Below are 72,089 nucleotides of genomic sequence, written 5' to 3'. Positions count from 1 at the left end.
GAATATTAAATATGTTAAATAATAATTTATCCATTTGTGTCCTTCACAGCCTTTCAGAAAGCAATACATTAAATTTTCCAAAAATGTATTAGCGATTGTGTCATGACAATTTTGTGTCCCACAAAATAGCAGGCCTAGACAAGCAAACCCTACAGGTGATTAAATGTGCCTCACTGCCGTAGGAATTAACTAATAAACAAATCCAAACACAGACCAAATAGAACCAAAAAGAAGTGTGACAACAAAGAAAAGTAAAAACAGTTAAACATTTTTCAATTGGATAGTTTTATTTAAAATTGAAACACTTTTTCATTATATTTTTAGAATCATGAATAAAATATGCAATTTTAGTTTTTGGATTTGGAAGGCATTTCTCAACCCTTTCATCAGTGTCTTGCGACCCCCCAAGGGAAGATCTAGATCAGTGGTCTCAATACATTGATGGGGGGGGGGGGGTCGCCATTTTTTGGGTGCCCTCCAAAAAATAATACAAATTTTGAAAATTCTGCAATTGTATATTTTATTTATTTTTGTAAAAACATATACAAAGTTAGTTTTTAAATTTAAGAACAAATCATGTAAATAAAAGACGTCATTAAAATCCTTTTTACTTTGTTGCCACATGACCTCTGAGGAAATTCTGCTTTTTTAATGTAACTTTTTTTATTCAGACTTTATTTATTTGTTTTTCTCATATTCTTATTCACATATACTCAATTGAATGATCATGGAATAATTGGACACCCCCCCCCTCCCCCTCCCTAGACTGCCTAGTTGACCAAAACCTCATCTAGAGGCAGGTACCCCCTTATCCGTGTCAACATATATCTGCCTGCACAGACATGCACAAGCACAGGCACGTCCACACAAGTGCACACATATACATGCCCGCAGAGACACACAAGCATACATACATATACATCTACACGGGCGCACACATTGACCCACATGTCAAAATACACACCAACAATACAAAATTGACCAAACACAATAGGAGGGGAGGCCGCTATACACAAACTTCTGTCGAGTCAACACAGCGTCATTAAAAGGTGAGCAAAATGTTACATCACGCAGTCTCTTACTGTTACTGATGCAATACACAGCTACATAAGTACAAACATAGCCACACCCCTTATGGTAATGTATCTTTTTTTATACAGTTTATTTGATAGGGACAATACAAATTACATGGTGCAACTTCTGCCTGTTACAAACAGCAGTAGTAATATACAGTCTCTATTATCTCTATATGGTTCGTATACAGAGATTATAGCTGTTGCTGGTTTCCAACTCCTGTCCGCAGATAGGCTTCTACCTTCTACCTTTTTTAAATGACGAAGTTCTTGCATGCAGTTGTGAGCAACATCTAACCACGTCAGGACAATCAGGGTATCCAGTCTCTAGCACTATTATTTTGAAGGTAGATCATTATGACCAAAATGTGAGACGGTCAGTTTCCTATCTTCCATACTGGTACTCTATGAGAGGGATTCTGACTTTGACAGTTCATGCAAACAGTTCAAGGTTTGTTGGTAGGCGTTATTCAGACATCTGTGAATGAAAAGCTGCACAATCTGTTGAAGCTGTTCATCACCATCACAGTATCAACTTCAGGTCCTGAAAGGTCTATCTATCTGAAAATCTATCTGTGGTCAATGCTGACACAAGACTATGTGGTTTTGGCAGCAGTGGATGTTTTGGCGATGTCTTGGGACCTCACTTAGCTTAACGACCCACTGATTTAAAGAGAAGCAGCTAGTTTGTCGTTTTATTTTAAATTGAATAGTATGAGATTGAACCTATCAATTAGTCTCCCAACAGTGCTATCTGTAATATTGTAACAAAAGTAGTGACTCTGTTATATGGTAGTTGTGTGGTTTCGGGTGGAGAGACCTACTGATTCTGAGTCCATGCCTTTAACTAATAGGACCGTGTTTGAGATAGAGGGACAACAGGAACCTGGGATTATTTCTCCTCAGAGCTGTGATGTTTCTGCATATAATGTGATCATCTTTTCTCTCAGAGAGGATACAACATTGATAGGAGTGCTAAGGATGGGAGATGAATCAGACAGGGACAATAAGAGGCTTCTTTTTGTCATTCAGTGGAGAAACAAAAGGTGATTTCTCTGGAATTAGAATTGTAGTAATGGGAGGAACAACAGTAGGGAAGCAGAATATCACAGGAGGCCAAGAGGAGCAAAAAGTGGCGTGTTTCAGAGAGAGAAAGGATGTGGTTATATCGCCATGTAGACCTTTTGTCCCCAAACAATCTGTTTTTTGTCTGTGTTTTGATCTACATCAGTTCTCCACGGATGACGCCCAATCTTAGCTACTCTGCAACCTGTCTTGGGTGCCACTTTTTATTGCGACAGAAGCAGTGAAAAATAGTTTGTTCCTTGCATATATAGATGTCTGCCTCGCTCTCAGAGGTGAGCCCGGCACAATTAGTATGCAACAAAGACACCTCAATGTGGCCGCAATCTGAATAGAGAAAATGAAAGTTGTGGAAAATATGATGTGTTTTCAGAGCCTTGGGAGAATGGAGCTAATATGCATGTCAGTCAAGCCTACTGGCAGCAGATAAAGCCGAGCGACCATTTTATGCCTGAGAGTGACGAAGATATTGGTGTGAACTAACTGACCGGATGCTGTTTTCAGAGTCAGTGACCTCCAAACAGAGATTTATGCAGAGCAGGGGGAGCGTGGGGGGAGCCGGAACAGTGATTCTCATTTGTCCGAGACGTCATTCAAATCGGGAGTGGAGTGACACTTCAATTAACTCCCCGTCCTCAACAAAGTTTACCTTGGTCTTCAGAAAGGCGCAGTATTTCATCTCATCCTGCAGGATTAGCCAATCATATTTCCAATCTTGGAGCTGTCACCATGGTGTCGCTGTGCGGCAGCTGGTAGTCATAATGACAATCTATTCTTCAGGAAGTGAAGAGCTGTGTTTTTCCTTCAGTATTTCCAACCAAAGAGGAACAGAGTGCTTTTAGTCCTTGTAGCTCCTATAGCAGGAATTTAGTTTCTGCCCATCTTTTCCTCAAGCTTTTTACATCAGCTTGTTGCACATCTTCCCCCCATCTGTTGTTCAGTTTTAAAGCACATTTTAAGATGGAAATCATTTTTAACTTTTCTTAAAATATATGATTTTAATTCAAAAGGGAATTGTTTCATTTTCTTTAAATAAAGTAATACATTTTCCCCACCCGATTCTGTCTGAACCACACACATTGTTAACTCCTGCCTGTTAGCAGCAGAAATACCCCAATGTTTTGGGTCCACAAGCCTGGAGAAAGCTAGCTGTACTGAGAACACCTTCCCTTCTCCCAAAGTGGAAGACTGATGGCGTCAAAGAACCAGGGTAAGGTTTGAAGAAACACTCTGTGGAATCTCCGGATTTCAGAGGAGAAGCAGACACAGACTTGTGAGGACTGACAGTATTCCAGATGTTGTAACAGGACAGCTCTGGCCAGCGTCACCTCCGCTCCACTTCTGGAATCAAAACACCAAGAGACGACAGAGGAATGTGAGCAGATGTTCAGCTTTACTGTATGTGGGCCCAGTCTGGTGTGGTTGCTTCCCCAGTGGATATCGTGAAGGCTGACAAAGTTTGACAATGCTTCTGCTGCAAGCGAGGACATCCACACTGATGCAGTTCAATTATTACTCTTTAAAAAAGTGTATAGGGAATGCTGTTGAAAATTGGTGATAGCTAAGTGGTGGGGCCCTATTTGATTTATTTCCCCCAAAATCTCTTGCTGTGCCCCTACATATTGTTAGGCTAGTGACCATTTGTTGTGAGTCTTCCTTTTTAGTTTTGTATTTTGTTCATTTTTGTTGTTCAATAATTATTTCATGTTACTTCCTTGCTTTGTTTCTTTTCCTGTCTTTGTGATTGTGTGCCCCACCCTTACTGTTTTCACCTGTGTCTGATTATACTCACCGGTCCCTGGTTACCCACTGTGCATTTACTTCCTATCTTCCCTTGTTACTTTGCTAGTCTTTTTCTTGAACCCTATCACCTATTGTCCTATTCTGTTCTATTCTAGTTACCCTATTACCTCGCTGTGTTAAGTAATTAAAACTGATTTGCCAAAATCCTGTAACATGGTGGTTAATTCTCAACTTTAAAAGTGATGATAGGGCTTGCGGATTTGGCCTACTAGTTAAGTTGCGCGCCCATGTAGTGGGCGGCCCGAGTTCGAATCCAGCCTGTGGCTCCCTTCCGGCATGTCATTCCCCCACTCTCTCCCAGTTTCCTACACTATCCCACTGTCCTCTCCATCTATCAATAAAAAGTGTAAAAGCCCCAAAAATATAACTTTAAAAAGGAAACTGCAGAAATGAGCCTGGCATATTTCTCCACTGCCTGTTGACACTGTGGCAAAAATGTTCAGCTGGTGGTGAGAGTTTTCACTGTCATTGTTTTACTTCAAAACAACATTTTCCTTTCTTTCAAATTCAACAATTTGTGTGCCTATTAGTGATTCATATTTAATTTAAAGGCACAAACATATCATTCTGAAAGTGATATCAGATCAGAAAATCTTTGTAACGTCTTCAAGAACATGTGTCATTCTTTTATTTTGAAACATTTTTAAAACATAGCTGGCTAGCTATAATAATAAATAAGAGGATTGTGTGTTCCAAAGAAATACATCTTGCTTGAGTTTTTCTGAAATGCACCACTCTTCATTTGTCATTAAAAGGTTGCTGTTTGAGATGCTTCAATTTCCTCTATTCATTACTGCTCTGCTTTTGAGGGAATATCCCCGCAGAGATTAGATGTATGGTGACAATGGATTTCTTTTCTACTGCCATCAGCTATTTGTCCTTCATTTCTGCAAAATTAGAACAACTGCTGTGTTATTGGCATATTTTAACTCTCTCTGTTGGTGGCATCTATTCACTGCTTCAAAATATGTGACCCTTTGTGCATTTTTTAAACATCCAAATGGCTGATTGCACAGTACTGCTTTTAGTGTGAGGACTTATTATGGTTGTAATGATTAGCTTTATGTACATTGAATATTTTTGTAAGCAGATGAGGGAAAATGTGATGTTCCAATTGTAACATCTGTGTCAGTTGAGGTGAGAATTACAAGTATTCCCTGATTTATTACCTGGCTGTCATAAACAAGGCAATCATAATGTCACTCTTGAAGGCATGCATTTATTTTCTCTTGTCTGCTCTTCTTCCCCTTTGTCTCCACTTTCCTTTCTTCCATTAAACTGCATCACAATCCCACCTCTCAGCATACAAATGGCCCTAATTTGATATTATTCAACCAATTTATGATTTTAAAGTCTTAAAAATGCTGCAACATGTTTTCTCCCCGTGAACGCTTCAGTATTCATCCCTTGTAACTAATCAATTGTCCTACAACAATTCTGATCTGCGTCAAATGTGAGATTTGATGATCAGAAACCTCTATGACTCATACAAATGCAATAAATTCATTTTTTTCTGTTCGTCTGAGTCAAGGTGTCATCGTTTGCGTGCAAGACAGGCTCTTTGCAGCTGATGCAAACATACCAAATATTATTCCCCCCCAAAGCCTCCTGCGGTAGGACATGACTCCTCCATCATTACACACCTTACAACGTGCATCCACGGTCATGAATATCAATTCACTGCCCCATAAAGAAATGGATCTCGACAACGGCATCTAATAAGAATATTCACACTGTATATCCAGGCATGCGTGAATGAATATAATTGAGCTATGTGGTGCAAAAGCAATAGGAGGAAATGACAGACATGAGGAATACTGTAAGGAGATGGAGAGATGGAGGCGTTGAGAGCAGTGAGCAGAATACTGAGCGCACTGATTGAAAATAGAAGAAAGATCAAATTTAGCCTGTAACAGTTGTTTACTGTTGCAGCACATGACCCTGAGACTGATACTTTGACGGCTCTTACTTTCTTACCTCAGATCCCCCTGTACAGACTCATTCTTTATTCTTTTTGTTATAGTTCTATTTTTTCAATTTTATTGTTTTTAATCATGCAGCCTGAGTTCACCAAATGGAAAAAAAATGCACTTGATGTAGTATTGAGAGCAGCACATCCCCCTGTTGGGTGAGGCAGTGGGTTAAACCTATCCCGCCTGTATACACACACACATCTTCAACTGCTGAGACCACTACCCGAGTCCTGTGAGAAACAACAGTCACCATCACCTATAGAGGCTTTGTATACTCTTTTGTCTCATACCTTCCCAGTGTATGTAACCAAACTAGTTTAACAAAGTCACATATTTCAGCCCACACCATGACCTTTGCTTGAACCTTACTGAGCTATGACCTAGCTTTGGATAAGCGTGGTTAGACACACATCACATGGCTGAAGGGTAATTAAAAAAGCTCCCAAAACAAGAAGATTAGCCAACACGCATACTCAGTACCACAAATATACAGGGATTCAACCATAGACTGTATATAATACATGGATGTAGTATCTTTGACGTCACTCATCTGTTTCTGAAGCCCTGTTTTGAAGCCGATCGTGGGCGGGTGCCATATTGCCATGCTGAACTCAACTTAAGTATGTCTGAGCTAGTGTGAGGTAAAGAGAAGGGCCTTTAGCCTTTTAGCTAACAGCTAAAGGATGCCAGCCTGTCAATCAAGCCATGCCTTTATTTAGGCAAAACTTGTAAGTTTAACGTCTTAAAAATAATACATTTAATAATAATACATTTTATTTATATAGTGCTTTTAAAAGACTATAAGACACTGTACAACTCCTAAAATCAATACAAGCCAGGAACACAAGTCAATCCAAATCAAACAAAACAAAACAACAGTACGATCAAAAATTATAAGCTAACTTTAAAAAGGTGAGTTTGTAATAGAGACTTGAATGATGAAGGATCAGAGCAGTTTTGGATATGAGTGGGAGTGAGTTCTAGAGGGTGGGGGCGGCTATGGAGAAGGCTCTGTCCCCCCAAGTTCTGTGCTTGGTTCTGTGAGGTGGTTGGCATGTGAGGAACGGAGGTTACGGAGTGTGATGGTGGAGGAGGTCAGTGAGGTAGGAAGGGGCCTGGTGGTGGAAGGCTTTGTGGATGAGGAGGAGGATTTTAAACTGTATGCGGTAGGGGACGGGGAGCAAATGAAGATGTTGGAGGACGGAGGTGACGTGGTTACGGGAGCGGGTGACGAGTTATAATTGATAGAGTTATTGTGTTTATTATTGCTGCAAAGATTGTCTTTTTTTGAATGGGTGTGTATGTTATTTAGCTAGCCTTAAGTGGACGCTCAATGAACTGCAGTTTTTAACACTTCTGCATGGGCTTCATATTTTAAGACCAGAAGTTATTGCTTGGTTTCAACCCAAGTGTTGTAGTTAAGTCACCAAACCCAAGTTAAAGTCCAAGTCAAGAAGGAGTCACCAGAGAAGAATTAGAGTCCGTATCCCCATTATTTCAGGATCTAGAAGGAGGGTGGTTGTCTTGCTTCTAAATTCTTGCTGTATGAACTTTGGTGTTGGTGTGAGGCCTTTTGAACGTGTAGATAACACATTTCAATTATAAAGATTTGATTCTGACTGATCCTATCAGCATGCTAGGGGAATTTAATTATCATCAACAAAGTTACAACACTGGGCCATTCATAATGTGTACTGGGCCTGTCTTCATTGGGAGTAGTAAGTAGTAGGAACACCAACTTAAGGAGGCATTCCAGGTGATGTATCTGACAAGCATCCCCAGATTTCCAACCCCCAAGAGTCTTCAAATGGAATGCACCATAAGCACTATGGATATAATTTCAAAAGCATATCACTATTCAAAGACCATCAGATTAGAACATTGTGATTTGATACATTTTGTGTAGCATTGATTAAGTATGCGTTTACAACTTTAAGGATACTAACACCATGACAGCCATCTCGGCTGCAGTAGCTTGACTCTATTTCCTATTTCTACACAACAACAAAAACTCAGAATACAGAGAGTATTTCGTAAGAGGACATTATTCTCCAAAGTCTGCCAGCAAAGAGGAGATATAGGAGGTTGTTTTGTTTTAGTTTTGAAGTATTAGATCCTGGTTTTGCCCCAGACAAGCCTCTTACATCTTGTATCTTTCCTGGTGAATTGGAGACATCCAGGGGTTTAAAAAGATCCTGTGAAGATCCTGTGAAGATACAAGCTGGATAGAAGGTGAGAAAACAAAACAAAAAGCATTTCATCTTCATCCTTTACTTGAGTGTATCCCAATTGACAGAATAATTTTAAAATCTGCCTATGAAAATCTGCCTAATGAATCCTGCTTGCTTACCAGTTACTAACAAGAGCTAAATGCAAGGAAGACTGTGGAGTATCCTAGAGAACCATCCCTTCTTTTTTTTTTGGCAACAAAGTGCCTCTCAACACTTTTAGTCCCTGCAGCGACCAACAATGTCAGGCGTCTAACCGCTGTTAGTCCAGCAAACAATGCAGTCCATAATTTTAACCCATCCTCCCTAACACCACGTTATAAGGTGAAATAATCACATTCTAAAAACTGTGAAAGATGATACATTACACATGGCCAAACATTGATGCATGAACATGTCTGATCCAGATTGAATGCTGAGCACTGCAGTATAACCTGTTCTGAAAGTAACACATGGCACACCTGGCTGGAGCATGTGAGGACACAAGCTTGGAAACAAAACAACAGTCTTAGTCGTCTATTACTGAAGAAAAGCAATCTCAAGTCTTGAATGTTTAACCCTTGTAATACCTTTAAAAGTTAACTAAATGTATGTAGTGGTTTCATTAAGCCTTCATGCAGACAACCATGCTCCTCTGGATGTGTTCTGACCCTTGAGCAGGTGACAGACCTCATACAAACTTTTTTTTCCCAAGTCACTCAAAAAATGTTTAGGATCAGTCAGATTTACACCCTTTAATTTGGTGTATTCTATTTTCACAAGTGTAGGTTACCTATCACATCATCAGCACTTTCGTATGAGCTGAGAGCAACACAGTTGTGTTTGGCAGCTTAGCTGAGTACATCCACAAATAATAATCCACCATAAATGGTAAATGAACTTGTATTTATATGGCACTTCTCTATTATTTCTGACCACGCAAGACTGATATAGTAAGGGAGCATCAGTTTTAGCTAATCTCATTTCATACACATTCATACACCGATGAATAACAGCGGGGGTAATTTGGTGTTCAGTGTCTTACCCAAGGACACATGTCCTTGTGACTGCTGGAGCTGGGATCGAACCGCCAACCTTCTGATTGGGAGATGGCCAGCTCTACCCACTAACCCAGTCACAACAGATGACTAATATGCACAATTTTAAAAAAGCAACCTGTGTTCATCACAGGTTATATTTGTATAATTGAATCATTTATACGTTTCTAATCTTTTAATTGTTTCCTACAAATCAATCAATATTCAATCATGAATAGCTTGTATTTGTATTCATTCTTTTTAATGAATATGTTTAAAATATTAAGTTTGTCAACCCAGCTGAGCAAACGTCAAAGGCCACAAAACTTGATTTAAAAACTCTGGAGGCAATCTATTAAGTTGATTCTTGGTAAAATGTAAGTTCCCTAAAATTTTAATTAAATCAGCCTCTTGATGTTAAAAATAAATGGATTGATTTATTTTTGTAATAACTATTTAGTAGAGACACTCAGTTATGTCCTCATTTACTAGCTGTTGGCATTTTTGGCCTCTGAGTCTGTCATTCCACTGGATTCAAGTTACCTTTCTATGCAAACAATTCATATAGGCCTAAACTCATATTTTGATCTTTGTGTTGTTTGATGTGTTTTTCATATGTTTGTATTTCTGTGCTGCCACAAATTGCCTCTTTAAGGACATTAAAGTTTCTAAGTCCACATATTCCAAATTTTACATCTAGGATAACTTTTTTATGATCAAAAGGGGGAAGCAGCGTTCTGGATTTCCAATCAGAATTTCAAATTGGGACTCATCAGACCACAGGACAGCTTTCCACTTCCCCTCATTCCATCTTAACTGAGCTCAGGCGCAGAGAAGTCTGGATCTGGTTTATATGGGCTCAAGTGAAAGTACAATCAGGAAGACGTATAGCCACCATGCTGCATTCACTTCCCCACTCATGCTTACTTATAATTCCTGTAGTCATCAGTTCTTATCACCTGCTCATATGTGTCCATAGCACCACAACACATCCTTATTGTTTGCCATGTTGTGTGTATTACCTATTTTGCTGCTGTCTTTTTGAAATATGGCTTCCATGCAACCCTCCACCTCCCTATTACCACCCAGCCCTCGCAGTTCCATCAGCTTCATTAGCTTCATCAGCTTCTTCATCTCATCAGCCTTAGTCGACAACATCAGCTCTCTCACCGCCACAGCCTAGTCTTTGAAGTTTCTTAAGCTTCATCAAGTCATCAGTATTAGACGACATCTTTGTCCAATTCCTCCACCACCAGTGTCTTTCGCTCTACGTGGGGATAGATTTTGCTGCCGCTCAGGGCAAACACCCTTCAATCACTCTTTCCCTGTAGAGCTCAAGCTCCAAAGAGAGTTTTAACTTGCACTTATAAATGCAAAGATAAACTGTGGTTACAGACAATGGTTTTTGGAGGTGCTCCTGAGGCCACGCAGTGATTTCCACTACAGAGTTATGTCTGGTTTTAATGCAGTGCGGCTTGAGGGCCTGTAGGTCAAAGCACTGGTTTTCAGCCATGCCAACCTAGATTTCTCCAGATTCTCTGAATCTTTTGATGACATTATGTACTGCAGACGATGAAATCCCCAGATTCTTACAATTTTACACTTAAAAAGATTATTCAGAAACTGTTACACTATTTGCCAGCAGTCTTTCTCAGAGCGGTGAATCCCTCCCTGTCTTTACTTCAGATAGCCTAAGCTGCTCTGCGATGTTTTTTTTTATACCTGATAATGTTACTAACCTGTTGCCAGTCCATCTAATACATTGTGAGATGCTCCACCGGGTATTTTCGTTGAGCATTTCCCAATTTTTTCAGTCTTTTGTTGCCAATATTTCAACTTTATTGTAACATGTTACAGATTCAAAATGAGCACATCATTTTCCAAGAACAATGGCCTTTCTCAATTTCAAAGTTGAATATGTTTTCTTTGTGAAATTTTAAATTAAATATTGGGTTTTAATGTTTTGCAAATCTTCATCTTATGTTTCTTTTTACATTTTAAACAGCGTCAACACTTTTATTGGAAAATGTTGGATGCTCCTGACAAATTTGCTTGAAGAAATCTGACTTTAGATTTTTTTTCATGTTATTTGCATTTGCAATACTAAAGCTATTCCACAAGCAGGCTCAGACAAGTCACCTCTTTTGATGTGTATCAGTCTTCATGTAGTTTAAGTGCACAAGCTTAACACTGCTGACCTTCCCCTAGTTAATGACCCTTGTTATCACACAGGCTCTACACCAGCATTGTACACCGGGGAGACAGTACAAACAACAGCCTCGGTCGAGCGGTCTTCAATCTCTGCTCCATAATAGCAGTTACCTTGGCACGGTGATATCCGTCATCATCATCTTGCATTAATTTATCATAAAGGATGAGGTGTTGGGAAACTGCAGAGGGACCAAACACAGCAGAGCAGTGACAGGGGCTCCCTCTGGTGTGATGAAAAAAAAAACACTGGGAGTTTCATGCTGTGATGGGAAAAATAGTATGTATGTCAAAATGATGTGACAAAATGATGTTTGGGGAAATTGAGCGGTGTTTCAGAAAAGATTGCTGGAGAATGATAGCAATTTAAGACTTTGTGAAAGTCTGTTTATGTTGGTATTCTGAGAAATATTTCTGTTTGAGTCTTTGTTTTGTTATTTTTTTCTTTGTTTATATTTCTCAGTTTTTTTGGAGACAATCTGGTAAACATCTGGTCACCAGGATGTGGCACAGAGTTCAGTGAAGGGAAGTAAAGTGGGCAAAAAATAAAAGCTGTGGCTACCATTGAAAACACTGAGGTTATGTCCTTGATACTGTTTCCTGGAAAATCAAGATGAGGGGGATTTTTAGGCTGCTTCCAGAAATTTTAGAACTGCTTTATACTGGAATGTGAAAACGTATTTTTATATTCCTCTGGGTCATTTTTGCCTTTAGTGATATGGCAGCTGAAGGGAGGCAAGAAATGTGGGGAGTAGAGAGTGGGGGGAGACATGCAGTAAATGGTTGGGACTGGGAGTTGAACCAGCGACCACTGCGATGAGGACTATAGCCTCATTACACTTAAACTGCTAGGCGAACAGTTCCCTCAATGTGACTACGTTTAGCACAACAAAATAAAAAGACAATGGATTTTCACAATGGCCTTACAAGAGTTGTTTTCCTGGCATATGGAGACACTTAGAAACAGTTTTGAGACCTTTGTGTGAAGAAATGATATACAAGAGCTTTGTCTTATTGATTTGTTATAACATTTTTGGTTTCTTGACAACGACATTGTACCGATCAAAGAAAGGAGCCAGAAACTAGTTTTGCTTTTGAACAGTGACTGATCTTCAGTAGAAATCCACTTCAGGTGAATAGTTTCAGAAATTACACTCACACTAGTTTGTTCATACGTCCCTACGCCATTGGTTTTGACAAAGTTTATGTCAGCAGCCCTGCCCCTTCTTAATTCTCATTGGTCAGTGATGGAGATGTGATATTGACAAGCACAGTGGTGTTAACAAAGTTGAACTATTTCCAGCTAAGGATGCTGTGAGTGCAGCAACAAAAAGCAGCTGAAGCTGAGGGCGTCTTGGCACTGCGGATGCTGAGCGCTGAAAATGGTGAACTTCATTCATGTCAAGACCACAAAGACAGCCAAGAAAGGACTCCAGCGGCTCTACTTCCTGAGGTGCTTGAAGAAGGCCCGGCTCCCACAACAGCTGCTGGACAACTTCTACAGGGCAGCCATTGAGTCAGTACTAACATACTGTATCAAGGTATGGTACTCTGGTTGCACTGTGGAGAACAGGAAGGCTCTCCAGCGCATCATCAAGATGTCTGAGAGGATCGTCAGCGCCGGCTCCCCGGACTGGAAGACATATTCAGATCAGAAGAGCCTCCACACTCCCTGGACACTCCTTGTTTGCCCTCCTGCCAACTGGGAAGCTCTGCAGATCACTGTACGCCTGCACAACCAGACTCAAAAACAGTTTCTACCACAGAGCTGTGACACAACTCAACTCTCAACAGACACTTCCCGGGCCCCCACACCGATGACCCCCCCTCCCTCCAATGGACTCATAGCAGTCACCTGCCTCCCTCTCTGTCCCAGCCCCCCAACTGACTTCTCAGCAGCCACCACTCTCCTTCTCTCTTTCCCTATCACCCCACCCCCTCCAAGGACCTGTGCAATATTCCAGCACCTGTCACTTTAAAACAATTACTGTATTGCGCACACACCTGCACACTGTAAACACTCTACTGTTGATGTTTATACTGTTTAAACTGTAATGTATATTCTTTTTTCCATTTCTATATATCTTTATACATGTATCCTGTTGTACATTCTATACAGTTTATTTGTGTATATTTTATAGTTATATGTTTAATTCTATTGTTTATTTTCTTATAGTTAAGTACTTTACTTTAGTCTATTTCTTTTTTATGTATCTGGAGGCCTGCTCCTTACAAATTTCATTGCTACACCTTAACAATGACAATAAAGATATCTTATCTTATCTTATCTTATCTTGTGTTGTACAGTATAAAGGACAAAATGAAAAAGAGGCAAGACTTACTGCTTTATCCACAGGGGGCGCCAAAACTGACACAAAAGACAAGTTTCTCACAGGAGCTCTAAGGAGGTGCCTTGGGTTAAATGTGTTTTTTAATATTCTGCTGTACATATTTAGCCAATTAACTAACATTTTATATTATGTAATTAAGGTACTCAATTCCCACAAGCACTTAACCAACATGAAGGACCAGGTGTTCTGTTCTCAAGGAAGTAAGCGTGGCTACACACTTGACACACGAGACCTGGTCTCCCAGAAGGAATTCCAATAATAATCACCTGTAAGTAGAATTTTGCCCCCATCAGACTTCTTCTAATGACTTTAAAGGCACATTGAAAACATAACCTAGAGGACAGAAAAAAGATGTGATGCAACAAGAAGTTATAAATGTGGATCCGTCTGCAATTAATTAGTATAGATGGTGAAGAAGAAGAATGTCTTATTGATGGTAAAATATTGATAGAGACAAACTGAAAAGGACATAATGCATGACTATGAAGCATTATTGAGCATGAACAAGCTTCAAATAATCTTAACAGTGATTGTAAGACCTTGAAAACAAGCATCCGTTTACAATAAGTATCATGTCAACAGTAACCCTGGTAGGTTTACAGAGAGGTCCATAGAGGACTATGAGGAGGAAGCAATATCTCCCACGGGAAAGGTTTCTGAGCAGATGGTTGCCTGGGTGTACAGGCTCGGTAGAAATCTTTCCTGCCCTTTTTTTTTTTCTGCGAGTGTGTGTGTGTCACCCTGGCATCACGCAGCTCCTTCGCGAAGGGCAGCTGACAGCCATTCACCCACTCATCAGTGTAGACACCATGTTGGAGCTTGTCCTTGGTGTAGGAGGAGGCAGATTATTACCAGATTGTGGTGGAGGATTTGAGAATGTTTTTATCACTGATTTGAAAAAAAAAAATGGAGCAGGATTGGTGAGGAAAATACTGGACCTTCCTGGAAGCTGAGTGAAGATTTTGGTCTTATCTTTTTCATTTGGCAGCAGATTTCAGGGTTGAAACCTTTATCACCATACAAATACATTAATTTCTGAATACCCTAGATTACATACAATACTGTTAAGAGTCCCTATCTTGGGGCAAGGATATAGTATGAGTTACGCATCTTAAGTTTGAAGTCTAGATAGGATGACAGTTGATGCAAACATTGGATGGTGCCCACAGCATCCTATTTAAAGCTCCGGGACACTAGCCAAGCAGTTATATTTGACACATTGGGATTAACTACATCATCCAGCATTCACTGTTTTTCAACATTTTTACTTAAGTTTTTACGACCCATGAGTTTTACCCATTATTGACCAAAGGCCTGACTACCCGACAGGAATGTGTTCAACCTATTCAGGTTCAGCAGTCAGTGTTGTAGTTGAGCCACCAAACCTGGAGTCTGAGTCCAGTACTGCGTCACCATAAAAGAATCTGAGTCGAGTCCAAATCGAGTCCCAACTTCTTGAGGATATATAAAGAGGAGTGTTTCACTCCAAACTATTAACTGTTTGAACTGCAACTGACTGTGTGAGACCTTTATGATATGTAGAAAACACATTTCATCAATATTCATTAATCATCCTGTTGGTGTGTTTGGAGTTCTCCACTGAGCATTGTTCGTGAATGCGCACTACACATTCGGGAGCAGCACTTCTTGTTTCTACAGAAATGAAATCACTGCTGGTGTTTTATAACTCAAAAAGGCTTACTGACCACATGCTATTAAACTGAATTTTAACTAAGCAAACATCTTAGACTCAGTGGTTGAGTCCCTCCAGAGGCTAATGTTACTGTTAGTGAACATTTGAAATGTCCAAGCAACTCAAACATCTCTCTTCATTTTCTGGGTGCATCCTTGACAAATGTCTGTTAAACTTTGAGCTTCTTCTCCTCGTTGGTTCTTTTACATATTGAACATGGTGCATGCTCTTGCTTCCATTTGCTGGAAAATCTTTAAAAAGCAAAACTCTCAATTTGTAGCACCTTTTTAGGCATCCTGGCAGGAACTGTTGCTGGACAAGACAGCACCTGATTATTCATGGAGTTGAACACCTGCCAGCTCTCACTCCAAACTGAATAAACTATTAGGACCTTCTATAAGAAAAATAGAAAACAACACTACAACATTGCCAGCAAGAGAGGACAGTTTCCCGGTGATCCCACCTATAGTGATTGTTTACGTCTCAGAGCTCCTGGCAACACTTCTTTGAGTCATTCACTGGTTGTTTGTGTCAATGGTTTTCCTGTCTCCACCACACACTCCCTCTCATGTTTTACTTCCTAAACTCATCACCTTTCCAAATCCAGCCCTCTCTCATCATTGTCCATTTCCTTCCTGAGCCACTCTTCCCTTAAAAAAAACCGCGTCTCACCATCAAAAAATGTGGCCTGGTTTAAAACCAACTTGACCCGTGCAACAATTACGCACCTAATCCTGGACTGCTGTGTACAAAGCAGTATTGGTTCAGCTAGTGTTGATGTTTGCTCTTCCTACAACATAAAAAGCTTGAGCTACTCTACCTCTGCCTCACTCTTTTTTTCCTTGCACTTTCTGGCTGGTTTCTAATGTATTCTACCCCTTTGGTGGCCTCAGGCCAGCCCAGCTCTTATGTTCCTCAACAATGGGGAGGGAGGAGGTCACTTGATGCCTCTCCTAAGCTCGACTCTGCTCTCTTTTGCTCCTCTCATATTCCCTAATATGCCATGTTCCCGTCTCTCTTTTCTACTGCTGTCCTCTCCTCTTTTCGGCCAGTTTTCCCTCCCCTTTCATTTTCTCCTCGGCCCTCTGGGTGAGGCTGTCCTACCAGGGTGCAACTAAGCTCTTTCTCTCTGTCTGCCTGTCTTACTCTTTCTCTGGAGAAATTACAGAGTTGATAGGAGGCACATTACAGCAGGCAGGTTCCTCAGAAGACAATGTGACTCTTGAACATATGGCAAACAGGAATGCATGGCCAAAAGTGTGTGGACACCCAAATATGATTACCACATGCAAAGACTTTCTGAAATAGCAAAGATTTTTAGGATCTTAACAGATGTTGAAAATGTGAGAGACCCCACACATGAGGACAAATAATGACAGATTTAACAGCTTCGATCTTAGAATGATTGGAGTACAACGATACAGCCAACACAGCACCCCAACACATTCCATTCACCAACAGCTAGAGTCTTAAAATCCTTCAGAATCTCTCGAAGTCAAACATTGCGGATGACTGGATGGTTGTCAAGCTAAATTTTGCCAGCTGCTTGGCAAACTGGTAAATCCATTGTGGTAGCTCTTTCTGGTCAACTCTTCTCTTTGTTAGTTTCATTGCTGTATGTTTTCCAGGACATGTACAGACACTTGTGTTGCGGCCACAAATCAACAAGTTGGCCCTCCACTTCTGACGTCTATCCATCTTTTAACTTGACTTCACATTTGCTGTGGTCTCCATGGCTATGTTAGTTGAGCTTCCCTCTTCAGTCAGCTTGCTTCCGGATTCGCTATTGTTTTATCCCAGCTGACAATGCTTGGCCTCATCTTCTGAACTCACAACACAAGAAAATCTAATAAGAAAATCTGCAGAATCATTAATAAATCAGGACTTTACTGACTTTATCAGGAGGTCCAAAACGTGTCCAGGCTCCCTCATATGAGTCAGAAAAATTTACCTTACTTTCCCTGGGTCATTGGGGATGCATCCTTCTTGGCCCAACACATGCTGAGATTCATTTCACAGCAACTCAAATGAGAATGAAACATATAGTCTAAATTACATGATGCAGGCTCTGTTAGCTAGTCCCGATGATGTAAACAGGACATCCTCCATAGAACATACTGTCTCATTTCAGTTTGGCCTGAGGCTAAGGTCACAAATGCATGGTTTGTTGTTGGCTGGATCCTTTGAAAGACACTACCCACACACGGCTACAGTAGTGTTGTTGGGGTTTTTTCCACTCCATATGTGTGTAAATTGATCAAGGCCCTCTGCTGGAGTCAAGGTCTTTTCACTGGGGTATTCCAGAGAATTGTGTTTTATTGGATTCGTCTGCAAGTAATGTTGTACAGCTAATGACAATGCTGGATGTATTACTCCTTATATAGCACGTTAGAAAGTAAATTGTTGATACCAGTAGGGCCACACTCACCAGTAGGATGGAAATCAGGCAATCATAGAGATGAGCAAAATGTGATTATCCATAAAGTTTGCGAGTTGCACATCTTCTGGAAGACAGTGGTGGTGTTTCTTTTGTTTATACATAGAAACACCTTTGAAAAGTTTAGCCACAAATGAAAAAAAGTCCCAAAGAGAGATTTGTAAAAACTGAGCATCGTTCCCACCTCCACACACATGTCCAATCCCAGAGCAAAGTGGGCATAAATGTTAAATTGATAATTTTTTTTTTTAATTGCATAAATTGTCCCCTAAATCCAGTGTTGGGAAGGTGGTGGGGGGAAGGGTTCCAGAGGTATTTAGCTATCCAACAAGTACTTCAAATACAGTGTAAAGGCTCCCTCACAAAGGCCAGGTTTAAAGCCCAGAGTCTGCATCCTGACAAAGTTTCCAAACCATCCCTTGGGTAGTGTATTTGGCAAAACCAGTCTGGTTCTAACCTTTACCAAACCCTAGTTTCTGGTCATCCAACCATAGGCTGTAAGCAGAGTGCCTAGTCACTGGGATTTTAAAGGCATTCAGTTTTGCATTTTAGATGGCACTGTCTTGATTTTTTTCTTTTGGGGGGGCTAGCATTGACCATATCTGGAAAACAGGTTGGACAAGCATTCAGGTGACTTAATTTGCCACTAGAGGCCACAATCTTAACCTTTCCCTGCTTCTTCAGACTTTCCATTCCAGATGGGCTTCCAAGATGAAACTCATGCTCTGCTGACAAAAACCTTAAACTAGTGATAGAGGCCATTAGGTATGGAAAACGTTTATTGAGGTATTCTCCTCTGGTGCTATACAATCGGACTTGGAGTCACCCCCTTTTGGCCTTTTGGGAGAATGACAATTCAAGGCAATTTTACATTGACTGTATTTTTAAAACCAAGAAGCTACATCTACAACCAGTCTTGGATGAAAGAATAAATCAGGGTTGAGTGGAATATTTCATTCAACATATATATATCTTAAAAAAATGTTGGATCATCAATACTCAAACATAGAATATAATTTCATTATGAAGCTCACTTTGGGGCAAAAGAGTCTACAAAATTGATTCTTCAAGGTTGAAACCCTGTTGCCTTTAATAATGTAGTACCCATTAAATTTAAATTTTAACCTCAACTACTGAAAACAGCCCCAACGGGGATTGGAATTCTTTTCAATCTTCTGTTCAAACTGTACGTGTAGCTTTCAGTATATCCTGATCAGAACTTTTGCTGCTCAGCCTCCCTCCTTTCGTATCCCTTTATCCCCATACAATCCAGAGAAGCTGCATGAGTAGCCTCTACAGCCTCTACAGTCTGTGGACTCAGCAGAGAAACTTGCCATCAGGTCCTCATCGACCTCTCCCTCAACCCCTCCACCCCTCCAACCCTGAATCCCAGTCCAGGACCCTGCTTGCGGCCATGATGAATGATTCATCCTCTCAGCAAAAAGAGCTGACTCAACGCTGCTTTCCAGCTCCATATTTCCAAAGTGGGCAGGAGCTAAATGGCTTTCCTGATAGCGTTGTCTTGTGACCAACACCGGCTAACTTCATCTACTTTTCCAGCTGCTGAATATGCAAAGAAGGAAATGCACTTGAAGTTGTTGAGTTGAAGCCATATAGGCCTATTTGTCTCTGCAGAAGGTAGTTAATCTCAGGTGCTGCTTCCTAAAGATATTTATTCAACTGCAAACTATTTGCTGTGATCATTTAGTATACATGTACCTTAAAAGTTAATGTTACAAAATGGTTACTTGGACCCAAGAGTCTGGATCTATTTACAGAGAAAGTAACTTCTGGTAAATCTGTTTTAGCAGTTAGTTTTTTCCTGCAAAGACTTGAGTTAATGTTGAACTCCTGGTGTTACAAATACCAGCTGAACCCTGAAGCAGACTCAGACAAGTAAGGTGTCAAAATTAGTTTCTTATTTTAAAGGCTTGCAGGGGATAGTGACAAGGATGGCTGATGGAGGACCAAGGCTGGGGGAATCAGGGGGTTGCTCCATAGGGAAGTTGCAGGCTTGTTGGCTGGTAACAAGGGAAGTCCTGAAGATAAGGAAAGTGCGTACAAGTCAGGTTAGAAGACAATCTTTTATGATTTAGAGGCAGTTAAATGGCTAAACTGACATGGACTTGCAACTAAAAACATAGTGTGAATGGTACAACAATTTGGCAGGACCCATCAGCCCTAAATATTGGTTGTTTTATCTTGTGTAGTGGGTCATAGTGAATAACAATTAGCACCACCACCAGATCTGGAATACCTCACTACTTCTCAACAGAACGTGTAGATGGTTTGATTTTACTCTCCACGTTCTACAATTTGTCCTGTCAGATTAATGATAATGACCAATGAGAGCATAGAACATAACTTTTGTCCACATCCCCAACAAGACAGCCTCTCAGAATTTTACAAATTATGTAAGTTTGGGGGGAGAAATTAAAGATAAGATTGGTCGTGAATGACATAGAAGTCAGTTTGATAGCATTGGTTTAGTGTACTTGCAGTGCACAAATATTCACATTCAGCCACAGTGTGACATTTTAACATGAAGGACATTTTTGCTGTTCACTTCTGCATTGGGGTAATGGTCAATAACAGATTCATTTTCATCACAGTACAGTGCATTGATACGTCTGTGTGTACGGACTGTTCGTGTGTGCCCTTCACTTCCTTCTCCGGCAGTTATTACGGACATTTGAAATTCTGTGCCAGCTTCTAGATTGAGCAGGGGGATTACTCATCTGCCTCAGATATTGTGCTCCTTGGTGGTGCTTGGCTTTGTGGCTGATTTAATGAGAGTGGAAGGCTTTGTTGTTGTGAATTTTTCTCTATTCATCCAAAAGAGGAGGAAAGGAGAAATAAGAAGAAATAAGGTAGCTACTCTCAGCTGCTTTTCCTGGTGAAAAGGAATGACAACTAATACCTGAGGGCACTTCCTTATCTCAAGCCTGTCAACACAGACAAGCCATATCATTCTCCAGGAGCTTTGCTCAATGGGAAAAAGCCATCCACCAATGGGAATAAGCCCCTTCTTGAAAACAGTGGTGCTCTATCTCTGACTGTGACTCGGTAACCTTTATCATACGGTGTTTATGGAAGAATGGTTCTTCCTTCACTCTGCCAAATACAGAGCTTTCTTTCATTTCCTGATTTCAAAGAGAAGGCTGAGATGTTCTCAGCTTAGAGGAAACAGGATGAGGTGAGCAGGCAGGAAGTGATGGACAAAGATGAGATTATGGGGTGAAGAGAGAAGATCAGGTTTGAGATTCAAAAGATGTGCTGACCGCAGGTGGAGATGACAGTGAGAGTGCGTTTGTGGGAACCTTGCTCTCTTAGACATTTTTCTCATCCTTCATATATGAGGATCAAAATTCCAATGAAGATGCACTTTTCAAGCTCAATTGGAAAACTGCAAGAAAAAAAGAACTGGAGATGAAAGGACAGACTCAAGTTTCAGAATGCTGGACACCAAAAAGTTGTAGTCATTGATACAAATCTAGATGATTCTTATTTACATGGATTTAAAAGCACTTAAGTTATGTAAAAAAAAACAAGTGTTAGATGTGATTTTCTCTCTGGTTATAGATGAACAGGGCTATGGCCAGAGAAGCAATTGAAAAGGCATAATTCAGTTTTCTTTAGAGCCCCATACAAAACCACCAAAACCACGTCCTGCACTAACCCACTACCACCACATCCGTTCAGGCTAAAGAGGGTAGTTTGTTACAGTCACTAAGGGGAATTCTCATGCAGAGAAAACTCAGCCTAAAATAGTTGTGTTATTTTGATACCCACCTTTTACTAAAAAAAGACAGCACAAAAGAGCCACTGGCTGTGACATTCTCCTGTTGAACAAAAACCCCTCCTTACCACCCCGATTCTAAATGTCGCCAAAAAGTAATCAATGACCTGCTGAGGGAGGTGGTGATACGCCACAATCGACTACACAAGCCACTAAAATAGCAACCACTGGCAGGTGACGTTTAATGAGGGTGGGAGGAAATAACACATTCGGTTCCAATTTGCTCAGGTGAAAAGCCAAACAGAGATAAAAGTCTTTATAGTGGACTTTAAAACAATGTGAGGACTGTAAAGGTACAGTATGTAGAAATGAGAGCATTTAATGATATTGCTCACCCCTCCAGTTGGTGAAGCGACTGTTGCCATCAAGGAATAGAAGCTCCTGTGATGCATGATAAGTATGATCCTGCATTTGTCAAGTTTTTACTGTTCGAAATGTGTATCAATACAAAGTTTTTTAAGTTTTCTCAACTGACACCTACCCCATCATGATTGTTACAGGAATTAAAAATTACAACACTAAAAATGGTTAGTTCTGTCCTTGATGGTCTTGTTTACTTTTGAACTATTTTTCATATTAACTACTTCAGATGCTTTAGCATGCTAATATGTGCTAATTTGCCTAAGCATAAGGTTCAAATGAGACTGGTGCAAATGCATCTACTTTGCATGTATTTGATCACAAACCAAAGTAACAAACTAGCTATAATATAATTTCAATAATGACAAAAAACACAAGTTTCAACCCTATACTGGCCAGATGATACAGTATGTCTGTTAAAACTTTGTTGCCAAGTTAATATCAGCTCTCTTGTCCAGTGAAAGAAACTGACCCGTTGGTGGTGTAATGAATGACCTCATCTTCAGATGAACTATAGATTTTATGTGCTTAAAACAAATATGATTATTTTATTTCATTTTTTTCTCTATTCTTGTACTATCATACTCTTTTCTGCCCAGAAACCCAATGTCTTGTGGTTTATGTCTGAAGATGACAGTGATGATGAAGTATTGAGGACCTGTAGTCTCTAGAGTTCTGGGTTGCTCAGTTCCACGTCTTTCTCTCTCTGATATGATTGGTCGTTGAGTTAATTGTGGAGGTCACGGATGGTTTGGGAATTGAACTTCTCCCTTTGAGACCATAAAAACTAGATCACTCAAAAGGAGATGGCATCATTAAAAATAAACTATCACTGTAATGATATAGACTGATTATGACTATTTTTTGTTCTTCATAGAAAACCGTTCAGTGATTAAACTTGAAGGTAAAAAGAATGGTATCTATTAATGTCAAGTGACATGCACAAGAAACGGGTAAATGAAGGGCTTGATCACAAGCCTTCTGCTTGCATCACTCTATGAATGTGTGTGAATTTTCTGTCCTTGGAGTGTTTATGCAAAAGTAGCAGCTCATCTGTAGCGCACAGCATGTGCATCACAGAGTGGTGCAAGTGTGTCACTGGAACAGCATATGTGCATTAAAGGCAGAATGAACATAGTGAAAAACATGGCACAAGCAAGGAGAGCCACTGTAGTTTGGACTGAAATTCATAGAGGAAGTAGTTTGTTCTCGGTTAGGGATAATGCATAGTGAGCTGGTGGTTATGCGTATTAGAATCCCACCAGGGCAAGCAGGATCCCGACGAACAGCATTAAGACTTGTCTACACTTCAAGAGGCAGCACTCCATTCTGATAAATATTTCCTAAGTGAGATAATGTAAAGCTCTAGTGGCAGCTGCATTTATAGGGTATGTAGCCTGTTCTGATTCATGTGCCCTACCTAGCAGAATGTGCTACCCTACATTTAACATAACTCACAGAGGTAGTATTTCAATCTGATACATATTTCTGACCTAACAGAATTTCAGTCAGACAACTCACGTTTACTTAAGATAAAGTTTATTGCAGCATATAGTATTGTCTTTGGTTTATGGGCTCCGAAACCTCATTACTCCTCGTAGATTATTTAAATGCAGACATTTAGGAGTAATGAGATAGGACTAACCCCCCCCCTCTGAGCCCGCAGGTGGATGGAGGAGGTGGGTAGGAAGTTTACACACAGCACTGAGCAGGACAGCAGGAGCACTTGCAAAGCAGAGGCAGAGACAGGGAGACTTGCAGCTTAAATAGACCGCCAAATGAGGATGTTGAGATCAGCTGATAGGGAGGATGATGACGTGTCAGTATGAATGAGCGCAGCTTGAGTTGTCCGCCTGAACTAGCTTGCATGCGGCGCTCCATGTGTTATCTTACTTGTAACTGCATTTATAAAGGTAGTAGTGGCCATCTGATTCCCATTTCCTCACTGAATGAACATACTACCCTATATGTTGCCACATATATAGAATGTGAAGTCCATGTTAATACATTTGTGTCCTACCTGAAAGAGTGTGCTACAGTATTTGTTACTACAGAGGTTGAAGTCCACTTTGATTCATATTTCCTACCTATCAGGATGTGCTACCTTACTTGAACTGCACTTTTAGAGGTAGTAGTCTATTTGTCACTCAACATAATGTGGTTCTTTGTTTTTAACTGTCGAGGTGAAAGTTCATTTTGGTAGCTATGAACTGCCTGTAAGAATGTACTTACTGATACTGCAGAGGTTGAAGTTCATTTTTATACATACCTACACTTGGAGTATGGAACACTTTTCTGTGCAGTATAGGCAGTGGGATCTAGATTTCATGAGTTTGCCAAGCCAATAGATACTCATCCATTTAAGCGTTTTATGGAATGCTGAAAACATTGTTGTTAGTATTTGTTGCCAAATATCTGGCTAAGCCATCATGCCTTCCAATAATCCTGAAATCCAATCAGTACTAGATTTGTTTCTTTCAATATTGTTGCTCCTCAACTCTGGAACATCCTCCCACATATTTTTCCAAGGCATCCTTAAACCTTTGGTTGTTATATGATTTGAAAACCTTTCTTTGGTCCTATGGGGATAAAAAAAACAGTAGGAAAGGAACTGTGTCCATGATTGGAGCACTGCACCCAGCTAGTCTAGGATTGAAGGAAATATACAGTGCCTTGCAAAAGTATTCACCCCCCCTTGAACTTTAACGCATTTTGTCACATTACAAGCACAAACTTAAATTTATTTATTGGGATTTTATGTGATAGACCAGCACAAAGTAGCGCGTAATTGTGAAGTGGAAGGAAAATGATACATGGTGTTAAAGATTTTTTTTAAATACAAATCTGAAAAGTGTGGCGTGCATATGTATTCACTCCCCTTTATTCTGATACCCTTAAATAAAATCCAGTGCAACCATCTGCCTTCAGAAGTCACCTCATTAGTAAATAGAGTCTACCTGTGTGTATTTCAATCTCAGTATGAACACAGCTGTTCTGTGAAGGCCTCCGAGGTTTGTTAGAGAATATTGGTGAACAAACAGCATCATGAAGACTAAGGAACACACCAGACAGGTCATGGATAGAGTTGTGGAGAAGTTTAAAGCAGGGTTAGGTTATAAAAACATATCCAAAGCTTTGAACATCTCACAAAGCACTCACTCACACACAATCCATCATCTGAAAATGGAAAGCGTATGGCACAACTGCAAATCTACCAAGACATGACCGTCATCCTAAACTGACAGGCCGGGCAAGGACAGCATTGATCAGAGAAGCAGCCAAGAGGCCAATTGTAACTCTCGAGGAGCCACAGAGATCCACAGCTCAGGTGGGAGAATCTGTCCACAGGACAAATATTAGTTGTGCACTCCACAAATCTGGCTATTATGGAAGAGTGTCATTGTTGAAAGAAATCAATAAGAAGTCCCATTTAAAGTTTGACACAAGCCATGTGGGGACACAGCAAACATGGAAGAGGGTGCTCTGGTCAGATGAGACCAAAATTCAACTTTTTTTCCTACATGCAAAACACCTTAACTACTTTGCATCATCCTGAATACACCATCCCCACCTTCCCCACCATGAAACATGGTGTTGGCAGCAACATCCAGTGTGGAGGCTTTTCTTCAGCAAGTAAAAAGGAAGCAAGTCAATACTTTTGCAAGGCACAGTAGTTGGTAGAGGTTGAAGGGTAATGGGAAAGATCTGTGGTTATCAAGTACCCCTTACATTTATGATACCAAAGCATCACAGGTCTTCAGTTCTGGCCTTATGCCATGGATAGAGCCATTCTCTGGGGATCTCTGGGCAGGGGGTGTGTCTATGTTGTTTGACCTCTTATTTAGAATCAGATGTTTTGATGAGAACCTTTTTCATTTGCAAGAAACCTGATCATGGGTCAGGGATTCATGTATCAGGGCTGCTTCCTCACTGCTACCAATTGAAAGGATGAGGGTTCCACCAAACTCCCTTTCTTTTAGGTAAAGGTCTTTGTCAAAGTCAATACATTCTTAAAGGGATGGTTTGGTCATTTGAATTGGGGTATGAGGTAGTTGTCAGTAGAAAATCATTAGAGGTTGTCGTTGAGTTCTTAGACTTGGTGTTTGGTAGTACTTCTCAGCCTTTCTCGTGGTTGGAGTCATGCATTCCTTTCCAGAGGCAGGTTGATCTTTGTGCCAGGGAGAGGTGGAGTAACAGATGGTTGCTGGAGCAAGTTTGGCCTTTCCCCATCCCTCTCTCACTCTCCCACTTCCTTTCTCTTCCCGTCTCTCTCTCTCCTTACAATAACCCTGCTGCTGTTCTCAAAGTAACACGATCTGCCAAGTCTGAAGGATTGGATTTTTACAGGACACATGAGCTCAGCAGTGTACCAGCAATGGACACTCTGCTCCCTCTGTCTCTCAGCTTCCTTCCTGCACCTTCCTCTTTTTTTTCTGTCTCTAGTGAATGTTTCGTTTCTTCCTCCTCCCTTGGCCCAGGATCTCTTTGTCTCCTTTATCTGTCTCCACCTCCTCTCCTCAGCTCATCTGTCATCGCTGCTTGTTGAGTCAACCGTCCTTTCTCTTCCTTCCTCCTCCTGGTGTTGTTTCATCATCCTGAAATCCCAACCATGACTGGGCTTTATCAGCTTGCTTGTATAAATCTAACTCCTATCTAATCTCTTGCATCTGCTGTGCTATTGTTCCGGTTTTCTTTGTTTCACTGTGTCTTCAAGCAGCTTGTCTCTACTGTATCATGTTCTCCAGACTGTGCTGATAGTCTTATCAAGGGAAATGGTGGATATACTCTCTTTATTTAGAAAAAGAATGGTCTGAGGTTCTTGTGGTGCTGCTTAGCTGACTGTTTTTGTTTCTTTTTGGAGGTTAATCAGGGATACACACAAGCACAAACCCATACAAACACACTTATTAAGGATATTAGATTTAAACAGGCACAGCATGGTGTAGGAAAGACAGCCAGCTGTTCTCCGGACCATCCTAGATTTCTGAAACAGTGGCCATCTGTGGCGCAGAGATTGAGGGGGTGACCCGTTTTGAATTCAAAACATCTACAAATCAAATGCGAGACCACACATGCACGCACATTCGCCCAACCCCTGCACCATCAAAGACAAAATTCAAATCACGAGAGTTAAGAAGGGGAAGCTGGCTCTCTGTGTGCCTTGCCATCTTTCCATCCACAAGGTGAGCTCCCTCTACCTCCTCTTTCTCCCTCTGACGGCATTGTAAATGGAATGAGTCTGGTTGCATTGCTGTATTACGCTGGGATAAAGTATCAGTGCTGGTAATCTTCCGTGGATTAATGGCTTCTTCTTTATCTGCTGCGGCTGCTCCACTCAGATGTCTGGCCGGGCCAGGAGCCTCCTGCTGGAATACTAATGACAGACAGACAGACAGCTCCAGCTCTCCCTGTCCCCAGCCCCAGCCCAGCCCACAGGAGCTGTATGTGTGTGTGTGTGTGTGTGTGTGTTTGTGATGTGTGTGTGGAAGTGTGATTGAAAGAAAGGGATCACATATGTGTGAAGTGCATGTGCATGTAGAAGGAGAGGGGGCACAGCAGAGACAGAGAAGGAGACTTGCACGTGTTAAGAGTGTGTGTGCCTGTGTGTGTGTGTGTGTGCGTGTGTGTGTTTTGCCCCCGAGACCCTGTCGCCTCCTTTGTGAGGTATAGTCGCTGTCCTCCGTGTCCTGGCTGACACCTGCTTTGCATACAGGAGGGGCCAAACGGGGAAGGAGGGGAGGGGCAATGGTGGTGAAATGAGGGTCCCCCAGGATGTGAGAGAGGGACACTAGGGGGGGGCAAAGGAGGGAAGGAGGAGATACAGCAGATTAGTAGAAGAAAATAAAGCAGACTGATGGAGCAGAGGGAAAATGGAGAAAGGAACAATGGGAGATTTGAACAGATACAAGCAGCTAGACTATGTAACGTCACCCATGCTGTGTAAATAACCTGCAGTAGGGTGTTGTCATTGTGGTTTGGCAACTCCAATTCCATTTCCTTTGCAAGGTCACATCTACCCCATACAGACCCTGGGCTAAGAATATCTAGTAGGTCCTTTATGAAGAGGAAAAAGACCAACACCAAACGCCATCTGCTTCCTCGGTGAAAGAAGAAAAGAAGAGGTGGAGGAAAGGAGGTGGAGGAGGAGGAGGAGGAGGAGGAGGGGGAGTGACAGAAGCACACCATGTACCAACTCCTGGCCAGGCTTATGAGAACAGAGGAGAACAAAAGAGGGCACCAAGCTTACCTCATTTCCAAGGTGGAACAGGAACCAGTGTGAGAGCAGAAGGACCAACAGAAAATCTGACTAAAGGAACATCTGAGGAAACTTCATCTACACGTTAAACTGTCCTCAAAAATACTGTAACCCCATGTTTTCAAAAAGAATCAGTGTAACAAATTCATGTATTTAAATGACCTTCTCCAAAGCAGGAAATCTATACACGCTACATTAGTTTGAACCCCTCCCAGAATATAATATCATCTCTATCAAATATTAACTTGTAACTGGAACATAAAGCCAAAGTTGAATGTTGCATATCTCTGAGAAGCATCCATAGACTGTATAAACATACTTTATATGTTTCTGAGACGTCATGCATTGGTTTCTGAAGAGGAGTTTTGACGCACAACAATGGCGGTCGCCATATTGGAAATGCTGACTCATACTGAGTTTAAAACAATCTAACTACAGGTAGGTGGATCATAGGGGGGCAACTGACATATCATCACCTTTCAGCAGAGGTTGCTAGTTTAAAGATCCAACAGGTAACATTAATTGTGAGTCCTGTAGGTGGCCACCTGCTAAATGTAAGCCCAATAGTTGCACTCAGTTTAGTCCCAACCAATGGCAGACAGAAATTTAGGGTTGCTCAGATAAGTGTCCTGCTATGTTCCCCACTTTTTCGGTGTTAAGCAGCAACGCACCACAGAGCTGTTTCCGGTTCCAAGCCACTGCATGTATCGTATGCTCCGTGTAACGTAGTGTTATGTTCTTACCATGTGACATTTCAGCATATCTCCTCTTACTATTGGAGTTTTCAAGCATGGTCTGTTTATTTGCCTATTACATTGTATATAGAATTCATTACCAGTCTTTCTTCCTTGTTACTGGGCTGTTTTAAATACTTGATTCTAATTGGTCGAAACCCTATAACACCGGTAATTGATTCTCAAAAACAAAAAACAATGCCAGGAACAACCTATCATACACGTCTTTTAAAATCAATCCATGAAAACAAGCTTGGGGACAATTCATCTCTGCCTGTTGACACTGTGGCAAAAACCTTAGCTTTCATTGGCATTCTAAGACCCCTTCACATAACATCAGGGTATTGCTCACCCTGTTGGGACTCTAATTTGCATAACCACATGTTCGCCACACATTATCCCTGACATAAAATGTTGTAAATAAACCAAGCAGGCCATCATCTGTAGGACCATCTGTGTTAAAGGGTCCATAAAACTTAATGAAAACACTCACTGCTAGTGCTTGCACCAGAGTATGTCTTGTTTAAAATGAACACCAATTCTCTATCATATAGAAATCTTGTTCCTATGAAGCAATGCTGGCCAAACGTGAGGGCACCCTGATCAAACAGCTTGTTTTCCCTAATTAAGTGCTAAGAAGTCTACATAAACAAGCACACATTTTAAAAGGAAACCCTCTCATTCTTCAGTGTCTATCACACACAAATACACAAACATGCACACACACAGTCAGCCAGTCAGCTAGTCAGATTACAGTAGCTCCATTTTTTGGCATTCTCCTCGCAGCTGTTCTTTACAAGCCAGATCTTGAATGGTGGGAGACATCGGCCGTTTGGTTTGGCGCTCAGTCAGAGCTCTCTGAAGAGGCTGCTGTGTTTGTGTGTGTGTACATAAGTGTGTTTATGAGAGAGAAAGAAAGAGAGAGAGAGAAACATGTCATGCACACAACACCACAATGTTGTCACGATGTAGCTCCACACACTTTTTTTTTGCTTTTGCTCCTTCAGTTAGCGTTCCCCTTCTTTATTCTTTCATGCCCTCTATTTGCCTTTCTCCTTCCTTCCCCACTCTTTTCCTGTGTGGTCCCAAGCACTCCTCTCCTCACTTTCATCTGACTTGAAGAGATAATGAGCTTGATTGCATCACCCGTTTGACAAAACTTTGGATTAAAAAACACTTTGATCATCTGGAAAATATCCCAAAAGGAAGAAGTTGTCAGAGAAAAATAGTTTTTTGCTGTTCATCTTGCTGTTACACCTATGAAAACTTTTTATTCCATTAGTTTCTCTCTTATTTAGTTGATGTATCAGCCATGGCAGACTTCAGCTCAGAGGGTGCACAGGATCCCAATAGAGATCATGTCAGTATGTGGTGAGAGGCCAAACAAGGTTCGGTCTGAGACATCACGTTCAGACACCACTGAGCTGGAGCAGGTGCACAGCCACAAGCCATAAGATTGCAGCTAGTTTAACACTTTCACACTTATTTCCATGGTGTGATGGGAGGTCTAGCAGGGCAAAATATCAGGGAGATTACTGGCACTGACTAAAATTAAGCCAGAAAGCTCTCTATAGCTGCATCTTTGTGTTTCTAAGATAAAAAAAGAGCATGATTTTAAGGCAACTTTGTTGTTTTTTTAATGACAAACAGTCGAATTTGAACAAAGACACAGTGACAGCAGAGGTGTGATTGTGCGTGCGGGTCATGTTTGTTTGTTCAGTGAAAGAGGTGAAACAAAGGGTCTTGGTTTCAGCGGTGGTTGGAAGGATTTGTTATGTGTGTGTGTGTGAGTGTGTGTGCGTGCCCCAGAGCTCTTTGTGCCTTTTTGATGGACTCAGCCTTTGTTGCCACTCTTTGTGTCACATGCACATGCATCAACACGGACAAACTGAAGCACAAACACTCACCCGTATATACACACATATCTGCATACTTGTCAACTGGGTTTCCTGTCCTTATGAGGACCATGGTAAATGAGCCCCAGTCGTACATTCTCAGAAGACCCTCTAATCATCTAAAGTGCTTCCTGATTTTTGGGTTCTTATGGAGTAAGTCTTGGATCACTAACCTAAAAGTCATCTTTTGTCCATCTAAATTGCTTCACTTCTAAAAATGTCCTCACAGGACTAGAGAGACGTCTGAGGTGAGTCCCAACAAGCACAGCTAAACCAGACCACACACACTCACACACGTGCAGGCAGATACCATTGGCTCTGCAAGGAAGGTCCCCTCCTGTCCCCATCCCCTCTCGCCTGCAGCTGCTGGCCAGCCTGTCAGTTCCCAGGCGTCAAGCCATCAGAGATGACGCCTCCTCACGCCACCTAGTGGACATCACCTGTCCTGAAACACTCAGCAACAGGAGCTCTGTCTCCAAGGTAGCAATGGAAGTTGAGATGCATCCAAAGCAGACTTCTCATCTATTGTGTTATAAAATCGAGCTTGTTTGAGTTGAGGCACACCAGAATTTGAAAAATACTTATTGACCAACTTTGAAATACAAACTATGTAAAAAAAAAGTTCTGTTAGAGAATTTTTTTTTTTTAATGTTTTGTTCAACTTATAAAGAGACTGTACAGTGTTAGAATTAAATGCTACGACTTGATGTATTGTACCAGAGTTAAGGCAAAGCTAACTGTCATGCAGTTCCTATGAAGGTCCCACTTAATAACAGGGTTGCTGCACATCGTGTAAAATCAAAATTAAGACTTTTTTAATCCTTAATTAGACACAGAGAAAATGTATACATTTTCTGCACAGAAGAACAAACGACAATTGACACAGGTGTGGCACATTTTGTTTCTCTCTCTATGTATAAATATATATCTCAGTTGCATACCTGGCAAGTTATCTCTTAATGCTTGCCCATGCCACCAATTCTTCCCTGTATTTTTTATCCTGTAGCCAAAGCTCCTTGAACTTTTATTCTCTTCTTGCATTCGCATACTGTGAATGGGAACGTACAGTAACAAGCTACATTAAATGTCACATTTGTCTAGATAGCGTTATATGAAATTGTGGATTTGCTTGTTTACATGACAGTGTAGATTTGATAAAGTATTCAGACATCTTAGATTTTTCCCATCTAAAAAATGAGACCTTAGATAAATAAAATTCAGACCCTTAACTTTTGATAACCTTCAATTTTCAAAATCTAATTTAAGACTTTTTAAGACTTCTCAAGTGTCTGTGGGAACCCTGAAATATCTACATAAGACAACACTGAATCAAGTAAAAAAAGATAGAGTAGCACACAAGCATGTGTACATATAAGCAATACCCATTTGCCATGATGTGTTCCATTTTTCAAACACAGATATGAGAAAATGAAGTCAATGGAGAGTCGGTGAAACCATATAAGCTTAATTATGTCATGTGACCCCTTATTTTGGTAATCAAGAAGGATGTAATAACACATTAAAAAGTGCCAATATTAAATTTGAAAGTAAATATGCATAGAAGTTCCAGGGATGAAGAAGCTCTTACTTGGGGATCAAAATGAGACAATAAAGGCTGCCAATACCGACAAAAAAATCCTTAAGTCAAACTGTGAAACATAAATAAAGTGAAAGAAATTTGAGGCATTTGATGTTTTTACCAAATAAAACATACAAATTAAAAGTAGCATGATGGTGTCTTGTTTTTTAGGGACAATACCTTTGCTTGATCATTGCTGGATTTGATGTTCTCCTTGCTCTTTCCAACATAAATCTAAATTTAGAGTAACACTAAATTTAATAGATTTAAAGAAATACTGTAGGTGATGATTATTATAATAGGATACATCTAAAAAGCAAGAACAAAACAGGCTCTAGACTCGCTCTGTCAATGTCAGACATACCCTGGTGGCTCCTGTTTTCTGATGTGTGTCTGTGTGTGAGTGAGTCGGTCTAAGTTGTAGATTTGTGGATTTTGAAATTGGTCCTTGTGTTTTTTTTTTACTGTGAGTCACTATAGGTCTTGTGTATCAGACATGATCCTTGTGTTGTGCCTAAACATGCGTGTAAACTCTGTATGTTTGCATCTACTGTAAAAGATATCAGATATTTCTAAACCATAGCTTGCCACATACTTTTAGTATCTGTGACCTTTACTCAGATGCCTCTTTGGGGATTAATGTCAAGTTTATAGAAATGTCTGCATGCATTGTGTAAAGAATAGAGGATTAATTTTCTGCACCTGACAACTGGAAAACAGGCAGAAATCTGGAGGAAAAAAAGAGCCTGAGGAGATGTGAAGTTGAGCAGGTGAGGCGCAGGGGGCGAAAGAAGCAGGGGCTAGTCAGTGGGGGAGCTGCTCAGTTCACTGAGTAATTGCGGAGGGGGTCATACAGGTCCGGACCTCATTAAGAGAATTGTCTGGGAACTTTCAGCTGCCGTCATGTCACCTGCCTTCTTGTCATAGGAGGCAGCGTGAGGAAAACAGCAGCTTATTAATGTCTTTCAGTTTTCCAGGTCACACAGTTCAACATTAGAGGATCAACACGCACAGTTTCACAGCAAACAGTTTGAGAGGCATGCCTGTAATTGACATGCATACATCTAACATCTGAGGTGAATTAAAGACAGGTACATCATCTCCAGCAGCATTGCTTTTGATCGTCTTTTGAACGTCTTCTCTTTTCTCTTCAACACCAAACCCATCTGTTCTTAATTTGTATTCGCAGGGGGGTTCTTCTCCGTCTGAGGTTACATAGATGAGAATTGAGGGGGATTTGGGGGGGATCTCTCTCCAGCAGCTTTTTAAAGCGAGTGAGGTATCAATCAGGTGCTGATGTTACTCTGATGCAATGTTTCAGCCTATAGAGGAGGTTACTTGTGGACACTGTGCTGCTTTTAACCAACTCACCAGCAGCAAATTGAGAGCTCTTTTGGGGTTGTACAACTTTCAAACTGAACTAATGATCTGTTCGGTGCAGGAAAGTGAGCTAATTTAGACTCTGATCCATGTTTACTGACTGTACAAGAGGCTGGAAATCCGACAAACACGTCGCATAGTGGGTTCAAACCTTTTTATTCTCATGCTTTTAAACAGATTTCAAAGCATTCAATAGAGAAACGTAATGAAATAAAAAGCACGCCGTCCATTCTGAGATCTCATACATTCAAGAGTGCAGTTCTTTAGTATAAATAGAATAAAATATCTGAGTGTCATAGAATATAAGCTCTTTTATAAAATTACTTTTTTTTGCCATTGCAGAGTAGGAAATATAGCATTTACATGAAGTAGAGAGGAAAAAAGACAAACATTCATAGAGCAGCAGGTGCACAGAATTGTTCCCAAAAACCCAGAGATAAGATCATCAGTTTGTTTTCATTACAAATATATCATAAAAATTAAGCTACACTTTTGTACTGCGTGTGTGCAATCAGCCAAAGGATAGTTTGATTTTCACATCTCACAGCATGAATATCACAGCACTTCGAGGATGGGCTGATTACCCCACAATAAGGTGCAGGGTTGGATGGAGTCGGCTCTTATTGAAATTCTTTTTCAGCAGTCGGAAAAGTTTAAGTCCTGACATGACCAATCTGAATCAGAAATGACTCCACAACCCTACTTCGAGGTGAAAAGGCGCTACGGGGCAGAGGCTGACTAGTCGGTCTTCTTGCAGCTTGTTGTCTCTGCGTTCCCTGACTCGTCTTTGGCTTTGAGTGATTCACTTTGTCCCTTAACAGGAGAAACAGGGGTGTGCTTCCTTGCCTCTCCGTTCTCACTGGACTCTTTGTTTTTCTCTGCAGAGGAGGTTGTTGCGTTTGCTGCTCCGTTACTGATACAAGGTTTATCTTCCTCACCGGTGAGGGCGGCATAGGGGGAGTGGCCGGTAAAGAGGGTCTTGTAGACTGCCGACTCGATGGCAGCAAAGGGGGAGGTGGAGGAGCCTGTCAGCATCATCCTCGACTACAAAGGAAAAGAGAATGGTGAGGAATTAGACATGTGAATGTGTAATAATAAACATACTACATAAGTGTCCCACTTTAAGAAGGTATTAACATTTTTTCAATTTTCCAATTAGCTGGAGGTCACATGACTACTTCTACTTGAATGAGGTCACTTATGGTCATGAACCTTAAATGAATCACAAGCCAGCTTCAAATATCTTCAAGTAGTAGGGGGTATAGATGGGTCAAACTAACACAGAACTTTCATCCAGGACACTAGATTAGGGGTTCCCAAACTTTTCAGCCCTTGACCGCCAAAATATAGATGCCAAAGACTTGCAATCCCCTACTGTCCCTCAAAGTGATTTGATGTGGCTTCATTTAACTGGTCTGTAGCCTACCTATATGAGCATGTGGATGTGTTTCCTGTGCCTTTATAAATTAACCTACTGCTACTGATGCTTTTAAAAATTAACTGTTCACTAAGCCTAAACTTATGAGTCATCTGGCAAAAAGAAAGGCAGAAAACGTATTATATTTTCTATTTTCAAGGTTTTATTTCAAGGTCAGCTACTATTTTTGTCAATATTCTTTACTATAATGGGTAAAATGTATTATCTTAAGATAACTCTAAAAAAAAGAAAACATTCTAGAAGACATCTCACGACCCCCCATTTGTGTCTCACAACCCCCCAGGTGGTCCCAACCCACACTTTGGGAACCCCTGCACTAGAGTAGGAATCACTACCGAAGCCAAAATCAACAGTTAGCTTGCTAGTTCAATGTAAAATACATGTGTTAACTACATTACCCATGTACACACATCAGTACACATTCAAATCTAAATCTTGGTATCATGACCAGATGTTGCATATTTTATCACCAATGTGATCACAAACATCATATCAAATCAATTCACAGGAAGGGGTCTGGCTAATTTTATCTCTGCCTGTTGACACTGTGGCAAATACACTAGTTTCTGTCAGCATTCTAAATTAGTAAGCATTGTGGCAAAAAAAACATTAGTTTACATCTCATGCTAGTCCTGAGAGTTGGGAAATATTGACAGTAACAGGGCACAGATATGAGAGTCTCTTAAGGAGCTACTGGGCCCAAAACATCTCTGATAAGGAAAAGAGTGGCCTCTCCTGCAGTCCATTCAACAGCTGCAGAGCTAGGGAGTGCATCTCCAAGTCGACAATCACTATACAGAAACTTGAACTATAGGCAGTATTGGTAATAGCAACAATGTGCAAGGTTGTGACATGTGTGTCAGTTATGTTTAGAGATGTGTAAACTGCTAAAACCCAGAAAGAAGGAGAGTTGAATGAGAACAGAAATGTCAACATAAATATTTTCTACAGAAGTCTTGTTACTCTTGTCTAATGTTACTTCCAATTAAAATATTGAGTTTAATGAGATTTTTTACAAATAAGCAGGCTAACGCTTGAATTTGACAGTGGATTAAAATTATCAGTTCATTCTTAACCTAAGAGACAGGAAATGTGGGGAGTAGAGAATGGGGGAGGACATGCAGCAAATGGTCAACCGGCCGGGAGTCTAAACCTGCAACCTCTACGACGTGGACTATAGCCTCTATACGTGGGGCGCTTAGACCGCTAGGCCACCAGCGCCCCTAGCATTGCCTTCAGCTGTATAATTAAATAACTTCTGAATGAATAAAATATATATGACATCAATATTTAGTTTAAACTTCTTTAGGTCTTCAGTTCATAGAAAGGTAATGAGCAGGATGATGTAAACTGAGCAGATGGCTGTTCGAAATTGACTCCCAACAGCGCGAGCAAGACCCCAATGCAAAGCTTAGACATTTTCCCCCTAACTTAACCACTCTGCTTTCCCTAAGAGGTTGGTGGAGACCAAATGCCGAGATACAAGCAAGCTAAATATATAAGACAGGAGCACAGCTTCGAATAAATAATTTTACCAACATTTCTTTCACATCAGCTTCTTAGGTGATAATATGATAGCGTGTTTGAAGCTCCTCTTTTTTTTCTTTCTAAAGTATGACATTGGAAACTGTGCTCATGCTACATGCCTATCGTATGAAATTCATTATTCTTTTTGATGAAAAGCAAACATTATGATGGCCTGGTGGACATACAAAGTAACCTAACAGCTAGGTGACAGAATATTATTGAATTCTCCTTATGGAATGAAACTTTAGCATCCTTATCATTAGCAGCACCAAATAATAAACAGCAGTATTGGATGCAGCTCTTTAAATCTGATGAAATGGCTTGGCGTTAATTTGATGGATCAGAGACAGAGCAGGCTAACAGAATGAGAGTTGAAAGAAGACATGGTGGATTTATCTGTGTCTCAGTCAAGAGCACAAGTTTCCCAGAGAAGAGAGGATGATGCAAGCTGATGAAAATGATGCAAAAGCCCCAGCCCTACGGGTAATACTGAGTTAATGTGAGTCACATCAGCTAAAACTTCAAAAAGGCAGAGGGAGAAAGGTCATTTAGAAGACAGGACACTGCAGACTTTGAGGGTGCAACAGCACAGAAACATTTTTTGTACCTGAGAAAATACCTCATTAAAAAACAGCTACATGCACTACATGAAATTATATACATTCACAAGAGAAGGGAATGTAAAGACTATTCACTAAACACATTTTCTTGTTTTGCTTCTTATGGTCTCAGTGTCACAGCAGACTGACCTTGTTGACAACGGTAAAGACGGTGTAGAGGAGCATCAAGTGGTGCTTCTGGAGAGGAAGGTAGTGTGTCTGCTGCAGAGCAAACAGCACCGCTCCAATCAGGGTGATCTTGGTGGGGCTAAAAGAACATAACATGAGAGGTAAGTAATGATATAAGTAATGATAATACACATCAAAACATTTAACACATAAAGATACCTCGATGAACTTACTTAAGATATGTCCTCAGTAAAGCTTTATTTATTGAGACATGCATGACAATAAAGATGCTTTTCGTGACTTTAGATAGCATCATCTTCATTAAGTTACGCATCTCTCTATGTACTACCTTTAATGAACAAAAGATGTTCCACGGTATGTTTTTTGCAAACATAGTCTCCATCTTTGGATTGGAAAGTTGACATTTTGGGAAACATATCTAGTAGATCTTTTGCAGCAAGGTAGTGGATAATATAAACATCTTTCTCTGGTAAATAAAAAGGCATAATGAGAAGCTTGTCAGCTTATCTTATCATAAAGACTGCAGAACAGTGGCACCTGACCTTGTCTAAAGGTAACAAAGCCAGATTTCCATCAACATACGAGCCAACCAATCTTCATTCTTTATATTAGTCTGCTTAATCGCTGCAGAAAGTGTCAAGATTTGTGCGGTCAAGTAATTAAAGAATGCATCTAAGTATTACAGGATTTTTTGATTTATTAATCACAACTATCCCCAAATAGTTATAATACCAGAAGCATTGCATTCACAGGTAGACTTATTGTATAGATGGCTACTACCACGACTTCAAACTTATTGAATAAAACCTTCAAAGGTGTGCAGATCATAATGCTTTTTCAATATGTTTTTTTGATATGCTCGATTGTTATGGAACCATCATCCACTGGTGGATGTGCATGTCTGAATTAGATTTTCTCCTTTGTTACTACAACTTACACATTTTAAATTGTATCTGCTTTCACCTTATAAAGTGTTAATTCACAAAATACACTCCTTTAATGAATCCCAAAACCACCATACACTTAATTCATCAGCATGGTTGTTCATTTTCTCGGATGGGTAGTAATTTTTGTAATCAAAGCCAATTACATTTATAGCTTTCACCATATTTACATACTGAACGGTTGTATGATTTGTGCCATATGTCAGTGTGATTAATCTGCATAAATGTTCATTAAAGAATCTGTGATTACTTAATTGAAATTAATGTGTTAATGTGACATCCCTAGTACAAATACATTTTGTGATCATAAAGGACGGACTTATGTGCTGGTGTATCATTAGATAGATAGATAGATAGATAGACAGACAGACAGACAGACAGACAGACAGACAGACAGACAGACAGGCAGGCAGGCAGGCAGGCAGGCAGGCAGGCAGGCAGGCAGGCAGGCAGGCAGGCAGGCAGGCTGGCAGACTGGCAGACAGACAGACAGACAGACAGACAGACAGACAGACAGACAGACAGGCAGGCAGGCAGGCAGGCAGGCAGGCAGGCAGGCAGGCAGACAGACAGACAGACAGACAGACAGATAGATAGATAGATCTTTATTGTCTGCCCCAGATGATTGACAGGGCTCAAACAGTCGCATACACTTCACAATAAAGACAAAAACTGAAACAAAAACATACAGTTGAAACACATACTAAAGCTGCGGTGCTTATTTTAAACTGTTCAGGGTGGTTATGGCAGAGGAAGTGAAAGATTTCTTGTAAATGCTCTTACGGGCCAGCGGTACTCTATACCTTCTGCCTGATGGCAGCAGCATGAAGGAGTGGTGGAGTGGGTGTGAGGGGTCCTCAGTGATCAGGGTGGCTTTCTTCATCACTGAGCGGCTATACAGTTCAGATATGGGGGTTTGGAGTGAACCAGTTATTTTGCTGGCCTGGTTGACAATGCGGGAGAGTTTTGTTTTATGTTTGATGGTAATAAAGTTGTACCAGGATGAATTATTGAAGGTGAGAGTTGTTTCAATGATTGACCTGTACACCAGAGTGAAAATATTGCTTACATCAAATGTCCTGAGTTTCCTCAGCAGGTGGAGGCGCTGTTGGGCTTTCCTGTACATAGAATCTGCATGCTGTGTGAAGGACCGGCAGGTATCCACCTCTGTCCCCAGATATTTAAAGGCCTCGACCTACTAGCCGAAACCACAGGTTGCACATAACCAGCTCTAACATTGCAATTTTCACTCCTTATTTTAAAGAGATTCTTACCCAAAATGTAATTTTATTCTTTTGAATGTCTTTTGTTCTTCTATATGCCCTGGTTTAAGACAGAGATAACTCCTCTAATATTATAAAAATGCAGTAGAAGACTTACTAAGACATCTTAAGGAGCTCATTGGTCTCTGGTTTCCAAACACCTCGAACAAGCTGTTCAAAGTTACTGATCAGGCCTCCTCCAGCACCTACAAAACAAGCATAGTGTTGAGACATAGTAACATGTAAAGTATGTAGTGTTATTCGATCAAAATGACCAAACTTCCAACTTTAACCTTCCTTTATTAACACTTTTTTTTTGTTTTCTTACAAAAATCCTCCAGCATGCATCATCAGATACTGACCTCGAGCCCAGCCGATGGCAATCATGACCAGCAGACTGTCGTTGTATTTCTTGTGTGCCTGCGTGACCCCACCCAGCACCTTCCATGTCCTGGTCACCTCCTTCATTCCTGAAAGCACCAGCCTGAGAGGCAGCAGAGCAGTACTGCAGTAAACCAGGTCCATGGGGCAGTAAAATACCAGGTACCTGCAGAGACACACAATTCAAATAAATAAAAAATATCCCTCCTGTTCCATGTAGGCTGTAGATTCTCTATTTAAACATTTATAAAGTTTCACCTGCCAGGCTCTGTTAATTACCTAGTATTACCAGCAGAGGGCACTGTGGGTGTTTCTGTGACGGGGTGTTTTTCATTGAGGAGTGTAATTATATGTGCCACCAGTAGAGGGGGCCAAAGACTATATATTAAAAGGTGGAAACTTCACAATATGCTCTCTGTTTCATTCAGTACCTTCAACATTTCAAGCTACTTTTCACAGAGAATCAGTTAGTTTCACATTTCTTCAGAATAAAACGCTCATTATTGTGCTCTGTGGTTGGAAAAGGAAACAGATCATGTGCTTGTCTTTTCCTCAGAGTAGCACAGAGCCTCTTACTTCTCTTAGTTTTCTTCTCTACCAACAAACTTTAATTTTTCAGTCTTAGATCATTTACCAGATGATTGAAGCAAGCAGAACACTGGTGCTGTTGGACAAAGGAGCGACAGCAGGCTCGGCCAGCATGATGGCAGATAGCACCGCTCCACCGAAACAGAAGAGCATGGAGCTGAACCAGCAGGCTAAAGGGCTGACCCTGGAGACCTCGAGAACGCCTGGGCAAGAACAGAAATGTATTTATTATCAGGATCACCAAAGGTGGCATATTTTCTATCCATCTAAATAATTCAAGATAGGTCAGAGAAGAGTTCTGAGGGTGGAAACACTATGAAATCATGCTTCCCATACTAAGCATTATAAGAGAGAATGAACAGTATCATTATACAAATCCCTCCACTACAATAAAGACAGGCTCTGTAGAAATAATCAATCTTTGTGTAGACTAAAAGGTCATTTGTTAAGTCTACAGAATTATTGTGGAAACCATTTCAACTTAATCACATCAGGGTAGAAGAAGAAACTGAAGCATGAGACTTTTGCCCTTTCCCTATCTGACCAATCCCTGCCACTGTGTAAATATTAACAAACTAGTTAGATTAACAAACATAGGGAACAAAGAGACAGGTTTGACGAGCACTCTTACATTTTTTCGTGACATTTACTGTTACAAATAGCAGCACACTGAAGATTACCATCACTTACTCAGTGACTTCTCTGTTCCAACCCTGTTTTAAAAGGACACTGTATTCCCTGTACATTCCAGTAATGCAATTTACACGGCAACTTCAATTAAAGCAGCATTTACAGGCAATTTAAAAAGGATGTGATTCGCTATGTATCATGATATTTAAGTTTTGAAAGCTCAAAATATCAATCTTTGCGACAAGAGGAAGGGAAAAAGTATGAATACAGCTGTAGAATTAATACAGTTTTATTACAAATATACTACAATGACAATTTGCTGAGGAATTCATTTGATATGGTACTTTAAAGCCTCTTTTCACACATGCACAAAACCACCAAAAACATCCCATCTTTATCTGCTTGTGAACACAAAAGGCAACATATTTAATGTTGAATGACTTTAGTCACACTTTTCCCTTTCAGCGTCTTTGTAAATTTTCCTCAAGACGTGCAGTTGAACCAATGTGTGAACGCAGAAAATATGGTTCACGTTGAGTGAAATTTCTCTGCTTTCTCATTCCTGTTTGCCTCAGAAGTCATTGGTTTCATCTGAGTCTTAATGTTCTGAAATTATCCAGGAGTTGTCTGGAGTCCATGTGTGAGAGTACCTCTAGACTGACTCCAACTTGGTGCTACCAAGGGACACCGGATATGTGTTTCACTGTACCTCAGATAGGTACCAGCTCAGTCAACATGGAGTAACCATGGCCGCACACAGGACCATACAGGTAATCTGAGGATTACAGACAGATTATAGACTCCTGGAGAGAGATTGGTGAACCAGGAGGACTTACGGCTCTATCTTCACCCTCTGCAGGCTTCAGGTAGTTTTAGTGTTAACTGCTGACTTTATAGCTTTCCTATCACTCCTCCAAAAATGTGGGATGTTTGAAAAGCACTCTTATTTATCGTCCACTTAAAAAAATTCTTTATATTGAGAGAGATGTTTAGAAACTTTATCATGAGTGATGCTAAGAAGGAATTGAATAAAAGCATGTACTATTCCCTACCATACAATGTAAAACACCATAGACTATATAATACATGGAGCGTAGTCTCTATGACTTCACCCATTGGTTTCTGAAGCTGAGTTTTGAAGCCTATCATCTGCAGTCGCCATCTTGAAAGTGCTGACTCAAACTGACGTTTGGACGACCTACCAAGAGGCAAAGAGGTGGAGTTGAGGCAGGCCTGTAGCCTCCACAAGAACAGCTACAGTGTGCCTGTCTGTCAGTCAAGTCAGCCATGTCCCTAAATATGTGTTTAATTTCAATATCTTCAGAACTAATGAGTTTGAAAAAATCCCCCCCTCCCCTAATTATACATGCAGCAGCTCAAAGTTTTACTAAGATTCAATGTTGAGTAAATCTGCTTACGTTCTTTCTCCCTTGTCTCCCATTTTCAAGTAGTGGAGAATGTGCTCCTAATTTTCCAGACAGCCTAATCTGACTAATCCTTCAGACCAGTCAGCTAAAAAAGGATTTAATACAATTGTTTTTGGGTGAGCCATTAAAGGGAATTGACCTTTTTAACAGCTATAAGAAAAATCCTCTTAGCGTTAGAACTACATTTCCGATAATTTGGGGGCATTTGGGTTGCACACAAGCGGAAGTGTTAAAACTGCAGTTTCTCGTGCGTCTACTTGAGGCTGGCTCCGGAAGTACTGGAAACCACATACACGCCAATACAAAAAAGACGATCTTTACAGCAGAAATAAAACATGTTTACAGCCTGGTACAAAAAAAACGAGTTAGGTCTGAATAGCTAACTTCTCTATCGACACACTTTACAGAGGGTGAATATTTCATTAGGCAGCAGTTTAGAAGTAATAAAGATTAAGGTGGGGTGTCCACTGCCGCCGTTTTTTGTGCTGGGAGCAGCGTTTACTGTTGCTACGAAAGGTAACGAAAGTTGTCCTGCTGCACTTCCACGTCCAGTTAGCTCGGTTTTAAAATGCTCTGTATGCTTCATACATGCTTTCATTCGATGGCGTTTTAACATGAAACTGTAAAAAATGTTGATAGAAATCGTGTAAGAGCATCAGTAGCAGCTCTACACAAGGAAATTGTATCACCAAAAAACAAGCGTGATAACTTTTCTCCTCCACATTGACCTCCACCTTTGTTTTGACAAAGATGATTGCAGAAGTCTGTCCCTTCTTGATTCTGATTGGTTGGATATCAAGAAGTGACATTGATGAGCGTGGCAGTGTTCCAAAAGTTTAACTGTTTTCAACTGAGAGTGCTGCGACTAAAATCAGCTGACGCTAAATCACTTGAGTTTGCATAGAAAACAGGCAGCAGTGGACACGCCCCCTAAGTCTTGAATAATAAGAGGCAAGGCTGTCTTGATTGTCAGGCGGGAACACTGTAGCTGTTGCTGAGGAGGCTCAAGGCCCACCTCTTTACCTCACACTAGCTTGAAAGAAGTTAGGTTAAGTTCAGCATTTCCAATATGGCACCTGCCAACGATAGGCTTCAAAACCGGGCTTCAGAGACCAATGGGTGACGTCACGGATACTACGTCCATTAAGTCCATTAGGTCCATTAGGTCCAGTCTATGGTTGTACACAGGACATTTATAGTGTCCACAGAATCAGTCAGTTATTTAAGCTACATTTAATAAAAAAGCAACATAAAAGGTATGCTGAATTCATTGTTGGTAATTCATGTTATCGGTTAGCCTATGCACCTCAAGACAAATATCACTGGATTACTTTGATACTTAATAAAGTTAAAATGACCTATATATGTTAGGCAGACTTTACTGTTATAGCAAACAAATGTTTACTAAGATTTCAGAGATATTTTACACTCAGAAAGTTGGGACTAAACTATCATGCCAACTGAGTTTTACCGAGTATGACTTAATTGAGGATGTGCAAATTTTGATGCAAATTGTGGCAATCAGGCGCTTAAGGCTGGAAAATACCTTTAGAAGTCATGATTAGCAGCACATCAAAGCCAATGCTGCTGCTCTATACTTGTACACAGGCCTAACTAAAATAACTCCCTGTTGTTTTTCTACTACGCACCTGTTCCTTTCACCTCACATAGCCTTACCTCACATCTTTGAACTCTTGCATGGCCCCTGGTTCACCCCTCACCATTAAAAAATGACTGTAAACCAGAAATAACTACAACAGCTGCTTCATGTGCAGAAAAAGAAGCACTGTTTTTGGGGGTATGATTTGAATTTAACTGAGGATAACAGTGACAGGAACACTCAAATATTCCTTTGTGCCTGTGCCACCTTACTGGATAAGGAGAAGTTCCCACAGTAAAAAGGGGAAGTTGTACCCAAACCTCACAGAGTAAATAGTGGTTATAAAACATCAACAGTCTACCACTCGGACTGTCATGCATCCTGTCCTACTGTGCAAACGCCTCAGACTCCAGAAGTGGTAGAGGAGACATAACAGCTCAGTTTGTTTTAGAGTCTTACAACCATTCCAGCAGACAGTTCACAAGAGCCTCACAATGTTCACAAAGTAAACAGTGCTGCTTTGTCATCACTTTGTTTCAGAGCAGAGTCAACTGCTGTAGTCTGTGTCTGAGCCTGACAGGCCGAGCACCGACTTTAAAAGCCAAACATCAAGAGGTGATGTTTAATGTACCATATCATTAAAAAGTTTAATTTTAACTCACAGTTTTGGCACTGTAAATACATTCTCTGATATATAATTTATTTGGCTGCTGCAGTTAACTACAAACACACACCTACCATATTAAGGCTCTACCTCCAGGTTTGCATTGAAAGGAGACACTATCACAAGTCAAATTTACAAGTCAAAGTCCCAGGTTGGGTACATAACAGCTGAAGTATGATTCCCTGCTTTCATTTACCCTGTTCTGTTTTGTCCTGTCTCAACAAGTTCTGTTGTTAAAGTTTTCTCTTTGACTATGAAGAAATATGAAGGTAAAGGGTGGATTTTGTTGTGTCTCTTCTTCTCTCCGTAGTGTCCTCTATCTTCACACTGTAACACCTTTGTATTGCTGTATTCTTCAAGCCTTTAAAAATAAACACTAAGGAAGAGGCCTACATATAGTTTCAGTGATGCCAACTATTGGTTCCTGAAGCCAAGTTTTGAAGCCCAACAGTGTCAGTCGCCATATTGGAACTGCTGCCTCAACCTAACTTCCAGTTTAACTTGCAACAGGTAAAGAGGCTTGGTTGAGGCCTTAAGTCTCCTGGCTAACAACAACATGTGTGTAGGTAAAGACAGCCAAGGGCCTATTTATGCCTAATTATGCAAAACGTGTAGTGTTGAGTTGAGTGAGTTGAGTGAGTGTTGGTATCTTCAAAATGAATGAGGTTCAGTTTAGCTCCTGGTTAAATTATACACCCCATGTACAGAGGTCATAGTCCTAAAAGTGGCAACCAGGGCACCATTCCAACCTGTGACCCTTGGCCCCATGTCACTCCTCAATTTCTGTCCCTAGCTTTCACCACTATCCACTTTCCTATTTCTAAAATAAAGGTACAAGGAGCCAAAAAGACAAACTTGAACAAGCAAAAAAAAAAAGGGGATGAAATAATAAACATGTTATCAAAAAAATCCAAACCCCTTACACTCTGTATGAAAGTTAAATGTGCTATTAAGATCATACTTTTTTTTCATGTATCAGACTATTAACTTCTAATTTCTGCTGTAAAAATGGGCATGATAACAGGGGTTCAATTGGGGTTTCATTGGCCCAAAGTGGCCTCAAGTGGACACTAGAGGAACTGCAGTTTTAAGCACTTTTGCACTTGCTTCATTTTTTGAAACTGACCGTCCCTGCTTGGTTGACACCTGTAGACTAGATAGGGTAACTAATAAGTGAACATAGCTTACATGTTTTGAAAGTGAAGTAAATGCAGATTTGCCTTATACCTGCACTTTTTGTAATGGCCATTGGGAGGCGAGTCTACTTGGTTGCAAAATGATGTTGGATTATCTGGAGGTCAATGAGAAAATGACCCTACTTCCCAGTTGATTTATTGCCTCAGTGCATATTCTCACTGTGGTTTTATTGTGATAGTTGCTAGTGTCAAGTCTTTGTCATCACAGCATGATGTTAATTCTTGTAAACTACAGTCTTATTGAGAGTAAATTAGATGGTAAGGTAGGTGTGCTTTAGAGTACACATACACTTACTGTGTGCAACTGTAACTAGTCAGCAGACTTTAAACAATTTATACATCCTCTCCCCACCTCGCCCAAATATTGTCACTTCTGGTTTCAAAAAATAAAACGGCAGTGACAGCTTAAAAGCCGAACTGAAGGCCATAAATGTTAGAAAACAAACTAATGGATAACTTCACAGTGGCTCTGTGACAGCTATAGTTTATGGTGGGGACTGATAGCTGAAAAGCAGTTGACTTGTTACTACTGCAGCAGTGTCAGTCTGATAAAGGCATCATTTAAGTGTTAACCAGGAGGACATCTCTCCTACCACACACAAATACAGATTTAATTTCAGCCTGTATGCTAGACATCCACAAACTAACCCCCAGGCCTCTCAACTCTTTCCTCTTAATCTACAAAACTATTTCTAAGTGTTGTTAATTATGTTACATTTACCGCCTTTTTCGAACACTTTCTACCCCTCTATCTTGTCCCATCCGTGGACACTGCCCGTACAGGCAGAACCAGATAAGAAAAAGTGGCTTATCTCTGGTTATTTTTGGATTGGACCAATGATTGACATGCAACCACTGTTCTTCTTCCATGTCCCTGTCCTCTTGAGTCTTATTCAATCCGCACACAACAATGTTTATAAATCTGCTCAGAATAACTCCATGGTAATCTGCACTGACAGTCTAATAAGCATGGAAAAAGAACCAGAGAGTTCTTTAAATACTTGGCACTGGGCTTCCTGTGTTGAAAAGATAATGAATTAGTCGTAGTTTCGAGCTTCAAACTTTTAGATAATTAAAAAAAATGTGGATGCTGAATTTCTATTTGTGAAAGTGCTGAGCAGCTGCAGCTCTAAACTCCAAGACTGGAAGCAGTTAAGAGCTGCAAGGGAAGATTTAGCACAGGAAAGAGTAAAAGAGAGAGAGGGTTGAAAGGTTTACAGCATTCCTTTCCTTTTTGGGGAGAGGAAGAACTGGAGCTTGCTTCCTGTTTTATGTTTGGATTTTTATTCCAGTTTTATTGGATTTCTTTCTTCCTTTGAAGCTTCTTTTTAAGCAAGTCATCCATTTTGAAACATACAGTAAGCACAAACACTCAGTATTTTCCCTCTAAACCCACATACATAGACATAGCACACACAGTGAAAGCACGAGGGCTTGGTGTTGTGTTTACTGACTTCTGCCAGTAGTACTGTTGGTCCATATTTTCACTCTCTGTTTGTATCGTCTTCAGATAGATGGGAGCAGAGGACGGAGGGTTAAAAGGTCACGGGAGCTCAAATGCTTTGCAAGGCAAGTTCGAAAATAGACTCTCAGCGGCGGGACTACAATGGACTGTGTGTGTTCTTGTGCTAGTGTGTGTGCGTGGTTAAAGTCCACCTGTCCCTGTAGTCACTATCCCTGTGACATAACATAGCTGGCTTGGTGCCGGCCTTTGGTGTGAGCAGACAATCAACTGTGTTACAGAGATAGAGATAGATTTTATCTTTTGAAGTTAGGTTGGGAGTAAAAAAGAGAGAACAAACATGGGAAACAGTTTGATGATGAAAGAAGACTGTCTGCAGATTGCTCATTTATGAGATTAGCTGATGATCTAATTAACTTTTGACAACATTTTAAGCCTTGTCAGTTGCGGTAGGCCTATTACAACAAAACTATTCAACAATAATTCATATATATATATTTCAGTAATTCAGACTATTGTGGAATTTTCTTGACACTGGTAAACATGTAGTTTTGTTGGTGCACTCTCAGCCCTGTAAGGACATTCAGCTAGTAATATAGCAGAATTATAACATGTTATAATAAAATAATAACACATCTGTACTTTTGCATCTCGAGGAGTAGATATTTAGATGCAATGCTTGATGCCCCTATTCATTAACTATAATGATGTTTTTGTCAGTTTAGTAGAACAGTTGTAATTATAACATTGTCATAATTACACCATCATTATATGATTACGCTCACATTAAAGAAAAGACCATCTCCTGGTCCATCAAACTATCATGTAGAGTAATGTGTTAAACTGACTAATAAGATTAAATTCATCACAATATGAGTTGTGATAGCTTATTTTTGTTTCTAAAATCCTATAGAAAAACGAAAATAGTATGTACTTATATTTATGTGACTACAATAATCAGTTTAAACTGATTTTTTTGTCGAAGCAGCAGTGTTTCACTTAATGCTAATGTAAGATGAGATTTTAATTTAGTCTAAGTATTTATATCATTTAGTCTTTAACTTTTTAAATAGTTACATTAACTCTGAATGATGCATAGTTTGCTGTTGTTGAAGTACTGAAAAATACAAAGGCGTGTTTATGTTGCTAATTCAGCCTATTCCCATTTAACTAAGGTGAGCACAACAATGAAATCATATTTGCATAAATACATGGTGACTAAAATGTGGATCATAATAATTAAAATAACATGAATCATGTAGCTTTAACTTTATAGTTCTGCTTTATGTAAAGGTCTTATCACAAGGAAAGATCAAGACTCAAATAAGGAGGATTATTTGCACTAATTAAGTGATATATATTTAAAATTCCAATACAGTCAGATTCAGTCATTCCAGATACTTTGACTTGATTACATTTTGTTCTAGTTTGCGTCAAAGCATAACGTCCTGCGCGTTGTGCTCCAAATGCCAGCATAGCTGCAGGCTTCTTACTGAAGTTCAACTTCAACCAGGGGAAAACTTCTGCATAACAATGTGTAACAGCTTCCTTGTATTCTCTGGAAACCCTGAGTAAGACTATAAATGTCTTACTGGTTAGGGCTTAAACTTGGTGCCAGCTTGGTGACTTACCTGGCTGCTCCCTCAAAGCCATGACTGACACGATGTAATGCGCCATGTCAAAGTATGGAAACATGGACAAGTTTGCCAGTCCGTGGGACAGCTCGTCCAAATGTAGCACCTCAAACAAATCCATAGTGTTATTTGTTAAACTCCCCAAGAGAAGTAAACTAGTTCATCCAAATTAGGAGTTCTCTTGTACAAAAAAAAAGAAAGGCACAGGTCCAACTCAGAGCATCAGGGAAGAAGCGTCTCAGTCTGACAAGTCTTTACACCAGCTGGTGGCCCACACAGCTGTGTGTCTCCGGATGCTCTGCTGCTGCTGCCAAGTTGCTCCCAGCTGATTAGTTGCCTTATGGGATTGCCGCTTGCAGCCTGGCAACAGTTCTGTATCGCCACAGGATGGTCATTATCGATGTGACCCCCTCCACGACGCTGTCATCAGCGCATAAGCGGAATTCCTGCTCAGTGTTCCGCCATACTAGTGATGTGGCGGGCGGAGCCAATGAAGCTTTCTGATTGGTGGAGCGGAAGCACGGCAAGCCAATCACGTGTCAGTGTGTGGCTTAGTGAAATAATGCTACAGGATTTTGAAAAACTAGCAGGACATAAAAACAAATAAATCCACCCAAACATTAAGGATATTTAATTTCAGTATAAGAAGATATAATTTATGTAAAATGCTTTTAGTTTTAACAGCATTACATTGGATAATAACTGTTGCTTGAGATTTCTGGTTGGACATTAAGATAAGATAAGATAAGATAAGATATTACTTTATTGATCCCCAGGGAGGGAAATTCAATTGTTACAGCAACCCAGACATAAGTACAATCAAGAAGAAGTTTCAATAAGTAAAAATGAAATAAATAAAAATAATAATAATAAAATACAATAAAATAAAAATAGAATAAAATACAATTTAGATATATACAATGTTACAAATGGAATTTTGATTAATTGCAGTAATTATACGCAGCATTAAAAATGATTCAGTAGTGACAGGTTGACATGGTGTGATTATAGTTGTTAATGACAGATTAAGCAATAAATGGTGCAGTCTGTGCCCCCCGTTACTGTGCAACAGTCTGATGGCGGTGGGCACAAAGGAGCGCCTGAAGCGTTCAGTCTTGCACCGTGGTGGAGTGATGCGCTGACTGAACGAGCTCTCCATCATTAGCCTTTATTCTACCAGCTATCCCTACAAATCCCAACAAGTTCATATAGCATAAACTGAAATACATTTCATTCTATTTTTTGGTCACTGTGCCGTGTCAGTTTGACTCACAGAATACATCTGGGTTTCTTTTTGGGGTTACTGTATTATTATTGTAGCCTATAGACCAGGGGTTCTCAAACTTTTTAGAGCCAGGGACTCCTTACAGATGAGAAAATTGTCCAAGGACCCCCTCATAATTGTAACACAGATTAAGCATATGCTTACTACCATTTTGCACTCTTAGATGCCCTTGGAACTATTTGTATTGTAAAACTTATCAATGTAAATACTTCAGACATGTACCATAGTGATAAACAGATAACACTTCAATTTGAATCAAGTAAATACCACTTGTATACTTTAAAACAGAGGGTCATTTCATTCCTTGTGGACTCAACATGACAGCATTTAGACTTTTCAAGTAATTGTTCTTAAACACTTTCAGAAAATTAACAGTAGCAAGACTGACATATCCCTTCGAGCCACTAAATGGTATCATAACAATGGTGTATATGCTGTTTTGTAATGACAGCACAATTTTATAATTTATTAGAAATGTATTCTAATTATTTCACGGACCCCCTCGCTATGGTTCGCGGACCCCCAGGTGTCCCAGGACCCCACTTTGAGAACCACTGCTATAGACAGCATGCAAATAAATGCAGCTGATTGGTAAAAAGATATTCTGTCTGACATAGGATACATTTTTTATTTTGTTTGAGAAACCCAGAGAGTGTTGCCACAACATCAGTCATTTGTTGTCACTGGTGAGCCTCAGCCTTGCCTCTGAACTACAGATCTGTCCATGTTTTTACAATAACATGCGGGAGAACACTGGAGAGTTTGCAATGTGTACACAAGAGTGGACTTGTTGAACTTGAGTGAACTTCTGTTGTCAGTGTAATAATGTTAGATTCACTGAAACATCAGTGGTTTCATTATGACTTCAGAAATCATGTGCAAATCACTGACACATCAAAAATACACAAGAAGAAAGGGGTTGCCTTAGGGGGCTCATATTAGAGACGGTTGGCTCTGTGACTGATGTCTTACAGAAGGCAAGCTTGCTGACTGAAGTAAGAACCTGTCAGCTCATGTGTGTTGAAATCTAGATGGGTATACTTCCTGACTTTCATGACATAACTTTGTTGGCCAAGGACTCACTCTTTGACAGATCTGTATACTGAGTAAATACCCTGATGATTGTGTTGAAATAGGAACTATGTACAAACCATGTCATGTCTCTGATACAGCTGTCTCCTGATTGGCATTACCATGACACCTGCTGGCTGCTTCAAGAATAGTTTATTTATTTGTCTTTCACTCTCCATCTTCATCTTATGTGTAGCACCACCACTTCAATATTCTTGAAAATCACAATTCATCACTCAATTTCAATTGTTGATTGCTGTTAATCAAATCGTGTTTTAAGTTCATATTAACAATGTAAAGTGATTCTCACAAGTGTCTTGATTCGTGAATTAAATGAATGCAATCAAATTTTTGCTGTACTTCATGATTTTTACTTTTGATCATGAATGCTGTTCTGCCACACCAGTGTGCACTGAAACCATGACTTAGAGGTGGTAGACATCCTCCAAGTGGGTCATACACAGGTTTGTGGCGATTTGCATACTTCAATAAAAACTCTGCAGGCTTTTGTGATGCAGTTGCCCACTGACATCAGTCTGAAGCAAAAACTCAAAGTTCTTGGGTGATATTTTAATCAAATGACACAAGTGCATATTACTTTTGACTTGTCAAATGAGCTATTCGGGTGTTTTTAAACAAGCTATTCAAAAGCGGAGTGATGTTGTTCTCTTCCATCATGACAGGGGGGCACCATGATACAACAGCCAATCAGAATGGAGATGAATAGTTTTGGCATATAGGACCAATTTTCACATGAATATTTAAGTTAAATATTGGCTAAGATTGGAAGGTGCCGCAGAGACTAAGTGAGCTAAGTCCAAGGAAAGTTTTCTATTTATTAACGAAACACTCAAAATAAATCAATACCAAAAAAGATCTAAATAAACGATGATAATGACGATGACGGTCAACAAAAAATATTCAACCCCACTCACCCTCTTTGTATACCTCCTGCCACACAACTGAACAGGCATTTAAAAGGTAAACAACACCCATGAACCCAAAACCGGAAATGAAGCAAACCATAAACAGGAAATAATCATGATTAATATTAGGACATGCAAATAGACATTATGGCCCCTACAAACAGGATTTCCAGTCGGTTAGAAAAATGATGTTTGAGAAGTATAGTCAAAAAACAATATTTGACAGTTTTCAAAGCAAAATTATCATCAAACATGATAAAGGACCATTTGAAGACTGATCACAAGAAAAGCGGCTTGCGCCCTTACATGTTGGTGGAGAATGACACCTGCCACTGTTTTAGGAGCGACATGTCAGCAGAGAATGGCAAACGCAGATCCACAGGTGCGGCAGGCCAGTAGCTACAGAGAGGCTTGGCATAGGCCACTTTTTGGCGCTGCTGAATTAATATACTCTTATTTGCCATCCAGGTTTCTGTGCTAGTCACGTGACTGAAAGCCATGAATTTGTTGTTTGCTGTAATTTGTTGTAATCTGTTTTTGGCTGTTATTTGTTATTAGGCTGTGGTTTGCTGTTATAAGGCAGTCATTAGATGTTTGCTGTTATTAAGTTGGTAATTTTTCTTGTTTGTCGTGTGTTATGGCTGACAAGTGACAAAAACTATTTGGCAGTATATATATACTTTCAATGGCATATGCCCTGAAAAGTCATCAATGGTGAATAGACAGACATTAAACTTGCATAACTAATTATCATTGTATAAGGCTGGCTGTTGAGATATTATCCGACAAACAAAGTACTACTGGTATTTTTGTAATTATTCAAATCTGCTATTAAATACTGAAGGGATTTTTAATTTACAGTGGGTATCAGTGGGATATTGCAACAGAAGGTGTGATTATATGTAAAAGCCACTAGATGGCAGCAGTTTGCCACTGATTAAAGCCTCATCATGTTCAAGTCGTCTCTCTTCATCCAATCTTCTTTAATCTTATTGAAACATACCCATCATTCAACAACAATATTATGAAAAATATTCAGTATGTTATGTTTCTCTTATGGACAATTACAAACCATGAAGTGAGTGATCAGACTGCTTTCAGGCATGTTAAAAAAGAAAAATAGTCCTTATGAGATTAGGTTGATAATATTAGTCATCAGCCCTGGGCTTAATGAAGGTGTGGACCAGTGAAAAATGTTGGTGCACGCCTTTTGTGACCTTAACAACACAGACCATTGTGTCAAATATTACGACAAAAAGCCATGATAAATATATAGCGATACAGATCTAAAGGACATAATGTAGATTACACAGAATGCCTCTCATGGCCAGGTGGTGATGTAATCCTTTAAAACCAACATCACAGTCAAACTCCACCCGAAACCACTCCTGCATTTGTGTTGGTACACTGGCGGAGGACTGAGATGTGTATCAGCTTGTTGAAAATTCTCACTCGTACAACATGTCGTCACTGTAGGCTGTACATTATCTCCAGAGCTTGCTGTTCAGATATCCTCCCCACTATATTGTGTGACACCTACCATAAATATATTATGGGACTGTGGGTCTTTCAGGTTCAAGGCCCAGCACTGAAACACACGCACACAGACACACACTCCCTCCTCTTTATCATCTGAGCTCTTCTCATCAGTATTCTCTCAGTGGTGCAGGATTAAACTGTCCGCAGCACAGGGACGGCCTCTCATTCCTCGGATTTCTGGGGCCCACCTCAAAGACCCAGAGGCTAGAGCTGAGGATTTAGGAACTACACACAATTTTATTCAATTATGTCTGTGGCCACAAACCCTGTCATCAGTGTGATACCCCCTGGTTCAAACCCTAGAGTGGTTCCCTCTGGGGGGATGTCAGGCAGGGGTGAAACAAAATGAGGTTGTGCCCGGTTTTTGATACAAATGTTCATAGAGAGCTCCTCCTGTGTTAAAGTTAAACAATTGAAGGTCAGGTTAAATTTATCAATGACATATTAAGAAAAATATATTTTTTCATCCAGAAGAGGAAGTGCTTCAGCTTAATAAAGCCCATGAGTTTTCATCTTGTTAGGGTGGGTAAATGATGTTTGGTCAACATTCTTTGCTGCCTATAAGCCAAATACGTCACATTAATCTTCAAATGCTGACATGGGGTCTATTGTTTCAAAGTCTTTCTCTGGTGTATGGTCGCTCTGATATGCTTGGTTACAGATCTAAGGCTGCATGGTTATCAAGCAATCAACAAGAATGCTTTTACCATATGTTTCCTGAGAGCATATCTAAATTCTCATTTCATTAAAGCTTCTGGGAGAAGTTTCTAGATGATTCTCAAACAGATGGAAATCCATCCCATTGTCTCCATATGATCTCTAAAAGAAAACAAGACCATCAGCAGACAAAGACAGGCTTTATCTATGAAGTAATCTGGTGCCACAAGGTCAGTGTCAGTTAGGGTTTTGAAGCGCACGCTACCCAAACAGCGTTTCTTTACATTTTACATAGTAAAGATTCTGCGTGATATGTTGAACTGTTAATAAAAAGCAGGATGTGGTTTTGATTTAGAAAACATCCCTTATACTTGAACAGGACAGGGTCAGCAAAGAGAAAGGAAGCACTGCTTTAACCCCAACGGTTGTTCTTGTGTTTTCACCAACACTTGCATCTTGTTGGGGTCTTTTTTAGACTTTTGCCTATTTCATCAAAGGAAAGGCTGAAACCCTTTTGTGCAGTCATGAACAGGTAAACACAGGTAAAAGCATAATGAGGCAAATCACCTGAATATACTCATCTGTCCACCCGGTCAATCAGTGAATCAATCTGAATTCATATAGTGCATAAAATAATAAAAAATGTTATCTCAAGGCGCTTTACAAACATAGCAGGTCTACAACATGTTAAATTATTAACAAAGACCCAACATCAAGACAGGGTAAGATCCTCCAATCCCATCTTACAGACAGGACTCTATTTCATCTTAATCTGCCATGAGCAGATCAGTTTGCAGCATTTAGCTTGTTACAGCAGCAAGGAAACACTTGTAACAGGCAGAAACCTCGAGCAGAACCAGACTCATGTTAGACAGCCATCTACCTTGACCTAGATGGGGTTGGAAAGAGGGAAAGGTGGGTAGAGGGAGATGAAGAGAGTCATTGGTATCAGATTGATCCCAATAATTTAGACACATTTTGAGAATTTCACTTCAGGAACTGTTTTAAGGCATTATTTACCTTACTCCCAGCCACTTGGGGGCAGTGCAACTGAAAAATTCACCTAAAGTCACAAACAGCGCCTTGTGTAACAATCAGGCTAACACAGAACAACAAAAATTATTAAATGTAGGATGTGTTTTCTCTCTTGATGCTGGTAAGAACACCCTGCCTTTATTTTTTGCTCTGTTTTGGTCTCCTCAAATCCATGGCAGCATTTCAGATGCAAATGCTCCTCTGTGTTCATCAGCCAGCTGTTAACTTAGCTTGTGTTTTGTTTTCTGCTGGGAAAAAAGTAGCAGACTGTGTGTTTTGAGTGTTTTTCTTCATTAAAAAAGCTGCTCACACTAAATGATGATGCAGATGAGAGCAGTAAGAGTCAGCCAAAACAGTAAAACAGTAAATATGCAGGCCATAAAAGTAAAACTACCAGTATAATTAGGCTTCCAGCCTGTTAAGCTTCTCGAGTTTGTTTCCACAATTGACCTCTTTCTCATCACTTTATTTTATTGCATTTATTGTATTCACAGCATAGTGTGCAAAAATACAAAGCACAACTTATTGAAGGTAACATGGGAATTGAATGAGTCATGGTGAATGGACCATGATTACAAAGTTTCAACATCCAAGGGCAGTAGTTCATGGGAAATTCTCCTGAAATTCTAACCTTATATACTCAACAAGAAATACAGGAAGAGGCTTTTTGCTGTAAACAGCATAACTGGTCTGCATGTTGTTGCATTTAAGGAAGTAAACCGACTAAATTTTGTGGTACAGTGAGAAAATGCAGTTTACAAACCCATAAATCAAACTGAACCACTGTGGGGTTCATTATTTGTGTGCAGGAGTGTGACTGTCTGTGCACTGCAGTAAATGACTTTCCAAGAACTTTTTAATCAGCATGGGCACAAAGCTCAAGAAGGTCACAATCGAGGTCATGGTTCCACAGTAATTCAAATAATTAAAGTTGATTTTTGATACAGCTTTCATCTCTTGTGTTATGTGCCCAAAGCCGTAAAAATATCTTTAAAATCTACCAAAAGGAGACAGGACATGAACAGACGAAAATAAGGCTTTATGTGCCAGCCAAAACGTCTTCTACATTTTTCATATTTAATCAAATTGAGCTCCCTTCTGTTACTTAAATGTGACATTGCATTTCTGCGGTGGTTGATTTCTCTCCAGTGCCATCTTGGATTCTTGTAACTCACTGGTTCAAATTGCTTTTAATTATAGCATGACACTCTAATCTTTCTAAATTGCTGACTTCTGGATCTGCAAACACTTACTCTTCAAAGTTGATCCTTCTTGTTAAAGCTGGATACATTTTTCACTTATCAAGAGCAAGACTTCCAGTAAACAAATTTGCAGCACTGAACAACTTGTAGCTCAGCGTTTGGTCAAAAAACTGATTACTAGGTTGCATGTTCTCGATACCATATTGACATGAAGTTTTATCTTATTACCCAGCTGTTAATTACTTGATTGTGATTGGTCAAACCCCCTTAACAACAATAATTCATTCACAGATTTAGGGTTGCACATGTCATTTCAAATCAATCAGCGGGAAGGAGTCCTGCACATTTCACTTCTGCCTGTTGACACTGTGGCAAAAAAATGTACTTTCCATTTCAGGCTTGTCTTGAAATCTGGGAAATAATGAGTTACCAGGCAGAGATGTGAGAGCAGCCTGAGGAACTACTGGGCCCCAACCATCTCTGATAGGAGACACCCTCCCGCTCACCCAGTAAGGATTCTAATCCTTACTAATTCTAATTCTGTTTTATATCACCTTATATATCTGTTCTGTTACATTAAACCTTAAGTCACAAGAGCAAGATTTTACGGTTTATAGTAAAACATCATTTTTGTAAAATAGATAATACATCCAATTGTTATGTTCACCAGTGGTTTCAAGAAGATTTGGCAGTGTGCTTAAAATGTTAAATTCATTGAAAAAGTGGACGAAAATTCCATAACTTATATCATTCATGTTTTATTGTTTTCAACAAACAGACAAACACCAAATTCAAAAGAAAAAACTAGATACCACAATAATACAGAAATAAAATACATTTTCACATAAAAAGAAGTAGTAAGGCCACTGACAAAAGAAAGAACAATACAAAATAAAAAACAATAAAAACAATGATAAATCTTCACAGGGAAAGCACTGGGATCAGTGCATTGTGATTACTCGCATACTCCTATTATAATCAAAAACATGGCAGAGTTAGCTATTCGATATTGTATCCATGAAGTGGCCCAACATGTCCAAAGGTATCTCCTTTCTGTTGTTTAATCTAAAAATGAGTAATGGGCGACATTTTAAATAAAACTCAGAAATGAAGCTCGCTAGTTTTTTCCTAAAGAGAAACTTCCTATGGCTTTTGTACTTTTATTTAAAAATACACAATTAAATAAAACCTAATTGAATAATAATAAAAAGCTGATTTAAGGCCAAGATAGAGAAAACAATAATCACATATTTCACATTTATGCCCCATTAATGAAAACACAATTGGTCACATTATTCCCTGACTCTGACTTGTAGATTATTTTTACTGGTGTTACATTACATTGAAGTTTGACACTTTTTGTCTACCAGAAGATGCAACACCTTGTTCTTGGCCTATTTGCTCTACAAGCTAAAGTGATGTTAGTTTACATCAACATCTATACTAGACCTGGTGACTCAGGAGCTGCAACAAGATGGCTCAAACCTTAAGCCCCAGCAACAACAACCCTTAAAACAGAAACTAACCTCAAAACACCCTGGAACAAGCAGTCACATTTTTGTGGTTGGCTTAATATGTCAAACGATAGCATAAGCTTCCTATAAGGTTACCATGGTTTGCAGAACGTGCGAGGGGCCAACATACTGAAGCTAAACTTGGGTATGTTTGTTTCCACTGAACATTCTCAACACAAAAACACAAACACATCCTGTTGGTATCACTCCCCAGAAGAACGAAAACAGTAAGAGCAACAATGTTCCAACAATGTGCAGCCAACGTAAAAGCATCAGGTGCTGTATTCATGTCAGCAATGTGACAAACTCCTTAGGGTGCCCTCAAGTCTCATGGAAGACACAAAGAAGTTGGTTACACAAAGGCTCACTTGTCTATAACCTGAATGCTGTGTTGATATGAAAACAGAAGAACCGCCTTTATTACGGCTGAAAAAGGTCAAAAGGGGTTCAGGATCAGTTCCCCTGAGTTATTTCTCTCCTCCCCCTCTCCTGGTTCAGCTGAATAAAATACTGCAGCTAGGTTCAATCAAACAGGCGGCAGTGACATTGATCTGGGTTGCATCAGCATTGATTTTAAACACTTAACATGGGTTTTAAATGAGTAAACATCATTATGGACGAAGGACCCATTGAGCCACATTCACAGATTTATGCCTAGGCACTAACATGATATAAAGAAATGTCAGACTTCAAAGTACTTTCTAAAATAAATCAGTAGTAGCTTTTACTCTGAATTGTTGTATTGTTTATTTTTTTCCACACTACCTTCATGATTGTTCACATTCACAATTTTTTTGCAGGTGCTTTAGATTAAAACAATATGATATCACAGTATCACAATCTTTTAATCTCATCATGCAGCCGTTGTTTCAACTGAAGCTTATCTCTGCCTGTGTTGACAAAGAAAAAGAGCAGCTACTGCAGCCTGAATGCATGAACAGAAGGCCTGACTATGCGTAATGTACCTGTGTGAAAGAGAACCGAGAGCGCATCTATCTGAATAGACTACAGTTAGATTTCACTCCATTTAGGGCCTGCCAGACTAAGTGGTCCAGTGCTTTTGGTTTAGGGAAGTAAATCGGTTTGTTTCCAGGTCATAACTGCTCTTATCAATATTTAGTAGATTTTTCTTTCTTTTTAAAGTGGGGTTACAAGTGGAACATGTCAATAGTAAGTGTATTACCCGCAGGGGATCCCGGTCAGCTTGGCCCCATTACTGTGCTGAACAAGTGGGCGAAAAACTGACATGGAAGATAGGCTATCAGCCGCTTCAGAGAGGGTCAATTGAAACTCACCATTTAGCTTAGTTTAGCTTTTAAGAGAGTACGACAGGAACACCAAAGTCAGTGTAAGTGTACACAGTACTTAGATATTTTTCTGTGCTTTACTTGCAGACAGAAAGCCACTCTGTTTGGCACTGTTTTGTGGATGCAACACGTAGATGTTCCACACTGATCAGCTGTTCTTAAATCTATGAGTCAACTTGACTTTTGTCTAGTACACTGATAGTCAAACTAATACCTCTCTTACTTCCTCTGATAGCAGAGTGAATTCGCCCCAATATTCAGCTTTGTGCATAGCCCATTATTGTTATTTTTATTTTTTCATATTTTTGGGCATTTTCGCCTTTAATGGACAGGACAGCTGAAGAGAGACAGGAAATGTATGGAGTAGAGAGTGGGGGAGGACATGCAGTAAATGGTTGAGGCTGGAATCGAGCCTGCAACATCTACCACGAGGGCCATAGCCTCTGTATATGGGGCGCGCACTTAGACCGCTAGGCCAACTTAGTCAAGGTGTACCATAGTACACCTTCAACTGAAAATCTTTAAGAGCCTAATGGCTCGACTTTTACACACAAAAAAGTTTGTAGCTGACAAAAAGGCTGACTTGAGCCTTGCCTGGTTTCATTGCTGTGCTCGTACAGGTGCTTCTTGGTTTTTACTTTCCTTGCTAACGGACATAGCTGGAATTTAATTAAACCACTGAGGACAGTGACACATTGGACAATGTGGTCCTCAGCACATTAAATGTACATGGAAGGTCAGTCAGTGAGTCAGATTGTTGTTTTCCGCCCCAGGAAACTAGATGTATGTGGGACATTAGTCGCCTCTGGGTCTGGCTGGAAAAACCTCTCACCCTCGAGACCTTTCCACACTGTTCTCAGCTGCCAACTACACACACACAAACACACACACATAGAGACACACAAATACATGCAAACAACGCAGACACACTGAGTTCTATCTTCGGCATCCTCAACCAAGTGTGTGTGCTGGTGTGTGCCTGACCACACAGCGATGCAGGGAGTCGTGTGGCTGGCGTCACTCTGTGGTAAATTAGTAGTCATGTTATAAACAGATTATTTTAGTCTCTGATTACGTGCGTACCAAATGATGGGCTTAGCCTAAACACCAGCAACTCTGCCCAAGTGTCCTCTCCTCTTTGATTACACAGAGGAGGTTCGAAGGGTAACTATTATACTAAAGAAAGTTGCAGAGAACGATAACTAAAACGTATAAAGGTATGTATTTAAATCAAGCCCCACTCATTCTTCTGTCAGTGCAATGGGGATGTGCTCAGGAACTGTACAAAAATGCATTCAAACAATACAACTTAGCCAAATTCAAGGTACTTTTTACAACATTACAACATCAAAAACCTGCTTTCAAATTGATGCATCAGTTTCAGCATTGGTAGAAACACAAGAGACATTTGTCTACATTTACTAATTTCACAATATTATGTTTACTTGACACACAGTTTTTCCAACTTTGAAGGCCCATCTGCTTATGGCAGATGACTGTCCACAATGAATCTGGTTCTGCTCAAGGGTTCTAGCTGTATAAGGGCCTGTGTCCACTAGGAGCATTTTTTTTGCGCTGGCAGCAGCCACAACCTCAATTTCAGAGCGCTTCTCACTGTTGCTGGATTATAAAAGTTATCCAGCACTTCTGCTTTCCTTGGTAGTGACCTGTAATTCTTTTTAAATTGCTCTGTATGCCTAATGTTTGCTTTAATCAAGGAAACTTTACAAGGAAAACAAAATAATGAGAATGGACCATGTTCTACCCTTGAAAAAGTACCAGGATTAGTTTCTCTTCTCTTGTTAAAATGTTGATATGGGAATAGGGCTGAACAATTTATCGTCCGACCAATGCACTTATGATGTTTGAATGCACAATAGTCACAGGATCATCAGCATCACAGGACGTTTGATGTCAGTCATATGACCTGAAACACGCCATGCTGTCACAATGATCTCTTTTTCTATAACTGATCTACAATAAACATCTGTCCGATATCCCTTTCATGTAGCCCTTCACAGTCACAGAAAACTGACTACTGTACATGCAGAGTATTGTGAATCACATGTTCATAGAATGGAAACAGGCACAAGACACTGCTAACATCACAGATTCCCCGGCAAACACTTGATTAGTTGAGACAGATTTGAGACAGTCTATTCTTGCTCTTCCCAGTCTTCATTAATGTTGTGGACACGCAGACTGAGCGACAAAGGGACTACTGAGTGTTTACTTTTAGTTTCTACACCTGTAGTGCAGTTGGCACGTTGGCATGACACAGTAGTGTTGTGAAAATCACATGAAGAAGAAGACAGTGAGTTTTCGTACATCAGAATCACAAGGCTGGTGACACAGATTAAACATTATCTCAAACATTGTCAAATTATTGTTTACATGTAGACTTCTAGACTCTCAAGTCTCTACTTCTCCATGCGAGTGTCAGAGGGCTGGACACTGTGAAGTAAAAGTAGGAGGTGGGATTTGATCTGAAAGCAGAAAGTAGTCTTCAAGATCCAAATAATGTACAGGATAATTACATATTTGACATTTCCGATTGTTTCTAAAATACATTACATTTATCTGGTATGAATTCCTGTAATTTTTCATGTTGACATATATTGCAGAAAGAAAAAAAATGCAGTGCTATTTTTTTTCCAGTACAGTGCAACCCTATATGGGAGGTCCTGCTCCTTCTTGATTTTGATTGGTCGATGATGAGGCAGTGACAATGAGGAGCGAGGCAGTTGGAGTTTTTTGGGGGAGATGTGGCTCAGTGGTAGAATCAGTCACCTCTTATTTGGAAGGTTGCAGTTCGATCCCCGGTCCCACTGTCGACATGCCGTAGTGTCCTTTATCAAGACATTCAACCCCAAACTACCCCTGGTGGCTGTGTCACCAGTGTGTGAATGTGATTCGTTAATACTCATGGGCTCTTGTCTTTTCATCTGCCATCAGTGTATGAATGTGGTGTGAATGGGTGTATGTGATGTGTAATTTAAAAGTGCTCTGAGTTGTCAGAAGGGTTTTTTTGCCCTCAGGACACAGCACTGAAAACACTAAACTGCATTGATTTTGTATAGAAAATAGGCGCTGCCTGCACAAAAGATGCTGTTAGTGTACACAGGCCCTTAAGCAAGTGTTTCCTTTCCAATGTTCCAAAGTGTTTGCCAATGGAGAATTAATGCTGGATCTGTGTGAATAATATTACAATTAGATTAACTGTCTAAACTGGCTTGATATGTATATGGCATACATTTTACTGGTAGATAATCAGTGAAAAATAGATTGACCATGTTAATATGTATGCATACTGGTGTATTGGCACAGTTGTCACATGTCTCTCTAAGTGGTGCACCATCTTGACAGTTTCCTTTCCATTTCCTTCTCCACCTTTCTCCGGATGCAGCTGCTGTTTCCGCATGCAACCAGGAAATGAGGAGTGTTAAATGTTCTATGTCTTACACAGGGTTGCTCTAAGACTCACAAAAGACCAGCTCAGACTTTCTGTTGGAACTCTTCCGAGTATTTAAACAAATGAAATCACCTCTGCTTGTGTTATACTCCCAGACACAGGGGGGGGAAAGGGTGGAGCGTGAACTGCACCCTCTTTACCAACCTCATCGACCTCCTCTCTCTCATAAATCCTCCAGAGCACGTGTGCACTTCTTCTTTTCTACCACACTACACTGTATCATTTTGGTAGAGCCAAATGTGGGTGTAGTCTGCCTTTGGTGAAACCACACAACATAGCTGGTTGGAGAAATGGCTGTGGCAATACCTTCATAGAAACAATGACTATTTATGTTAGTCACAGAGGGTTGAGTGGAAACAGAAGTGGCAACTAGAAAAAAAAGTGCCTCACCCAAAATAGGACATGATTTTTCCCCTGCAGTGTATGTGCATGTGTGCGTGTGTGCATGTGTGTTTGTGTGTGTGTGTGTGTGTGTGTGTGTGTGTGTGCAACTCTGGCCTTTTTTAATTAGGGGCTTTTGAATCACAGGGGTAAGAGAAAAATTAAGGTTTAACCAGAAGACACGTGTAGGAGGGAGAGCGAAGGCAAACATTAAACACACTCTGGCATTAAGAAGATCAGGGCAAAACTGACCCTTCACATTAACCTTCAACTTGTTGGACATTGTGAGAGAATATAACTCAGCAATGCACCCTAGGAATAAACCCATGTAATGTAATGTATATACTGAGGATGAGTGTTTTAGGTTCATCCAGAGAAACTATCTTGAAATCCTGGGAAACTTTTGAAAGATCCCTCAAAGGTTGTTTCATTCAGGTTAATGTAGGTCACAGGTACCGGAGGTACATTCACAGATTTGGCCTATTCAGATTAATAACTCAGCTGCGGGTCATTGCTTCTTCACCTCTTTTCAACCGGAGTCAAGCGGTGAGCAACAACCTGATTGTCATCACCTCACACCTGGGGCCTGGAGTTGGAATTCACCTAAGTTTCTCAGGGCCTTGGGAAAGTTTCTTGATCATCCAAATCATACTATGAGATGCAATTAATGTACAATTTCATACATGTTAGGTTTAGGAACAGATGCAAAATAAATGTTATTGGAGGAAGCTAGATTTTGTTATTAGCTGTATTTTGATTAAGTTGTGAAGATTACAGAATGCTCAGGCTGGCAATCACTGGGAATTTCTTTAACAAAAGATTGCCCAAATTGGTCTAAATACTGTTGTGGATCACCTCATGGATAAGTTGCCTTCACATATTCTCTAACTGAATGCACAATACTTGTGTTTTCTAGGAATGGGCATCTGTCTCGATTTTTATGTCAGTGTTTCTGTGAAGCGGCGTAGCATGTATGTTTACGTTTTACAGCCACGCTAAGTCTCTGGAAATGTATGTGTAGTAATGTTTTCTTCTTCTTTTGCTATTTAATGCAGTTAGCATTCTTCTTGTTCTGTTACTTTATGTGGTTAGCAAACAGCTTTAAGATGCTTTATAGCCACTGTCTGTCAGGAATACCATATTACAACCTGGCACCGGTGAAAACGCTGACAATTTTTACTTTTAAAATGAGAAAATATTCGCAGTAACTCTTTGATTTTTACTAAGTGAAGGAATATTCACATATTTGAAAATCATTGCCCATCCCTAGTTTTTACTTTGACTTGTAGAAATAAGGTGGCCAATTTAATATGGCACATTTTTTAACTCCTTTTCTAACACTGCTTAATTAGTGTGCGTTTTTTTTCTCTCTTATCATCTGGTCTATTTATTCCCATTAACAGAGTGTCAGACTGCAGGTCAATTAAAACAGCTAAACCCACTGAGAGACTGCCAACGGCTCTGCCTGCTCTCTGTTGGCTTCTTACTGGTGAAAGAAAAAAGGAGTGATTGTGTGCCAGTGTGTGCAAGGATCCATGGTGGGAAAGCTGGTAATGTTTAGAATATACTGATAGGTTATGGGCTTTCTCTGTTGTACACAAGGCCAAGGCCTAACCAAAGCAAAACTTGCCGCAGAGAGCACTTCAAATTCATTAGGTCTCCTTGATCTTGATTGACAGAAATGTTTTCATGAGCGATTCTAGGTTGCATTACAACTCAATAAAAATCATATTGTATTATTTCCTTGAAGGTAATTGTAACACCCCTCTCATTTCAACATCATCAACATTTTAGAGCTTTATTCACATCTTTTTGCATTTCCTCCTGTTGCTTCAGGCAGACATTCAGATTAATCAGGCCTGACTTGAGCTGTTGTCGTGCTGAGGAGGAATGCTCCTCTTGACTCTCTTCGTGCTTGAGGATAATTGGTACTGATTACCGCCTCTTACTGTGTGTACTCACTGCTCACTGATGAGGAAAAGCTCAAACACACAGATGCTCACAAACACAGAGACACACTTTGTTGTTGCAGAAAGAAACACTCCAAACACAGACAAAGGCTTGTACGTGCAGACACACACACAGATTCCCCCATTATCTGTGCTGGCACATACCTGTAGAGGAGGAAGCTTGTTTATATGAGCTGCTGTGTCTCTTAGAGACATTCCAGGGTGGTTTTCCCACGCTGAGGGCGGTAGATGGTGATGGTGGTGGATAGGCTTGGGGCAACAACCTCTTGGACTTTGTGTTGATAGTCGGTGCATTAACAACCAAAAACACACATTCCTCTGAGACATGTCCAGACATGTTAGAGAGGAGTTTACAAGGACACACACTTTCCCTCTGATCTAGCTGTTTAGAGAAATGAATACGAGTTTTAGGCATGTACATTTGTGTAACTGGATGTAGGGATTCAAATTTCCCTCCTTGTGGCACCTTAAGTCTCCAAAAGTATGGGAGGCAGATCCTAAGTTTATCAGATCCATTTGGATACTCGAGGCAATTGCCTCCTCTTTCGATTAAAAATTGCTTTATATGTTCTTTTTTGAGTTGGCTCAGGCTTGGACCAACCCCAAGTTATCGTGGTGTAGGCTTAGACTGAAGGAGAACTAATATATAGTGCTAATTTCTCTTACTCTATCTTTCCATGTGGATGCCTCAACTTTCTTGCTATGCATCTAACTAACTTTGTATCTTCCCAACCTGCTGATGACGACTCCCGCTGCTACATTATTTATTGACAGCCATACTTACCAATATAACAACTTCCATCACAGTTCTTGGCCTATACCATTGTGCATTGTGTATGGTTGCCTACCAATAAGCCTGGTTCTGCTAAAGGTTTCTTCCTGTTTGTCCTTGCCAAGTGCTTTATCATTGGTGGACAAATGTTGGTTCTCTCAAAAAAAAGTAAAGAGTTTAGTCAAGACCTAAGCTTTATCTGTCGACTTTTGTAGTGATTTGCCACTTTATAAGTAAAAATGATTGATTGATTGATAGATACCTGAGTATTGCGGTTATTTACACTGTTCTATCTTGAACCATTGCATCACATGTAAAGACAGATGCTGGTTGCACCTTTGATGGCAGCAACAGACAAGCTTTAAAAAAGGACAGGATAATCCAGCTAACATTAGAGACTCAGTAAAAACAGAAAGAAAACCACAAGCGTGGAGCTGCCCTGAACTGTGTGGCTCCAAAATAGATCTTATCAGCAAGGCTCCTGTTGCCAGACGAGTACTGATGACTGAAAACCGTTTACTGTCTATTTATGCACACACACACACACACACACACACACACACACACACACACACACACACACACACACCAAAACACATGAATCGCTGTTAAGGCCCGCTGCAGCATCCACAAAGCCCCCTTTGCCAGTGTTTATCAGCAGCATTTTGGTGAAACCAGACTCCCCAGACATCAGAGAGCCAAAAGAAGCAAAGCAAAGAAGGCGGCCCCCCACCCTCCTCTCTTTCTTTTTCACCCCCAGCTGAGAAGGAGGGGCACCACTGTGCCCAGCAAGACCCAGGCGTCTGATTTATACCCCGCAGGTGTCTGGCATGTTCATGTGCATGCATGCAGAAGTCCATGCACGTGCAGTGTAAGAACAAATCGGCCCCCTCAGTGAGCTTCTCTGTTTAGTTAAGGCAGCAAAAGAAACAGTGAGATGAATGCTTCACACTTTGAAGCTGCTTCATTAATTCTGCACTGTAAAAGTCTATGAACTGCTTTCTTTGTCAGATTTAGTATGCATTACAGAGCTAACAAAATAAAGTTCTAAAGAGGCAAGAAATCAGTGGACTTAAACTTATATCTGAATTACTGCAAGTTCCTTGTTATGTCTTGTAGAAGAATAACCATAGAGTTTTTGTCTCTAATCTATGATAGTGGGACCCCAGGGTCTATAAATGTCAAGAGTGGTCCTGTATTCTGAGCAGGCAGTTGTTTATATTGACACAATCCCATTTAAATGTCCTGCTGCTGTAAATAACTACAAAATCATTAACTCTATATTGATCTCCAGAAACAATCTATATAATCTACCAAAATGTTTCCAATTACATGACCAGTTATGGTCTAAAAGATGGACTTACACATGCATAAAGTAAGTCTAGTAAGTATGTATTATCAGGGACCACAGATGAAAATTAGCTTATAGCTAACTCTGGCTTGACAGTTTTTGTTTTGCATGGCCCCTGTCAAATAAACTAATAAATAAATTTTTTTCCCAATTTGGGCGGGAAAAAGAGAATTGGTGGCAAATGTATTGGTGTAACCTGTTATGCTGTAATTGTGCCTTTTAAAGCTCCTGTGACGAGTTTTAAACTGTTATGAAACACATTAGAATTATTATTAATGCTACTTTATGAGCTGCTAAAACAAACAGGACCATTAGCATTAAAATTGTCTAATTCTATGATGTAATTTTAAATGCCTATGGCTGCTGCCACAGGCAGATTCAGCAAGCAGCATGTTTCCGAAACAGCCCTTTTTTTTTTTACATTTCCCAGCGCAGATAATTGTAATGAATGATGTTTAGTTATTTTGTTTTAAAATGTACAGGACAAAGTCAACAAAGATATTAGAGGAATTGCTTTGTCCTCAGGTTGACGCCAAAATCAATGTGAACTGATTAATGTTGCTTGCAGGAGCTTTAACTTTACTATGGTTTTCATTTCTGCAGTTATGTTTGTTTACTTTTTGCCCGTCACAACAGTCCCTTGCTCTAAGACAACAGTAAAGCAGGATTAAAGCTTGTGCACCAACACTCAAAACCAAATTGCTGCCTACATGCTCGAGTCTCGTCTGCTGGCAAACCGACAGACATTGATTTTGTGAACTACCTGTTAGCCTGCATGTCTGACAAGTTCACAGGAAGCACAGACAGTGTGCTGTGGGTCTGTCGACACATGAACCCACAGATCATCGCACATGAAAATGTAAACAAACAGTATGCCTTTTCTTAGTTGCTGCTGACAAGATTAGAAGTATCAGATTCAGGGGTGCAGAAAGTAGAAAAGGAGAATAAATGTAGGAATGAAGTGATTCACTGCATTTTCTGTCTTTTCCTTTCTTCCTTAGACTTCTCTTTGTGTCTTAAACCTGCCCCTCCCTTACTCTACATCTCCGCTTTCATGTTCCCAGACGGATAGTCTAGATAAAGGGTATACTATTAGAGAAGATAGAAGGGAAAGTGATGGGGCGATAAGAAAGAAAGGCTGTGTGGTCACCAAAGGGGTTGTGTTCAGGGGGGGTCGGGTTAGTGAAGACTGCTGAATCAGCTCTTCTTAACACCCATCTCACAATCTATTCCCGAGTTTCCCCAGGGAGCAGTTACGTTCTCAAGGCCCCATGCTTTATATAACAGGAGCATACATAGAATAGACAGCTCCTAGTGACAGGGATTATGTTACAATTGGGCTCCATTTAACTTCTGATGGGAATTTTTTTTTGTTCTTGTAATATTTCTTTTTCTTTATTACTCTCTCCCTGTTCTCTTTTTTTAACCTTCCTTTATTGCTATGAATCATCGATTCACAATCCTTATCCCTTTAATCCTGCTTCACTTCATTGTTTTGATTACTTTCTCACAAAAATGGTCAAACACATGCTCACACATGACACTTCAACACCCCAAACTAACTACCTCAAAGCAGTGATTATATGATTTCTTATACAAGTGGAAGTTTTGTGTACTTTTTTCAGAGTTACTAATAATAATTATTTTTTTATTGGTTAGGGTGTTATTGGTTAGTATCTAGCCCTTATTATCCCATGTTTGGTGTATGTAGACCATTTCATGTTTTTAATTAGGTGTCCTGAAATAATTTTGTTATGATTTGACCCTATATAATAACAATGTATCAATTTATCAATAGTTGTAATTATTCAGGATGCTTGTTATACATCAGTCAGATAAAATATTGGGCAATGCTGGGAAAATTTTGTTGTTATTTTACAGTAATGATAACATGTTATACAAATGAAACAATAAAAACATAGATAAAAGTTGCTTTCATTTCCTTCTTAACAAGCCTACTCATTCTGACAGAGTAGGTGGCGGAATATGATCCACCATTATGTACAAAGAAGAAGACAAGGCAATTTAATTTATAAAGCACCATTCATACAAGAGCAATTCAAAGTGCTTTACAGAGTTAAAAACAAAACAAAAAACAGAACAGTAACAATCAACAAAAACATACAGCAAACACTTATAACATTAAAAATGTATATACGAACAGTTATGTTTGATCTACTGTCTCTCTCTATATATATACTTAAGTAACTTAACATACATAGTTAATATTGTTGGGTCTTATTATTTATTTAAATTAGGAGGGATTATTCTAAATAATCAGCCCCCTTCACTGCTCTCAAATCCATAATCTTTCTGTCCCGCCGGACACAGAATCACACCCGATCTTGTCTTAACCGAAATGAACCCTTTAATCATTCGATTCATCTCAGAACTTCTTCCCAAGGATTAAGACTCACACATTGAATCTTTTCTGTGCCGAGTCACAGCCTGAAACTGGCTCAGACCTCTTGACAAGCGCAGCCACAAAGAGCTAACAAGAGAGTAAAAATGGCATCACCTGTGTTGATGTTTTTCACATTTTCAGAGGTGGATAAGAAGACTGCAACTTGCAAAACATGTGCGGGAAGTATTCCAGGAGGAAGAAAAAAAGGCCTCAAGTTTTAACACAACTTATCTTTTATGTCACTTGACAAGCCGTCATCATAACAAAGAAGAAATATTAAGAAATATGAAGCATCAGCAGCTGCAGCTAGCATTTGCACCCAAAAACAGTGAGTGCCATAGTGCCAATTCAAAAGGCATTTTAGAACTGCTGAAAGTTTACCAGAGACAACCCATAAGCCACAGCAATTAATGACAAAAATTAATGAGTTTATAAAACTTAATGACCCACCTTTTTCCAAGGTAGAAGAGAAAGGATTCACCGCCCAAGTGTATTTAGAACAGTAGGAAGTCATCTTTTCTTTGCAGACGTATCCTGTCCTGTATGATGTGACCACCACTCACATTCACTGTCTGATAAAAAACATCAGTGACATAAGTTTCACGGACATATAGACAGTTTAAGAGTCAAAATTTAAGTTTTTTTGTGTGATAAGAAGCGTGATATCAGTTAGAATAGGTAAGTATAGAATATTAAACATATCTTTTCTCACTAAATCAAAGCCTTACCCTCAGGTGTCCATAAGCTACACATTTTAGAATACATAGAGTCTATGGGACTTTAGATAAAACTGAATAGCCTTGAGAGGAAATGATGGTGGTTTAAGCTGTGTCACCATGCTCTGTTATTTCCAGCTGTCTTAGAAAAACAGTTTGATCATCAGTCAATAACATCTAAATATAATAAAACGTCTGTCCACATCATTTGTCCTTGGCTCCATCTTCCTCTTGCTGCCCTACATTTAGCCCACTCATCTTCAAGTTTAAACAATAGAGAGAAGCCAGGAGTAGGTCAAGGCTGTCATAGATATCACTTAAAAGCCAAAAATTCACTACTCACACAACTCAGATGACCGTTCTCACTGGCTGACAGGAAGGAAGTGGATGAATAGCAGGAAGTGAGGTTCACTGGAAAGACCTTAACGGCTGCAGCTGCCTTGGATGCCAGAGGCTGAAATGTGAAAAAATGTCCCGAGTCTGCCCAAGTCTGCTGCTGCTGTTGCTTAGCAACTCTGATTAAGTTTAATCAGTGAGAGACCTTTATCTGTTCGAGACTGCAGTGTGCCCTGCCCTTTAGAGAGGTCACAGCAGATTGTGCGTGTGTGTGTGTGTGTATGCAGTCATGATAAGCTGATGAGTAAGTGAGTATCATGACATCCATGCCAAGCTGTTTCAACACTTCATCACCACATTCTCATGTTTAATGGCATTTTATGTTGCTTTAATGGTATTTCTTGTGGTCCAATCTGTAGTCTATCTTACCCTTTGGACAACAAGGACATTATGATAATATATATAATATCCACAATCACAAATCATGGTTTGAGATATTATAGATACGATACAAGTTAATTCAAATTTTATGACATTTTTGAATCCTTAAAAAGTAGTTTAATTTTTTTACACCATGACCCCTTATTGTGCAGACATCTTTCATTCAATTCCTGATAGTCAGGAACAACTTAGGTATCCACATTGCCGTTTTTTCCCATATATGACATCACTCTATTCAAGTGTTTGGGGCTTCAATGTTTATATATCCTTATGTAAGTTGATTTCCAAAATATACATTCTGGATATCTGAAATGAAAACTTACGTTATTTAAAAAGACAA

The 72,089-nt window shown here is 40.0% G+C and overlaps 1 protein-coding gene across 1 annotated transcript; it reads right to left on the bottom strand.

Annotated features, from left to right (window-relative positions):
* Window positions 1-34,007: 34,007 nt before the first annotated feature.
* On the bottom strand, window positions 34,008-49,856 carry tmem38b (transmembrane protein 38B). The gene is made up of 6 exons (XM_034708914.1): window positions 49,368-49,856; window positions 40,804-40,960; window positions 40,151-40,335; window positions 39,907-39,994; window positions 37,583-37,700; window positions 34,008-34,912 (listed from the first exon to the last, which is right to left on the bottom strand). Exons 1-6 carry the CDS (start codon window positions 49,489-49,491, stop codon window positions 34,607-34,609), a joined length of 978 nt encoding a protein of 325 aa, XP_034564805.1. The 5' UTR covers window positions 49,492-49,856; the 3' UTR covers window positions 34,008-34,606.
* Window positions 49,857-72,089: the final 22,233 nt, after the last annotated feature.

Source organism: Notolabrus celidotus, chromosome 19 (assembly GCF_009762535.1).
Source record: "Notolabrus celidotus isolate fNotCel1 chromosome 19, fNotCel1.pri, whole genome shotgun sequence".
Taxonomy (NCBI): Eukaryota; Metazoa; Chordata; class Actinopteri; order Labriformes; family Labridae; genus Notolabrus; species Notolabrus celidotus.
This window is presented reverse-complemented; position numbering and strand designations above follow the sequence as displayed.

Excerpts from the sequence above, each read along its gene's own strand:
- tmem38b (XM_034708914.1), bottom strand. The coding sequence starts at position 49,491 with ATGGATTTGTTTGAGGTGCTACATTTGGACGAGCTGTCCCACGGACTG. Across the intron at positions 39,995-40,150 it reads TGCCATCGGCTGGGCTCGAG|GTGCTGGAGGAGGCCTGATC; the intron begins GTCAGTATCTGA and ends CTTGTTTTGTAG. Across the intron at positions 37,701-39,906 it reads GAGCTCCTTAAGATGTCTTA|CCCCACCAAGATCACCCTGA; the intron begins GTAAGTCTTCTA and ends ATGTTCTTTTAG.